At 30.2% G+C, this 72,089-nt stretch overlaps 5 protein-coding genes, 1 long non-coding RNA gene and 2 other non-coding genes across 10 annotated transcripts; 4 read left to right on the top strand and 4 right to left on the bottom strand.

The window, feature by feature from the left end:
• The first annotated feature begins 16,517 nt into the window (after positions 1 to 16,517).
• On the top strand, positions 16,518 to 28,438 carry LOC133700722 (serine/threonine-protein kinase BLUS1). Of its 2 annotated transcripts, XM_062124372.1 has the most exons (22): positions 16,518 to 16,921; positions 17,244 to 17,883; positions 18,731 to 18,985; positions 19,489 to 19,613; positions 19,749 to 19,793; positions 19,908 to 19,989; positions 20,092 to 20,160; positions 20,233 to 20,403; positions 20,511 to 20,576; positions 21,528 to 21,596; positions 21,738 to 21,881; positions 22,002 to 22,075; positions 22,365 to 22,504; positions 22,589 to 22,631; positions 23,978 to 24,069; positions 24,207 to 24,283; positions 26,273 to 26,398; positions 26,488 to 26,530; positions 26,614 to 26,660; positions 27,208 to 27,269; positions 27,354 to 27,405; positions 28,057 to 28,438. In XM_062124372.1, exons 2-22 carry the CDS (start codon positions 17,716 to 17,718, stop codon positions 28,099 to 28,101), a joined length of 1,995 nt encoding a protein of 664 aa, XP_061980356.1. In that variant the 5' UTR covers positions 16,518 to 16,921; positions 17,244 to 17,715; the 3' UTR covers positions 28,102 to 28,438. The 2 variants fall into 2 exon arrangements, with proteins under 2 accessions (XP_061980356.1, XP_061980348.1); XM_062124364.1 differs by having other exon boundaries at positions 16,519 to 16,921; positions 22,365 to 22,631.
• Positions 28,439 to 42,972: 14,534 nt separating this feature from the next.
• LOC133669443 (probable NOT transcription complex subunit VIP2) lies at positions 42,973 to 48,426 on the top strand. Of its 2 annotated transcripts, none has more exons than XM_062089596.1 (14): positions 42,973 to 43,182; positions 43,260 to 43,338; positions 43,477 to 43,591; positions 43,691 to 43,869; positions 43,961 to 44,333; positions 44,948 to 45,151; positions 45,255 to 45,356; positions 45,741 to 45,829; positions 45,915 to 46,088; positions 46,939 to 47,361; positions 47,455 to 47,507; positions 47,595 to 47,636; positions 47,828 to 47,972; positions 48,081 to 48,426. In XM_062089596.1, exons 2-14 carry the CDS (start codon positions 43,321 to 43,323, stop codon positions 48,138 to 48,140), a joined length of 1,977 nt encoding a protein of 658 aa, XP_061945580.1. In that variant the 5' UTR covers positions 42,973 to 43,182; positions 43,260 to 43,320; the 3' UTR covers positions 48,141 to 48,426. The 2 variants fall into 2 exon arrangements, with proteins under 2 accessions (XP_061945580.1, XP_061945573.1); XM_062089589.1 differs by having other exon boundaries at positions 42,975 to 43,182; positions 44,948 to 45,160.
• On the bottom strand, positions 43,505 to 43,588 carry LOC133681208 (small nucleolar RNA snoR35). Its single transcript, XR_009836458.1, has one exon. It is a non-coding gene; the product is annotated as a small nucleolar RNA snoR35 (small nucleolar RNA).
• A 1,154-nt stretch (positions 48,427 to 49,580) lies between the features above and the next one.
• Positions 49,581 to 52,529, bottom strand: LOC133697334 (uncharacterized). The gene is made up of 7 exons (XM_062119807.1): positions 51,866 to 52,529; positions 51,676 to 51,723; positions 51,547 to 51,593; positions 50,391 to 50,457; positions 50,267 to 50,310; positions 50,030 to 50,087; positions 49,581 to 49,959 (listed from the first exon to the last, which is right to left on the bottom strand). Exons 1-7 carry the CDS (start codon positions 51,923 to 51,925, stop codon positions 49,909 to 49,911), a joined length of 375 nt encoding a protein of 124 aa, XP_061975791.1. The 5' UTR covers positions 51,926 to 52,529; the 3' UTR covers positions 49,581 to 49,908.
• A 4,073-nt stretch (positions 52,530 to 56,602) lies between these two features.
• LOC133681009 (cinnamoyl-CoA reductase-like SNL6) lies at positions 56,603 to 58,906 on the top strand. The gene is made up of 5 exons (XM_062104090.1): positions 56,603 to 56,986; positions 57,132 to 57,313; positions 57,955 to 58,149; positions 58,296 to 58,449; positions 58,563 to 58,906. Exons 1-5 carry the CDS (start codon positions 56,725 to 56,727, stop codon positions 58,862 to 58,864), a joined length of 1,095 nt encoding a protein of 364 aa, XP_061960074.1. The 5' UTR covers positions 56,603 to 56,724; the 3' UTR covers positions 58,865 to 58,906.
• A 135-nt stretch (positions 58,907 to 59,041) lies between these two features.
• LOC133681253 (small nucleolar RNA snoR1) lies at positions 59,042 to 59,139 on the bottom strand. The gene has a single exon (XR_009836487.1). It is a non-coding gene; the product is annotated as a small nucleolar RNA snoR1 (small nucleolar RNA).
• A 3,638-nt stretch (positions 59,140 to 62,777) lies between these two features.
• Positions 62,778 to 66,375, bottom strand: LOC133701160 (uncharacterized). Its single transcript, XR_009843518.1, has 2 exons — positions 66,246 to 66,375; positions 62,778 to 63,061 (listed from the first exon to the last, which is right to left on the bottom strand). It is a non-coding gene; the product is annotated as an uncharacterized LOC133701160 (long non-coding RNA).
• LOC133701154 (uncharacterized) lies at positions 63,483 to 67,000 on the top strand. The gene is made up of 2 exons (XM_062124979.1): positions 63,483 to 63,740; positions 66,201 to 67,000. The coding sequence occupies exon 2, from the start codon at positions 66,230 to 66,232 to the stop codon at positions 66,785 to 66,787; it is 558 nt and encodes a 185-aa protein (XP_061980963.1). The 5' UTR covers positions 63,483 to 63,740; positions 66,201 to 66,229; the 3' UTR covers positions 66,788 to 67,000.
• The last annotated feature ends 5,089 nt before the right edge of the window (positions 67,001 to 72,089 follow it).

The following is a 72,089-nucleotide window of genomic DNA, read 5'->3' as shown; positions in this document are numbered from 1 at the left end:
AACTAGGCTTGATTGTTATAAACCATGTATTTCATGATAATGCAATGCAAAATAACCCTTATAAGCATGTACTAGTGCTATTAGTTCTTTATAAAGTTTATCTAAGATACTTACACTTATAAAGGTTGGTTTAGGCTCGTCTTCAATTCTTAAATTAACCTCAATTAACATGTCTTAAATTTCATCATATCTATCATCCATCTTAGGTGGAGCTAGAGGAAGACAAGTCATTAGGCAGGGATCAATTTGTGTTCTTAGTTTGGTTTTACTATAAAAGTTTTGTTTTGCCACCCAATATGCCAACAAGCTTCATCAAAAGCCATAAAACATGCAATTAAATTAAATGACTCATTTAGTCCATTGTTTCTTACTTTGGGCCATTTTTTTTCCCATTATAGGTTAATTGACCTAGCAAAATCTATTATAAATTGTTTTATGCATGTTATCCTCTTGCTAATAGAAAAGTCAATAAGCGACCCATATTATCCATTCTCATGAATTTGACTGGACCCACTTCATTACTATACAACCATGATTTTGTCATTCTTGTATTAACCATAAATGATTTGTTATTTGCTTGGACTATTTTAGTTTATTTGTTTGGTAACCAAAACATCAAGATCTAATTTAAAGATGATGACACACACATATTAACATGTATCCAATCTTACCCAAGTAAGGTATTGTAATTTGTCATTGCTTATATTATAAAGAAAGTTATACAAGAGGTTCTGGACCTAGGTTTACTTGATACCCATTGTAAAATTTGACACAACCACTTCTAATAGGATCATGCCAGCCTTGTAAAGGCCAACCTTTACGATTAATAATTAAAGCATAATATTTAGTGATACGTTATTATTAACCAAAACTCTTTATATTGGTACCCTATTGAAGGTAGTTATAATGTATAGAGGTTTTAAATGGAAAATCATAACCAATGCTGGCTTAAAAAATGTGAATCTTTGTTGTTGTTCAACTACTAGTTCAGTTTGATTAACTTTAATGATTTTTGTCTTTTCTTCTACATTGTCTTCGTAGTCATTGTCTAAATAAAGTAACTAGCTATGTTTGGCTTCAAATGAATATGGTTAGGTAAAGACCATATTTTTTGATTTAATTTTTTATGGTCATTCACTTTTACCATAAAAGGTTTTTAAAGTTTCTTTTTCCTTTAAAGCACTTTGTATGCCTATCTATTATATTAAGACAATAGCTCTAGTTATTCCTTCTCTTTATATTATGTACAATCATCAAAAAGGGTTTCTAAATCATCCTTCATCATGTCATCATCTAGGTTGCCATGAATATCGACAATCATGTTATTTGGTCTTTTATCTAGATAAGAGCATTTGTTGAAGCCTTATTAAAGTCGATCGATTGATTTTGTGTTTAGATATTTTTATTACATTTGAGCATTACTAATGTTGTATCTTGTTTAATAGGTGCTTGTTCTTTCTTTCTTAAAAAATTTCTTTTTGTAGCATTTTTATTGCTTATGCTCGAGAGCTACATCATCTTCTACTCCTTTTATATAACACACAATGACTGAGGTCACCGTTATGGTGTTTTGTTTCTTGTTTTAAGCTCTTAAAGTGTTCATATAATACTTTATAAAACTTTACCCCATTGTTAGGTTTGTTAATCGATCCCTACTTTTACTTTTACAATATATGTCATTAATTCAGCTTGAGGTTGGTTTTCTTTTAATGCCTTTTTTTTATTTATTTTAGTGATGACATCGTAAACTTTTTTAGAGACATCTTCTATTATTTGTCTCCTTAACAAGTCTTGCTCTCTTACAACTTCATCAGGCAAAGGTTGTGTAAAGATATGAACCCTCTATTAGGCTTACCAAAAGTCTTAAATGCAGTGGAAATAATAATTTAAAATCTTTTCAAGAGTCTCTAGGATTCTGTTAGATAAAGTATGATGGTTTAAGGTTTAAACAAAGATTACATGAAGATAATTTTATTCTGAGGTTTGATCAATATTTTTAAGGATAGATTATCGCAAATGACAAGTTATCCAAGTGTTTGGCCTCAAAATATCCTACATAAACCACTAGTAAGGAATCTCTTAAAACCTTAAGGAGATAGGGATTATTATGTCTTGGAGTGCTAGCTCATTTTTTTTTTTTTTTGTTTCCAAATGTTTCTCAAAACCTTATGTTTTGTGATATATGTATAACTCTCTCCATATGTTTTGTAACATACTTATCTATTTGATCATATCATATATTTTCATTAAAAATATTAGACATAACATTTATTTATAGAGAAAAACTTATAATCCTATAAATATCAAAATATCAATTTGTCCATTGAATAATATCACATATATTATTTCAGGATAATTTTAGAAATTTATTCAATCAAGTCCCTACTTGGTTTTTCTAGATCTAAAATTGTAATCCCTTATATTAATTACATTTTAATCTTTAATTTCTAAAACTTATTTATAATCAACTTACATTTGATTAATCATCCTAGTTTAATTTCTGACCAATAGTTCTTAATATGCATGACTCATTAAGTTTCTAATAAGTTAGACTGTATACAAAACACATATTATCCTTTCATCAAGAATATTCTTATTTAGACATTATAATATGGAGTGTGTCTGCTCTGTTAAATTGTGTTTATTATAACACCATAGTCATTAATTCATTGAATAAGATTCGAAACTCTTTTCAAATTTCATTCCACTTTATGCAATGATTTCACAATCAATACTATTTGAGAACATATATAACATTTATCCTAATTCATTTAGGGTGATGAATACTCTATTGATCACTCAAATACCTTTATATAGTTCATGTTATAATCAATATAGACTTTTTTTTGTTACCCTTGATTAGGTCAACATGTAGCAAGATCAAATGATAACATTTCTTATATAAGATAACCTAGTATCTCAAATCTAACAATCACTTACACAACTATCACGTGAGCTTTTTCATAGACATAAATGATCTCTCCATATAAAATTCTCATGAGGGTCATTTTAGTGTATTTAACATCTCACAGGCACTTAGATATTAGTTCCAGGTATCTCTCATACCTAAGCTTATAAGAACAAATGCTTCCTTTCATAAAGGAAAGAACATAATATGTATCAGTCTTAATGAGTTTAATTCATATATAGTCTTAATAAAGCATTGATTAGAAGTATTTAGGAACAATGCTTTGATATAATAGGAATTTTATGTTTATAACAACTTAAAAAAAATTGAAAAATATTTTTATCCTAAGAACTTTATCTTTACTATAGACTTATTAATCAAACATGAATAAATATTAAAGATACAAAAATACCTTTATTAATTATAAATATATTTTGCATGAACAAAGTCAATGTTATGTGTTACCAACTAACTAGTTATACGACATATACACTAATAATCTCTCACTTTCACTAAAGCCAATTGCTCTTATACACATGTCGCTCCAAATAGAAATAATGTTTCTATTATGATAATGGTTTAATGAGAGGATCTACAAGATTTATTTTTAGTGGGTATTTGTTTTGTCTTTATATCATTCATTTCTAGAACTCTTCTAATTCATTGCACCACCATTTAGAATAAAAAAAACATATCTTGACTAAGATTTTTTTTTATCATCCATATATAATTAAAAACTAGCATATGAATAATCATAAACTTCTAGTTCATCTCCTTCATAAATCATAAAAACATTTTTAGTTTTTCTTAGTAATATTTTTAACTATCTTCCAGTGATCTTCACCTAAAATAGATTGGTATATACTTGTTATACTCAAAGTAGTAGATACATCTAGTATTGTACATAGCATCACATATATTATGGATCTTATAACTAAAATATAGAGAATCATTTTCATCTTATCTCTCTCAATTTATGTCTTAGCAGATATATCCTTAAAGAAACATATCCCATATAAAATAGGTAAGTGTCAGCTCTTAGGTTTTTTTCATGCTAAATTGTTTTAACATCTTGTTTACATACGTAGATTAGGACAATCCAAACAAACTTTTAGATATATCTCTATAAATTTTAATTCCCAACATATTAGCTATTTTTTCCATATTTTTCATAGAGTAATTCTTAAACAACTAGATCTTTACTGATTGGAGTAAAGGAATATCATTTCATATCAATAACATGTCGTCTATATATAATATTAGGAAAATGACTCCATTGTCACTAATCTTTTTATAAATATAAGGTGTATTCATATTTTGGATGAAATCAAATTGTTTGATTATCTCATAAAAATGATTTAAATTTCATGAAACTTGCTTAATTCTATAAATAGATTTTTATAGCTTGCATACTTTGTTGGCAAATTCTTTAGATTCAAAACCTTTAGGTTATGTCATATACATATTTTTGGAAAGATTCTCATTCAAGAATGTAGTTTTGATATCCATTTGTTAAAATCTTTGTGGATTTTAACATGGCTATATGTAAAAAGGTTTCATCAAACTCAACCCCTTATCCTTGTCTTTAACCTTTGTCAACTAGTCTAACTTTGTACTTTTATGCATTGTCATCCATGTCATTGTTTCTTTTAATGACCTACTTATATCTATTGAGTTTTTATCTCTTTAAATGGATTAACAAATGTATATACTTGGTTGGTGTACATAGAATCCATTTTGTACTTCATGGTCTCAAGCCAATTCTCATAATTAATATTAGATATTACTTCCATGTAGTTAGTATACTTATCAATTATGAGTAACTCATCATTTTCAACTTCTATGAGAAGTTTGTAGATCATTGGTGCATGATGTGTCCTACCATGCTTACAAAGTTCTTATGGTTCTTGAGCTTTAATCTAAACATCCAATGTTATAGCCTCGAAGTCGGGTTCTATATATTTAGATATTAGTTATGCTTCTTGAACTTTTCAAGTTCTATTTTTCTCAAACTGCTCTTTTCAATAACAACTTCCTTCTCTAGAATGATAGTATATTTTGAAATAAACACCTTTTTCTCAATAGAATGGTACAAATAATATTAAATAGTTTCTTTTAGATATTCAATAATCTTATATTTATCTAACTTAGCTCCTAACTTTTCAGATACAATATGTTTCACACAAGCATCACATCCTTGAATTTTTAAATATGATAGGATTGATCTTCTACCATTCCATATCTCATATCTAGTCTTATCAAAAGATTTTAATAGAATTTAATTTAAAAGGTAAGTGGCAGCCTATAAGGTATAACTCCAAAAATAAGTAGGAAGGTTTACATAACTCATCATGGACCGCACCATATCCAATAGAGTGTGATATTATATTGTGGTGTTCTAAGATGTGTTTATTATAAGAGAATCTCATTTTATTTTAAATAATCTTAAAATTTTTGGTTTAAGTATTTGTCATCTTAATCTAATTGAAATATCATAATAATCTTTCCAATTTATTTTTCAACTTTACTTATGAATTCTTTGAACCTTTCGATTGATTTATAATTTTTTTTATTAAATATACATAACCATATCTAAAATGGTCATCAATAAATGTGATGAAATATGTATATCTACCTATGACGTGAATTGTTATTAGTCTATAAATATTTGTATGTATTAGATCTAACAATTCATTAGATCTTTCACTCTTTCCAATAAAAAGGTGTTTTGGTCATCTTACTTCATAAACAAGCTTCACAAGTTTTATATAATTCACAATTAAAATAATAAAAATCTTCTCTTTATTTAACTTAGTTATTCTTGTTTCATTAATATGACCTAGTCTACAATATCATAAATGTGATAAATATTGATTATCTAATTTATTTTTCTTGTCGTTTATATCAAGATCAAGTATATACAAATTATTCATATAAATACCATATTCATAATAAACATTATCATTATAAAAGCAACAACATTTGCCCTTCATAATAAATTTTAATCCATTCAAAGCTAAGAAAGAAACAGATACAATATTTTTAGAAAATATTGAAACAAAATAACAATTATCAAGTTTTAGTATTAGCATAAATTGAAAAGTTAAATAATAAGTTTCTACAGTTAATGTAACAAATTTTGTTCCATTGCCAACATATAGGTCCATTTCACCTTTACACAATCTTCTATTTTTTGTTAGTTTTTTTTCTCATTATTGTAAATGTAAAAACTACATTTGGTATCTAATATCTAAGAATTATTATGTGAAGTAGAAAGATAATTTTCAATTAATAAATAGAACAGTGTTCATATATAAACCTTCTATCATCTTATAGTGGAATAATTTCCTAAAAGTTTCATAACTCTCACCCTACTAGTTGCATTAAACAACTTTTGAGATATATAATTATAGTATAGGCATTTATAATCTCATGTTATGTTTGAAGTTCAAGTAAGGCCTATATCACATATGTAGCATATTCATCATCATTAATATAATATTGATAAAAGGAATTGGATTTTCAAGAACATATAATCTTATTTCTTACTTAAGAACAATTCTCACATTTTAGTATGAGTCCAAGAAGTTTGGTCCATTTATTTTGTTAGCATCAAATATGCTACATAGAAGGATAATTACACCTCATGGTGATCTATCAACTTATTCATGTAAAAATAGTGAGTTATTGGTTTCATGCATACATATTTATAACTAAATCTAGATAAGGTCTTTAATTAGAATTAACAAGGGATTTGTTAGTTTAATCAGGTCTCGTTCCATGGCATAATTGATATACCATACATAACAATTATATATAAATATGCACTTATAGCATATCATTTTAATGGATGACTATGGACATATCTAAACTATTTTTTGAGAGCCATTAAAGGGAATTAGGTGGTTAAAACCTAAGTAGTTGCTAAAAATCTTCACAAGTCTTTACAAGCACCACAATTATATCTTTTTCTGCCATTTTTTCTTCATCGTAGATTATAAAGTAATTTTTCTATCTAAATTTCTATATTTTTAAATTACATAATATTTACATAATTGTATAATAAAGCTTAACTTACATTCAAAAGGAATTAGATGAAAAAACAATTTTACAACAACAACAAAAAAGACAGGACACGTAGGCCTCATGCCTCATTTAATATTACAACTATTTAACCATTAAAAACACATTCACATTGGCCTTTTTGTGTCCATAATCATTCAAAATGCATAAAAACACATTAATATGTATAATTCAATATATTTCATGCTTCAACTCTAATTATTGGCTTTATATGTAATTTTAATAAAATATTTCTAATAAATCATAATTTTGCCCCTCATCTCTTCTTCTTCATTAGTTGCAGCCAATATTGGGTTCATTGCCCGCTACTGATGATAGCTCTAACCAAAGTTGTTAAAATCATGAGTTAACTTGTAAAATCATATAATTTTACGCGTCAATATATGTTTAACATGTAAAATCGCTTTAAAGCTCGAAAATTGATAAAATTAAATTAAAATCAGGTGAAATCGCATAAAAACACGAGTTTAGAACCTTTTTTATGATTTTAACAAAAATCATATATTTCAAGCTTAAGCCCTCCAGTCTATATCATCATGGCCTTGGTTATACCTTAAAGACCATACTTATAGCATGACGTGGCCAAGTAAAGTTGTAAAGATTATACTTATAGCATGACATGACGAACTAAAGTTGTCAAAATCAATCTCACATTAATAGGTATTTGGCATAGTTTTCGTTTGTGTTTCTATATTTTTTAAAGTGTTTTTAACATGAAAAAATATTTTTATATAATTATAATATATTAATATAAAAAAATTATTTTATTATATTTTTAATTAATCAAGTTCTTCCATCAATCAATTTAAATGATGTTTACGTGCTCAATTATACATATAAATAATAGTTTTTATATAAAACAATTATTTTTTATATCAGGATATTAAAATGATCTAAAATTATAAAAAAATAATTTGAAGAAAAAAATAAAATAATCTAGAATTTTAAAAAACATTTTAAAAATACAAAAATAAATATATTGAATCATAGAAACTAGAAAATCTATGGTCGTAATAGTAAAAAAACCTATCAATATTAAGAATTAAGAATGGATAGGCACTAGGCAGGGTAAACAAAAAAAAAGCAAAAGCAAAAACAAAGAGAAAAGAAAAAAAAATGGTTTCGCAAGAGATAGGAGGATAAACGACAAGTTTACTTGGTTTTAAATTGAAGGTAGACTACATTTTAGCCAAAGACAATGGCCTTGCCAGGCATTATCAAAATTAAGTTTGGTGTGGACTTGAGTGCCTTTGGGCTTTACCTAAAGACAATGAGTACTTTGTCATTATCTATTGGTTAGATAAGTTATATTCATGATGATAATAATCTATTTGATGATAATGATATTGATCAATGTTTGATGAATAATGAGGAAGATAAAGGTAATGAAGGTAATTTTAGTTTACATGACACACCAGCAGATTGTTTGTTTTAAGTTTGTTAATTATTAGTTAATGAAAAGTTACTTAAATTATGTATGAATTTTTATTTGAACCATGTATTTTAAGATGATTGAACTATGTATAGATTTTTATTTAAACCATGTATTTTAAGGTGCTTGAACTATGTATGAAAAAAAACTTCCTTACGATTTCACGATCCGTTTTTATGATCAGAGTTTATTTTGCATTTTCTGTGCCGTGTTAAAAATATGTTTTTGATAACCTTGGCATCAACAATATCAACAAAGGCTATCACTACATCGCTTCCAGCATGAGGCAACCTAGCACATGGTAACAGCCCTGTATTGGTTTGGCAGTGCACTTAGAGTTTTACTTGGCAAGACAACAATCATGAGTTGTTACATGTGTTGTCAACAGTGACTGGTTGTGCCCCAAACATATACATATTATGTTATTTACTATATAAAAGAAAGTAGTTGTTCTTATAAGTTGAGGTGCAAGATATACATAGAACTAATATATAGGTGATTGTGAAATGATATGTACATTGAATTGATCTGTATGAGAATTTCATATGAAGAGATTATTTGTGTCTATTGAAAAAGCTCAAATGATAATTGTGTAAGTGATTCTTATACTTGAGATCATTAAATTATCTTATATAGAAAATTTATGCTTTGATCTTAACTATATGTTACCTTAATCAAAGGTAACAACACAAGCAGATTAATAGGTATAACATTAACCATATAAAGTTATTTGAATGATTAAGAAATGATTCATCATCTTAAGTGAATTAGAAAAAAATATTTGACCTTTTCTCTAATAGTATTGATCATGAAATCATTATGCAAGGTAAAATGGTATTTCAAAAGACTTTTAAATCTTATTTAAAAAATAAATGGTTGTGGTGTTGAGAACAAACATAATTTGATAGAGGATACACACTTCATGCTCAAATGTTCAAATCAGGACATTATTGATGAAGGAAGTGATAATTGCACTGAAAAATAAGTCATTAAAAGGTTAAGTCAAACTATTTATCATTTTTTTTAATATTTGAGGATTATGATGCTAGACGTTATACTTGATCTTTAAATATAAACTAATCAATTGTTGAATTCATAATAAATTAAATTACTTAATTTCTTTAATTCTTTTATTTAGGATTGTGAGTTATATTTAGAATAGCTTATTAGAAAACCTAATGGCACATAAAGAACCATTTGTAAGAAATTAAATTGGGATGGCTAATCAAGGGGCCTTGATTATAAATAAGTCTTATAAATTAAGGACTAGAATATATTTTATATAGGAGATTACAATTTTAGATCTAGAAAATTCTAGAGACTTGATTGCATAAATTTCTAAAATTATCCTGAAATAAATGTGATATTATTTAGGAGAATTGATAGTTTACTCATTATAGGGTTATCATGTTTTACCTATAAATAGAATGTTATGTCTCATATTTTTATGATGACTTGATAATGAAAGATCTGATGTGATTAGATATTCCTGAAAACATTAAAAAAAGAAAGAAGAAAACTAGCACTAAAGGCATAACAATCAATTTCTCTTAAAAACGTTTTAGGATATTTTTGACTTAAAGGTTTATGTGGATGCCTGAGATTTAAATAACTTGTGGTTTGTGATAACTCAGCCTTTAAATAGTTGATCAAATTTATATAAAAAAATTGTTCTTCAAGTAATAATGTTTGATCAAAGGTTAAACAAATATTGTTGTTGTTGTTGTATTTATATTTCCTAAGAAACCCAACAATTAGTGGCCAAGGTTGTTTCTTCTTGACCAATTTGTTGGTGTATGCAATCTCTAATACTTGTTTCTTAAACAAAAGTGTATGATTGAGCATCCTATCCTCTTACCATGTTGTTTAGGCATTGCTTCGATCTAAACTGGGTTTTGAAAACACTACAAAAAGCAACATCAAAATTAAAAAAATAGTGCAGCATACCAAAGTAAATAATGAAGAACCCCAGGTAAGACTAAACTAAAAAATGCACCGAAGAAAAGATATATAGAAAGAGAAGAACAATGGAACAATGAAAAAATATGTCAAAAGTGGTGGCTAGGTTCTTAAGCAGGAAAACTAAAAAGAGAATAAAAGAAAAGGATTGATGGATAGCTAAAAACCCAGTAAGGAAAAAGAGGCATATTAAATATAGTAATTGAAAATACAGAGTATAGAAAAAATATTGACAATAGAATAACAAGCATCATCATCAACAACATCAATGAGATTGAAATCAAGAATTTGATCCTTGTAAAATTAGGAGGGAAACCAAGAAAGGCAGTGGTAGGAATCGCTTGAAAAAACTTAGAGTTGAAATTAACATTGACGAGCCAATTATAGTATCAATTTAGACAAAAATATAGCAAATATAGCCTAAACCAGGAAAAAGAAGCCAAACATGAGCTGTGGCAGAAGAGAACAAATGCTAAAGCAACGATGGAAATAGTCAAATAATACAAAAGTAGTATAAAAAGGAACTGTAAAGAGGATGTAAAAGGTGTATGGAGGGGGGCCATCAAACTACGATGATCATCCTTTTATAGGTCAACCAGAAAAAAGAAGAAAACTATGCATAAAAAATCATAGGAACGTACTTCTACCATAAAAGGAAAAAAAACAGAATAAATAAATATAAAGAGAAGTAGTGTTAGATATATAGTTTATGATATTATAAGAGATAAATTATTCGAACATAATAATATTTTAAGGAGTATATTTACTAAATAAAAATTCTTAGTTTATTGCAACATAAATGTGATTATAAAGACAATGATAGAGACAAATGCAAACAAAAAAATATGAAAACTATGCATGAAAAATCATAGAAACGTACTTCTACCATATAGAAAGGCAAGGATAAAAGCAGAATAAATAAACCAAAAAGAAGTTAAATGTAGAAACCACAACAAAAGCATAACCTAAAGGATGCAAAATAAGAGCCAAATAGAAGGCATGTTAGGGAAAAATTTGTGTCAGCCAAAAAGTCAAGGGGAAAGTAGAGCAAACAAACATAAAAAGCAAGTTTGAGCTAGTAACTTGGGACTAAGGGGTTTTCTCCTCCTGTGGTCTCAGGTTCGAGCCATGTGGTTGCTAATATAATGGCCACTGGAAGCTTACATGGTCGTTAATTTCAGGGCCCGTGGGATTAGTCGAAGTGCGCGTAAACTGGCCCGAACACCCACGTTAATAAAAAAAAAGTTTGAGCCAATAATGAAATAATAGGTGTATATTAGGTATAATAATCATTGATACATGTGTTAAGAGCATATATACATACATTAGACAAACATAATATAATAACAAAATGAGAGAAGAATATTAATTACCAAGTCTTTGCCCAACTAATATATAAAAAATCAATGACACATAAAGATGTTACTCAAGAGCTCAAGACGATGGCAACCTAGCTAGAAAGGAAGAAAATGAAAAGGCAATGGCAAACAGGCCTGAAAGCTTGCACAAATCAATTAATCATATCATAGTTTCAAATATATTGTTGGAGCTAAGTGATTTTAACAAGCTATTAGTTTAAGGTCTTTGCATTCTTATATGACCATCATGGCTTATAGTTCTAAGCCTCTGGTCATCTAACTTTAGTTCTCTTTCTTTAATAATGAATGAATCCATAGCTTCTTCGTGTCTTGCTTGATTTTTATGCAAGTTTACTCCATTAAAACGTGATGTTTGTTTTAGAGGTGATAAAAAAAAACTGAAAAATTGATTAAACTGAGAAAACCAGAAAAAAAACCGAACAGTGAAAAAAAACCGATTAAAATTTTGAAAAAACCGACCGATTCGATTCGATTTCGATTTTACAAGCTTGAAACCAAAAAAAACCAAACCCAAACTGAAAAAAACTGGGAAAAAAACCGAGCCAAAACCGAGCCAAACTGAAAAAACCGAGTCAAACTAGAAAAAACCGAGCCAAACTGGTTTGAACCTGTTTTTTTTCTAAAAAACCGAACCGAACATAAATGAAACTGGTTTTAATTTTTTTTAAAAAAATTTCAATTGGATACTTTTTTTGATAAAAACCAAATCGAACAAAAAATAATCACCCCTAATTTGTTTCACTTTGCTTTTGTATTTAGCTTTGATTTGCAAATTTTTCGGTGATTGGATAAAAATAAAAATACTAATTAGCCATTAGCCAACTAAACTTAAAAACATTTAAGCTATATCAAACCAGGCACTCGTATACAAATTATTAGGTTACATATGGTTAGTGTCTTAGGATAAAAGGGGTGTATATAAAAGGGATAAAAACATGTTTTTGTTAAAATGATAAAAATAAATTTATAAAATAAATGGTATGATTTAAATATATTTTTGAAATAATTTTGGAGTGAAACTATATTGTTTCAAAATATGAGGTACAATAAGACATATATATATATATATATATATATATATATTTTATCTCAGTTGAGATAGTAATCAAATGCTACATTATGAATGAAAAATTAATATTTAGAATAATTATTTAATTTTTTTATCCCATCAATTTTTTTAATTTAAAATACTAAAAAATATATTTAAATTAGATCCAATGGATGAAAGTTTTTTACTCGCCAAAAATTAGGCAAGTAAAATTACAATCCTATTAGTTTTAAAAATTTATATAAAAATTTTATAATTTGAGTAATCTGGATATTTTTGCCTTATATTTTCCTGTAAATACTTGTTACTTGAATTAGTTTAGTTTGGATAGTTAAGGTAAGAATTAATTATAAATTAGCTCCTCTAGTTTTGATGAGAACCGAATTAATTACTCTTTATTATTTCAAAAACTAATTATTATTTTTTAATTTTCATTTAAATGCACTTAAAAAAAAAGCTTAACATGGTATTTCAATTACTATTCATTCTTTCCATGATTATTAAATAATATTATAGGTTTTATTGAGAATGTTATCAATTATTTCTCAATTATTGTGTTCCTAATATATAAAAGAAATAGTTCTTGAATATTTAATTAAAATAAAGTTTATTTTAAATTATTTGATATATTTTTTACATAATTTTATTATATTTTTTATTTATTTTTCAATCAATCACATTCAAAATATTGAGTTATTATTTTAATTATTTTTGAAACCTTGCTTTTAAGATCATTATAGGATTTTTCTTACAAAAAAGTGATTGGAATTTTAAAGACATGTTTTCATTGAAGCAAGAGATGCATTAAAATCTTTAACAAACCTTTATTTAATTATCATAATCTTTTATTAAAAAAATGCTCGTGATAAAAATATTATGCCATTATTTTTTAGAAGATTAGAAATGTTTTATGATGATATTATTGATTGCTTTATTAATAAATATGTATTGCCCTGGAATTTTTATAATAATTTTCTCATTAATATTAAATGAGAATTAAATATTTTTTTAATTGAAGCTTGCTTAATCATAAAGAGTTTTTTCTTCAAAAAAAAATACTCTAAAATGATATCGTTTCTCCAAAATGTTTTTTTATTGTCATTGTTATTCAATTAAGTATGTTGTAAAAGGAAAAGACAATTTCAATAAACAAAAAATATACATTTCTCTTCAATAACTTATTCCTTTTTTACTATAAATTTCTATTTTTTATAATCATTTAAATAAATAAAATATGGATTCTAGAAAGCAAAATTATTAAACCCGTTGTAGCCATGATCTTGGTCATGAATTTAATAGTTAACTTGATTTAATTATTATCAATTCAAAAACATCATTGTTTCAAGATTTTCTTATATAAAAATATTAAATTAATGTTGTTCTAAAACATTTTGAAATAAAGCCAAGTTTTTAATGGGTTGATCAATTCACAAGTGCATCTGCTGGGTCGACTAGACAATTCTAGATCAACTCCCACATGATTTAATTTGAAATTATGACTGGTCCAACAATTGAGTTGATGGGTTATCATATTGACTTGCCAGGCTAGATTGAGTTTAATAACATTGATAAAAAAAAATAAAAGGGATTGGTATTTTACTATGGATTAAAACTCATTTTGCATTGTGAATCACTATAGTGTAATAATATTTTTCCCTTCATAGTAAAAATCACTGAAGCGAAATTGATAGTAAAATGGTCTTTTCACGAGGTTCATTAGACAATATTCATATCTTTTTAGAAGAAAAAAATGATTTAATTAGCTTTAAAAGCAAAAGAAAAAATAAATGGCATCTAAGGTCTTTCACTGTAAAGTAAAAATTACTAAATTTGCTTGTAAGGGCTTTTTAGTAATTTTCATCATGTTTTTTTTTGTTGTAATCAAGTTGGCTCATGGGTAGTTTAGGATTTTGATAAATATATAAGAGTATTAAAAAAAATGTTTGGCTCATATGCACACGCTATTAGGTCTCTACCTCCGCTTTTTTTGGAGTTGCATCGCCTTCTTCCATATGGAGCCGCGCGTGTGGTGTTTTATGTGACAGTGTTTCACTGACAATTTCTTTCCTTTTCTCCTTTATTTTCTCTTATTTCATGGAAATACGCTCTTACTATTTAAACTTTCATAATTGTCCTCTTATTATTATTATTATTATTTATTTTTGTTTTTGGTCATGTTGTCAGATTTCAATTTGTTTTTAATTTTATCTTTGAATCCATAATTATAATTTGTTATTTTTTTCAAGTTCGATCCTCATTTTTTTTATTTTGTTTTTTGATTTTAGATTCTTTTATGAATTTGATTTTTCTTTTCAATCTTACCTTTCAATTCAAAATTCTATACAATCCTCTCATTTACTTCATGTTTCAATTTAAGTCCTCATTCTATTAATTGTTATTTTTTTTTGTTTTTCATCTTTTTGTACAATTGATTTTTATATATGATATTTCAACTTTGATCTTTATTTTTTTATTTATAATTTTTTTCCTTGGTCCTTTGTCAAATTCAATTTGTTTTCAATTTCATGATTAGATCTATGATTATAATTTGTTATTTTTTCATATATAATTCTCATTCTTTTGATTTTGATTTTTTTTAAAATTCTTTTGTGAATTTAGTTTTTCTTTTTAATTTCCCTTTTTAATTAAAAGTTCTAAGTAGTCCTCTCATTTACCTTTTATTTTAAATTAGGTCCCCATTCTCTTAGTTTTTAATTTTGTTTTTGATCCTTTTATACAATTGATTTTTGTATAATTGTCCTCTCATTCACTGATGTTTCAACTTTGGTCCTTATTTTTTGTTTTGGATCTCTTGTCAAATTTCAATTTCATAATGGAATACATAATTATAATTTGTTATTTTTCTTTTTAAATCTGGTCCTCATTCTTTTGATATTTAGTTTTAGTTTTGGAGTTTTTTATTAATTTAATTTTTCTTTTTAATTTCCCCTTCCAACTCAAAATTCTAGGCAATTCTCTCATTTACCTTTTATTTTAGATTAGATCCTCATTCTCTCAATTGTTATTTCTTTTTTGTTTTTGATCATTTTGTATAATTTAATTTTTTTCAATTTCATCATTCGATATTTGATTTATTAGGAATTGAGATTTATAGTTTTTTTAGAAGGGGTGCTCTCTATTTAGTGACTCGAGTCATTGGTTTGAAAAATTAACACGAGTTGATATTTTTTTTATATTTATTTCTTTTTCATCTTTTGACGTTTTTCATTTTGAAAAAAGGGTTGATGATTTTTATCGTTTTCTTTTTAATCCAGTCATTACAATCTTATGACTCGAGCAATATATTTGATCAGATAACCTTATTAATTTTTTAAGTTGTTTTTTTATTTTTATTTTATTTTTTAACATTAAATTATCTTGGAATTCATTTTATTAATTTTTTTCATTTAAACAAGTGTTTTATTTAATTATCATTATTACATCTTCTCTTAAAACTTTATCTATTTACTACCGTTGCTTTTTCCTTTTCATGCAATTGAATAAAATTATCTTACAAGATCCAATTATAGATTATTATTTTTTTGTTTTTATAAAATACACTAGCATAGTTTTTTATATTAAAAAATAAACTCGGCAGGCGGCGCAAAGCGGGCCACCTTTCCTCTACAGCTTGCGTGCAAATGACTAATAACTCATTAAAGAGAGGTTTGCGGGCTGAAACGAGTAGAGAAAAATACAAGCCAATCACGCTTGCCTGTAGAAAAATACAGGCCAGAGTCACAGGGAGATGCTCAATGCAATTAGCTTTCCTCTCCATGTGCCCCGAGAAATTAGCGATGGAAAATCTAAGCGATATATTCACGTACAGGTCAGAAAGAAAACTCAATAAAATCTCTTGGGCATTGGCGGCCCCCACTCACCACCCTTAACATTTGCAGCTGCCCTTCTCTCTACCAAGAGTCAAAAATAAAAAAATATATATACAACTAGCAGCTTTTTTATTTTATTTCTTTCTCGTCGTTCCTGGTATTATTTTTCCTCTCCTATCAATCAAATCACCAAACCAGAGCTCCCATAATCGCAAAAATTAAGGTCGATCTTGAGAGAGAAAAATCTCAAGTCGTCCTTCTTTTCTGGTTTAACTAAATCAGGTCAGATTTTTCACTACTTTTTACTGTTAAAACCCTAGAAATCTCTGCTTTTACTTTCTAAATCTGTTGCGTTAGATGTGATGCTTTCAGATTCACTGCTTTTCCCCCTTAATTTTGAAACTTGTGGTCTTTTATGATAATTGTTGCTTCCTGATGTTGTGATAAGCTTCTTCTTTTTTTTTAAAGAAAAAAGAAATCGCTACTTGTTAGATTACCACCAGGAGAGCAGAAAAGGGATAGAAATGGTCAATAAAAAGAAAGAGAAAGTCTTCTTTTGAAAAAAAGCATACTGTTGAACGTAGATGATTTCTTTCTCCTACAGGTACCGCTTTCTGGGGTTTTGTATGATATGCTGCTGCTGAATTAGAGGTTTTTTCAACTTGCTTTGGCTGGACTTTGGAGCATATGTTTTTTGCTTGTGTAAAAGAAAGAAAGAAACTGGAGATTCTTTTGATGGCCTCTAGAACTACTTCTTGTACAGAGTCCTCCTGATTGTCCGTAACTGGTTGTAGTAGTTAACAGATATCCGACAACATTAGTGCAATTCAGGGGTTTTAAAATAATTAAGGCTTATTGAAGTGGTTCTGCCTGCATTAAAAAAAGACCTGGCCAGTGTCATGTTGATGAAGCTGTTGGATTCATATGATATTTTATGTTGAAAGGGGAAAATGCTGCCCAATTGGAAGAAACCCCACATCACCTTACTTTTAACCTTCTCAGCATACACTTTGTTTATCTTCACTGGAACATTTAGGAGTAAAGCTGGTGTTAATGGTGTGTTATAAGAGCAAACCATGGAGTATGTCTCGGAGAAAAGATATCCTGTCAATGCAAAAGATTACAAGTTATATGAAGAAATTGGTGAAGGTGTCAGCGCCACTGTGTATAGGGCTCTCTGCATTCCATTTAATCAGATAGTTGCTATTAAGGTTCTTGATCTGGAAAAGTGCAATAATGATCTGGTAAGTGAATTACATTTTTGTTAGATTCTAATATGTTCGTGTTTATTTCTATGTTGGACATGTACAGAAAAAAGGCATTCCTCTCTTTTAGAGTAACTGCATGGTTATGTCTTGCTCTATTCACTACTTTAGGCCTTCTGCTGTTCCTTTTCTGAAGATGCTTCTATGCACATGTCTGCATTAGCTCCTATCAATAAACAATAAAACTAATGCTCCGTCTGTTTCATGAAAACAAGTGGTCTTGGAAATCAAATTTCATGGAAAATTTTTATGGTGTTTAGTATGCATTAGAAAATAACTCTTTTTTTTTTATAGATTGCCATTTTTCTTTTAAATTATAGAATTAATCTGACAGGATGTGTCTTCTTTTTTATAATATGGTTAATACAATGTAACATAAGGTCTTTACTGTTCATCAAACTTTTGGGTCCTTGTTGGAAATGTGTTCCCATTGTGGGATAAGATAGGGAAAACAAATCTGTCCTAGTAAAGCACTATTTTTTTTCCTTGACTGGAGAACAAATTCATTGGACCAATTTTCCTTAGTTGCACCAAACAATGGTATCTCAGGAGAATGTTCCCCATACCAGTTAATTTTTCATGACCTAGTCCAGTGGTTCATTTTCAGTCCGCTATTCGATTTATAACAATAACTAAGCTGGTTAAAATCTTCATTGAAACATGACCTTAAGAACTCATTGCATGACTATACATGTCTTCCCTCGGGTTCATTTTATGTGTCATTGATGGTTGTTTCTAGGTTGTGCATCACTAGATCACATTGAGAATTGAGCACGAAGTACTGTATTGGCATCATATTAAACATTTTCCCATCCAACTGATACAGGATGGTATCCGGCGGGAGGTACAGACAATGAGCTTGATTGATCATCCGAATGTATTACGAGCACATGGCTCTTTCACTGCTGGCTATAGCCTTTGGGTTGTGATGCCATATATGGCTGGGGGTTCATGCCTTCATATAATGAAATCTGCTTACCCAGAAGGTTTTGAAGAGCCTGTCATTGCTACATTATTGCGCGAGACTCTCAAAGCTCTTGTTTATATTCATGAGCATGGGCACATCCACAGGGATGTTAAGGTAAGTGTTTTGCAATTATGCATCTTAGCATTTCCTTATTTCTTTCACCTGTTATTCTTGATGTTTGTAGTACTTAGTCAGTTTTTGTCTTCATTAAATGTGCTGTATGAATATCAGTTTTCTTGGAACATATTAAATAATTAACAGAAACCAAGAGTTCCACGCAAAATTTTGTGCCATGCAATGATTTATTGATTCATCAAACCAAGAGTTCCTGATGAGTTTTTGCAGAAAAAGTTAATTTTTCCCTAGTGCAGTTATGAAACATATGCTTGGATAGTATTGCTTTTAGCCTCTAGTCTTCAACTTTTTTCTTCTCAATTCTTGCGCTCAGTGTTTCTTAGGTCTATTCTTTCTGAATTTTGTGGTCTTGAATTGTGTCTTGTTGTATCTCATGGCACATGTCATGGCACATGTATTATTATTCTGTTAACTTTTCCCCTTGGTGTTTAGGGGATTAATATTTTGATGTTTCTCTTACCTGCTTTCTTAACTCTTTGCAGGCTGGCAACATTTTAATTGATTCTGATGGTACAGTGAAGTTAGCAGACTTTGGAGTGTCAGCATGCATGTTTGATACAGGAGATAGGCAACGCTCAAGAAATACTTTTGTTGGCACTCCTTGCTGGTAATTGTTTATCCTATTTCCCTTTTAGTTAATACATTACTATTGGAAACCTACACTCAGTGCTGTTTATCTGAGGCAAAAGAATACTGTACATGTTATCAGAATATATATATTGTCTTTTTTTCTTCTCTCCAGGATGGCTCCTGAAGTTATGCAGCAATTGCATGGATATGACTTTAAGTGAGTTGGATGTGAATCTCTTGGTTTTTTTTTTTTCTAATCTTCTTTTTCCTTACTTCATAAATATCTCAATTTCTTTGCTGAAATTGCTGTGAAACTTGTTTCTCTGAACAGAGCAGATATCTGGTCATTTGGGATAACGGCCCTTGAACTTGCTCATGGCCATGCTCCTTTTTCCAAGTATCCACCAATGAAAGTAAATTTCCTTTTCAGATACTTATGCTGTCCATATCAGAAGCATTTCCTGGTGCTTATTTTTCCGTTGCACACTTTTGATATTTCCTCTTATTTACTGCAGGTTTTGCTGATGACCTTACAAAATGCACCTCCAGGGCTTGACTATGAAAGAGACAAGAGATTTTCAAAGGTTTGTTGTTCAGCTGAAACAATTTGACTCTTTTCCCTTGTGAATTGTAATGAAAGTGTTTCGCTTCTGCAGTCATTTAAAGAGATGGTAGCTGCTTGCTTAGTGAAGGATCCAAAGAAACGACCCACATCAGAAAAGCTTTTGAAGCACCATTTTTTTAAAAATGCACGCTCTCATGATTATCTTGTTCGGGCCATTCTTGATGGTCTTTCTCCTTTAGGGGAACGGTTTAAGATACTGAAGGTCTCTTGCTCATCTCCAACTTCATGTTTTCTGTTTCGTAGACTTTCTTATGGAAAAAGGTATAAATTTTGGTACAGCTCCTCAGATTTCTGTTTTCACTTTTTCAGGCAAAAGAGGCTGATCTTCTAGTGCAGAATAAGGCCCTCTATGGGGATAAAGAGCAAATATCACAGGTGGTATCTGTTAATGGTCTAACTTCTGGCTTAAACCCAATTATTTAGAAAATTTTGGTCCTAACTTGGGCTGTGGATAAAATTACGTGTGAACTTAACATGGTGTAGTTTGGATATATGATACTATGAATAATGAATGGGTGTTAGGAAGCAGGTTCACCCTATGCTGTATTCCAAATATGAATTGACATCAATGCAGTATCATCTTTTGCCTATCTTCCTTGTGATTCGGGAACACAAACACACATTTTGGGCATGTCCGAAGAACCTTAGCTGAAAAAGTGCAAAACCTTGTGTATGTCTTTGGTAAGCAGGCTCTAGAATACTCTACAAGGCCAAGTCTTCGACAGTCATTGCATGAATGGTCACTCCCTTGTACTCTTACTTGGTAGCTGGAGACTTATCATACTACCAAACAATAGATCATACAAAAGCATGCCACCTCAGATTGTAACATTGTCCAATGAGTTACGAATTAATTTCTGATTTTTATTAAACTCCTGAGGTTGAATGTGAAAAACTGAATTTTGAATTTAGTAAAACAAACCATTTTTATCTGTTTTATTTTCCTTGTAATTCAACATAAAATTCAGCCTTGATTAGTTGAATTTGTTTTTGAATATGGTAATATGTGATTGGATCCATGCCAGAGTTGGAACGTCCAAATTTGATCAAAAGATTGGAAAGTTGAAGTAATTTAATTTGGGTTGATGTTTTTCTGGTAAATAGCAACTTCTAAGCTCTGGCAACTTTTCCATCAATGATATTCCTATAGTACAAATGTCTTTACTCTTAAAAGTTATGCATTACAAAAAAATGGTAGCATGCTTGCTTGTGCTGTGTGTGTCTCTGTTTGTGTATTGTATGAGATCTTACAGATGATTAGAGTGCTTAAAGTTTCTGGATATTTCTCCTTTGATATCACTGTGAAGTAACTCTTCTGTTTTGCAGCAAGAGTACATAAGAGGAATCAGTGCCTGGAATTTCAACCTAGAAGATTTAAAAAATCAAGCTGCCCTTGTAAGTAATGTGTTCCTGGTTTGAGTGTATATGGTTAAGCATGATTGCTTAGAAAAGTAACTTGTCGAAAAGAGTTGGCAAAGTACACAACTGTGTATCATTAATTTGACTGATCACCACTGGCACCATTGCTACCTGCAGATTCAGGACTATGATTGCATGTCAAATGCAGAAGATCCAGATTTGAGTGGGAAACAAATGGACAGGTGCAACATTGTTGGGTTTCCTGCTGAGAAGCTGCCCCCCAAAATTGCTAACCATTCAATTTCTGCTCCTAGTCAGGAGGTATTATTTTCCCCATAATGACTTCTTTAAGTTTTTTGCCTTGATTCTCAGATATTTACTGCTTACTGTTGAGTCAAGGTTATCCTTTCATATGTTGACATCACCTTTCATTTGTTTCAGGATGGCTTCAACGATCTACATGATTTGGAGACTTCACTCCCTTCATTTCCTATTAAACCTCTTCAAGCACTTAAGTATGTCTCACCCTCTCCCTCTCCCTCTTATGGCTCACATTTCCAGTTCCAATTATCTGACCTTTAATAAATTTACTGCCTCTTTGGTAGTGGGTAACAGTTTTTTACATAATATATTGAACAGCAATTAATCTATGAAAAGTTTATTTGAATTATAGAATCCATTTATGTACACTGTGATCAACTGTTGTGCCTTTGGATTCTCTACAACGGTTTTGTGATCTTAACTTATGCTCAAATATGAATATTCCTTATCATATTAATTATGCTGTCATGTAATCTGATGCAGAGGTTGTTTTGATGTTGGTGAGGAGGCTGTGGGTGCAACTAGTCCAAACTGGAAGGTTACTTCCCAAACAGAATGTGAACAACAGGCTCATATGGAGTTGTCATCGAGTGCCATGGACCAAGAAAGCGAAAGAAATGAGGGTGAGAATTCTGGGCGAAGTAGTTCTTTACCACGTCATGTCATTTCTGAGCATAAAATATTTTTGGGTGGTCCGTTATTACCAGATAATGCCCTTTCTCCAAAAAAGGTTATCGGCGATGAAAACAGGTCAGTTTTTATCCCAAGTAAAGTTGATTCTAAATTTTTCTCTTTTATTTTACTGATTTTCAAAGTAGACATGTGACATTTTTTGTCTGTACTCCTTGAGGGTAGAAGAAGATGTTACCTAAAAAATTAACTATTCTATCAAGGACTACAATGTTGAGTTCATGTAAAAAAAATATAGATTTAACATTTGTTATCTCTTGGTATATATAGCTTAAAGACTCTTTAAGATATAATGCACTGAGGTCTTTGAATGATAGTCTTGAAATGTTTGTATGTGATACAAGTAAAAATTGTTTTGGTAAATGCATCTGAGTCAACCACATGAAGCATTATGCTCACTGTCCATCTCTTTTGTGGTGATACGACTTCTTTCATGTTATCGATCTTTAAACTGGAAAAAAAGAACTTGAAATTTCTTCAATCCTTTTGCTGTTAAATTTTTCAGGCAACTCTTAAATTTTTTTCTGGTATAGGTTCTAAAGCTATTATTAATTTCTGCCAGCCTTGTTATGAGGCTGCTTGGAGCTTCTTTTGGCTCCTGAAGTCTGATGCCTTCAATAGAACATATTTATGTAAACAGAAAGTAAACTATTATTTAATCTCTGTTTTTAGGGAAATAATTAGCTATCCCTTTGGTTTAAAAACCCATATTGAATACCTGTATTTTTATATTTGCTTGCCACTCAGTCCTTCCGTTGGTTTTCCATGGTAATTTAATTGTTTTTTTTCTCTCCATAAACTGCCCATTTCTAGTCAATGTTTTTTAATCTCACTTGCTACAAACAAAACAAAAAATGCAGATGAAAAGGGAAATTTGGAAATTTAAAAAAGAAATCACAATCAAATTTGGTCGATGGACTAATGATTTTCAACTAGAAGGACTAACTTACAAAATCATAGAAAATGTAGCAATAAGTTATAATTTATTCTGTAAACAAATGCAATGAAGGCTGGAAAGAAAATGAATATTGTCTATAATCAAAGTGTTGCTACAAGATGAAAGCTCCAGCTGTTCAATGGGTTTGTGATGCCACTAAATGAAAAGTTTGCTGCTTTATGGGTGTGCTTTAAGGAAGTCATGGCGGATTAACATGATTAGTGATCTGGAGGAAATGGAAAATGGGCTGAGAAAAATTGAAATTACTGTTTAAAGTAATCTTAAAGCCCATGTTTATTATCGACATGATTCTGAGTTATAATGTTAGTTAATAGGCTGTTTCAATTTGCAATATACTGCTATCTTGAAAGTGAGCTGACATTTGTTGCTTCTGACAATACCATGTATCAATGTGTAAAATCTTGGTTGCAGTAGTCAAAAGTAACTTAAATGTGCTCATATTATGTAGGGATCTCCTGCAGCCAAAATACCAATCTGAGAGAAACTATAGTGGTCCATTGTTGCATCGACAGAAGAGGGATACCAACAACCTTTCATCTGGTATGTCAATTCATTCTTGGATTTTTTTTCTCTTTACACATATAGGTCTTGCATTTATTATATATTTGCGTATATTATTGGAGATGATATTACTTGTTTATAGTGCATGAATATACTTTTCCTACTGATTTGTGCAGTGGAGGATACTTCAGAAGGAGCAGTTGTCCAACGCAAGGGACGATTTAAGGTCACTTCAGCTGATCTTAGCCCTAAGGTATATATGATTACTATGCTATGACCACTGGTTAACCTAACTCAAACCTCTAGTTGGCATGAGAACTATTTCTGTCAGTCTGCTATCAGAATTTATCTTGGACAAAGCTTACAGCCTTTTATAATTTTGTTGTTAAACATGCCATTGCTATTACACTGTCTTTTGGTTGTAGGAATCCGTCCTAATAATAAAATGCTCTGTGCCATGTTGCATTCCTTCTTACTTGATCTCAAATATACATTTTATGGTATGAATTTAGGAAATTTCTTAGCATTTGAAACAATTTATAATCCATAATTATATATAAAAAGACAAACTATGTCAGAACATTTGACTAATAAAAAATACCCATACTACAAAGGAATGTTGTTAAAAAAACATCAATCCTGTTTTTTCCTGTACATGCTAATTTATAAGCTATATAAACTATAAATATGATTAGATAGATCTCTTAATCATGCCCCGACCTGTATAGTAACTTTTTGGAATGGTATTATTTTGTCAAACTTTACAATTGCTTAAAACAAGCATATAAATGCAAAAAAAAAAAAAAAAAACAATAATCTAAAATATTAAATTACCTCAAATTTGGATCTTTGGTTGTCTTATATTACCTTTGACTCTTTAAAACTAAAGGCTTCAAAAAACATTTGTTACTGCTTTAACAAATAAACCCTACTGACAATGAAAATATTTCTTTTAGCAAAAAGAAAAATAATTTTATTTGCTTTAAAAATCAAGCACATTAAATTAATTGTAATTTGTCAAACTCTATGCAAGAGTGTACAAAATTATATATAGGAAACAACAATTTTGAAACTATTTTTTGAAATTAATGAACATATCAAAAAATTGAATGATACACTTGCATGACGTGCCAAAAAAAAAAAATAACTGGATAAGTTTTCTATGAAAAGACCAGGTTAGATGAAGAAAATGACAAATGCTCTGTAACTCTGTTCTCTAATGAAGTATTGCAGTTAAACACTGTGCCATTGAGTACTCACCATGGAGCATATGCATGCATGATTGGCAACAAACCACTAAAAATAGTGGTTCTCGATGAAAGCTTAATGCTGAAATACTCAAGAATAACTAGTAAAACTAACAGTCTGGATGTTAGGACTAAAATAATCATAGAAAATCCAAGTTAGGATCCTTCATGCTTGGAAAGAAGATACACCTAGTGAATAAAATTATTATTCTTATTTTGTTTTCTTGCCTGCATCAATGATGTCAGTCAAGAAACAAGGTTTGAATGTTGAAAGCATATAGTATGATTACCAGTTTCTAATTCAATACTTCTTAATTGCTTTTTTGGAATAGATATTATTACACTAGTCTAGTCACTTGATTTTATGACCAGGTTAATATGTTTTGAAACCTGATCTTATCAATTTTCCAGACCACCTTTGCACACATAATACTAAGGATTCAAAAGATAATTCTGAAGAACCCTCCAATCCCTTTGGATGTTAGATAGAGACTTCTATAAGACACCCAGAAGCATTGGACCATAAAGCACCAGAAAAACAAATCTATCTCATAACAGTTGATTACCTCTCTTCTGTGTTTTTCGTAGTTCCTCCTTTGTCTTTATCTTGTATGAGATTGGGATGTTCTCCCTATGTTGTAGCTTTTCCTTCTCTCCATTAATATAATTGTTTTTCATCAGGTAAAAAACTCTGCACCTTAGATGCGTCCACTCATGATGAAAAGAACTGGGTTAAATTGAATTATCACTGTAAAGGGTTTCTAGACTGATTGGGTCTTTGAATCGTTTGAGGCTAAATTTATGTACCATGAAAATTTTGCCTAGTTCCTATGGAGGTTGAAATATCAATAAATCATAGTTCTTTCCTCCAGGGGACTTAGAGTGTGTGGTAGATGAGTCTGTTTGAATGTTATTTTTTATTCTTTTTTAGTAACTTAGAAATTTATCTTGTAAGCGATCATTTTATAACCATTGCCATTATTCTTCTCAATCAGGGTCCTACAAACTGCTGTTTCAACCCGGTTGGTGGAGGTTCAGCTTGTGCAACAATATCAAACCCCGCAGCTTCCTCAGTTCTCCCATCATTGCAATGCATTCTGCAGCAGAACACCTTGCAAAGGGTATGATTCTTCTATATCTCCCCCCCCCCCCCCTGTTTTTTTATATATTTATTGTTTGAGAAAATACTTATTCTACTGATTGTTGACAGGAGGAAATTCTTAAACTGATCAAGTATGTGGAACAAACCTCTGGTAATGAATCATCTTTTAAAATCATTTCTATTATTGCTGATCAGGCCTGCACACTATAATTACTTGGATTTGATTATATGCAGGCAAGCTGGTGGAATCTGGCGAGGCAGCCACTAATGACCTTTTGCAGGTAGTTATCCTTTTTCTTTTTATTTCTTGTACTGAGCCCTTGCATTTTTCTTTTTGGTGGGAGAGTGTTTGGAACATAGAAATAATACCAAAATGTACTGCATTTATAAGGTGTGTACTTGAAGTTCTGCTTTGCATATGATTTTAAGCAATAATAAGCATCATTTTTCTTTTTTTACAAATGGCAGCAATTGGATTATCTGTTTTTTGGTTTAATTGCTCGCGGTTTTCTTTCTTGGTGACAATGAGGAACAGGCAAAGATCTTGAATAAATTGTGATCAGTATTAATTTTCCTTAAATTAATGGTGGTTTTTTTCTTGATTATTGGGCGTGCTTGAAGTCAAATTGTTTTAAAAAAGAATCACTACTTAGCCAAGTTTTCAAATCATGTTGCTTTCTACCTTTTTTCTGATCTGATCGAAATTATTTCCCACTTTACCTCACAGAAAACTTTGTTTCTCATTAGTCACATGTGAGTGAATGATGGTATCCACTTTTGTAAAAGTTGCTTACCATTTGATCAAATGATCTTTTGCACAACATGCAGATATCTCCTACTTGGACAAGAGAGAAGGAGCTGCAGGCTCAGTTTATTGGTCTACAACAAAGGTATGAAGAGAGACCCGAAACTAAGAGTTTTGAAATTATTCCTTGCGATCTTGGAATGAAACTGAAATTGGTTTCTCTTGTCAGTGTTGGAAGCCTCTTTGAGGAATTGCAGAGACAAAAGATGAAAAATGTTCAGGTGTGCTGTAATGTTACATGGATTTATGAATTTGCTTTCTTCATGTGTCACAAATAGCTGTGCTTACATTTTGTTGCATTTATTCTATCGAATCTTATATTTGTGAGTGTGTGTAGCCCATCTTATTATCAAGCACATCATCTGTTGCTGTTATTGAAAGGTTTGTCAGTTTAGATGACCTACCACCATTCGATTATCGTCATAGCATGATCATATAGGTTCTTGGTACCACAATTTTCAAAATGGATTGTTTGCTCAAATGTTGCAAGACAGTTTTAAGTATTGTATGATGAATGCTTAGTATCGGTGCCTAGCAAGGAATTCCTACAGTTTTTTTTATCTGACATATCAATCTGGTGTGCCCCCTAGTCTCTCATTCAATCATGCACTTTTCTTCTTCTTCTTTTCTGAAATCATTGATGTGTCCCCAAGTCTCCCATTATTATCAACTCTTCCATGTTCTAATCTTAAATTATGATTCATATTATGAAGCTGTCGATCAAATTTATACTGGCTTGCCACGTGTTCTAGCAGAGTTCAGCATTCATTTGTCTACATTTTCCGGATATTGAAATCGACTAGTACCTATGCTAGTCATTAGGGATTCCTGTATTGCCAAGTTTGGTGTCTTATCTTCTTTCGTGCTTGCAGTTGGAAAGACAACTCAATGCTTTTATCAACAAGGAAAGAGAATGAAGCTGAACGGTGATGATAACATTTTTGGCGGCTTCATTATTTCTTTGGTGGCTAAGTTGGTGACGATCAGGCAAAACTTGAGGTACAAGGTTATATTTTGATTTGCATTTCTAGTGTACAATATGTGTGAACAAGCCTTGAGGAGCAAGGACGCCCAAATTTTGAGATGCCATTCCTTGAGTCTCACATGATGTGCGACATGTTGTTATTTATTAACTCCATGCTGTAATTATAATTCAGACTTTGATTCTCATGATCCTGTGAGACTCGTATTGGTTTTCTTCCGGAAAAATTTATTTTTTACAATTTAATAATATCTTGGTCAAATTTGTTGTTACTGGTGTTTTGACCAGTGTTTTGTTGTGGGTTGTATATTTTTATCCCAAAAGTATCTCAAAAAAATAGATACACGGCCTTTTCTAAGTGTATATTTACATGCAAAAATCTAAATGTAAATTAAAAAAATTATGTAAGAAAAATATTTAATTAAATAAATTGATAATTATTTACATAAATAAAAAAACATCAATGATATCTAAAAGTGGAAAATGAAAAAAATAAAAGATAGAAACATATCACATGATATTATAAATAATTATCACATGATATTTAATCTTGTGTTATAAGATAAATTATTATTTTTTTATTAAAAATAATAATAAAATAAACATGCATTAAAAAAATATGATGCAATGTTATCTATATTAAAAATGTTATATAAAAATAATTTTTTTTTGTTTTTAAAAATAAATTTATCTATATAAAACATTAAAAACATTATACATGAATAAAAATAATATCTTCTAAAACTAAATGCATACAAAAAAATAAAAAAAAAATGTTTAAAAATAGCTAAATAAACAAAATAAAAATTCATATAGGAAAGATGTTAATTGAAATATAATTTAAAAAATTATTTTAAAAAGATTAAAAAAAGCATCAATTAAAATCAGAATAAAAAAAAACAGGAAAAATTAATGTCAAACTAAAAAATCAAAAAAGAAAATTAGCCAAAAAAAATCGTTTATTTTTCAGGTCATTATACTAAAAACACCATAAATGAAAAGCTATAAGTTTAATTCCTAGAAAATCAAACACAAAATGATCTAAAAGATATATAATTAAAAAAATAAAGGTGAAAGTAAAAATAAAAAATCAAATGAGAAGGCAAACAATTTTTTTTCTTATTAAAAGGTTAGATTGAAAAGAAAAATAATTTTAACAAAAGAAAAATGAAAGGAAAAAATATGAGGACCAAATTAAAAAAAATCTTTGATTGAATGATAAAATTGAAAATAAATTTTTAACAAAAGGGTCAAGGAAAAAAAATAAGGATTAAATTGAAAAAATAATATATAACAAATTGTAATTGAATGACTAAATTCAATACAAATAAAATTTTAATAAAATGATGAAGAAAAAAAATTAGAAACCAAAAGATTAAGGACTGAAATTAAAACTACAAAAAGGATCAATGTGCACTTTTTAAAGGAGGAGAGAAAAAACAAAAAAAACAAAACAACCATCACCAACAAATCGTTCATTCGTCGTCGACACATGTCTCTCCATGAGAAAAAGAGTACGGCGAAGCTTTCAACGATACGATATAATGACAAGTTTGGCCATTGGAAAAGGTCGCACGTACCATTTAAATGGCATAGACCCCCCGAACCTATTAACACGTGGACAACCCACACCTATAGCTTTTTGGATTTAAAATTTAATTAATCGTGTTAAAAAAAGAGTGATGTGCGCTTAATGGATTTGGAATTAACAAAACACTTTTATGAAAAGGACAAACATACCATTGGGTGTATGTCCTTATTTTTTTCTGCTTTTAATGGTAAAAATATCTTTTAACTATTTTTTTAATGAAAAAACAACATTATTGGTCACCAATTCTAAAATATTTTTACTTGAAAGGCAATCCAATCAATTTACTATTTTAGAAAATTTAAAATGATGCATGTTTTAATGATTAATGAACTATGAGAAAAGATGAAAATACCCACAACCCCAAGGCTTTTAATTTTTTCTTCCAAAGGCAAAATTATAATTCCACTCATAATTATATTTTAATTACCTTAGATTCTCATTAAAAAACCATATTAATAAAAAAACAATTTGTATGAAAAAAATGTATAAATAAGAAAAGAAAATTTTAATTTAAGAAATACATTGTCTTCTAGAATTTATATCCTTCAAACTCTTACAAATATTTATTTTATTCACCATAAATTAAATATAATTATGAAAATTGGCCCATGGTATTGCCGATCAAGCGTACATAAACTCCAATTAACTTTGAAAAGCCATCATTATTTTTTAACATTTTAGATGCATAATTAAATTGCTTAAATATCCTTAAAATATTTGGTCTTGGTAGGCTAAGTTCCATACTTGACAAGTTTCTTGTAAAATAATTGAATGATATATTGTCTACTGTAATAATTTTCAAGTTTTTTACTATTAAAACCTATATTTCAATTTGTTTTCACCAAAAAAATTATACGAACCTCAATAATTTTATTCTTGACCACAAAACAATCTGATAAAAACTCAAGATCAAATCAAATCATAACAAATTTCTCGGAGCATGATTTACTTTTTTCACATATTAAAGGATCAAACAATATTGATTAAACTCCTATAATCAAGGCAAACTCTTCTGACACCAAGATCAGTAATTTTGATGGTGTTTATACCTAAAATAAATATACATGTGTCAAAAATAGAAAGTAGTAATTGTTGACCACAAAGCAAGCGAAAAGAGATGAAATTGATCATAAATCAAAAGAATCTATCAAGTTAGAAAGGAGTTGATCAACTTAGAGTGTTGAAAGAGTAGTAGACAAAATGATTATAAAGAAGCGGTCAGCCAACATGGTTTGAATTAGTGCCAAACAAGAGATATAGTTATATTCATAACGGGAGTCCTCAGCAAAATAACTTATGAGAAGTTAGAGTTTAGATTAGGATTCACGTTTATATTAATAAAAGAGGAATTAAACTTGTAATAGGATTCAATAAACCTTTTTTTTTTATCTTATATCAATATTTGTATAGGATTAGAATTACTTATGTAATTAGGATTAAACTATGTAACAATATAAATAAGGTTAGATACTATTGTAAGTGATGGTCAAACTCACATATTTAATTTCATTAATTTATTTATTTCTTATGTTCCCCTAAAAGGTTTGTTTCATTTATCTTCTTTACAACTTTATTTATTTTTTGCATATAAGTTTCCTACAAACCCTTTTCTTTTAGAACTCATGTGTTTTGTTTAAACAGTGATGGTTTTATAACATATTATTATTATTGAGGTCCAATGTTTGAAGTTCCTACTTTATTTAATTAGAGGTGGTAGTCAACTCATTATAGATTCAATTCTAAAAAGATATAGTTGGCAACATATAGATTGACATGTTTGGTGGAACAAAAAGACAACATTTGTTTTAAAAGCCATTACAATATGTCTCTAAAAAAAATATAGGTAAATTCATTCTTGTTGTACTAGATAAATAGTCAGTACAAGTAATGGAGAGATGCTAGTTTTTTAGCCTAAAGAGCTTAAAAATCCACCATCTCCCTAGATTATGATGGATCAACTAATGGCTAATGTGCTTAAATAGGTCTTCATCGTTTATCTCACCAAGATAATAAAGAACTATATTTGTACACACCTTTATTTCCCCATACTATTCCTTATGTTCCTATCAGTTCTAATTGTATCATTACCATTAACCACAGACATGTGTGTTAGGGTATCAATGCCTCATACACAACCATACATGTATCCATTACATGGATCAAATGGAATTGTACAACAATCATAACTAGCTATGAGAAATTTCATCCAACAAGTCATGATTGCTCCTGAAGAGACATCTTATTATTAGTATTTAAATATCTATAGTTCCAATATGAGAGTTATCTAGATATAGATAAAAAAAAATCATCTAACATGACTTACCATAACAATATAATGGTGGTCAACCAAACCATGCAGGTCATATCTAATTAGTTGAATCAAATATAGGCTGAGCTATATTAGAATAGGCATGGTAACACATGAACATACATATTTGAGAGAAAATCCTAGGAATTCTATGATAACAAACACTCTGGTAGGGGGTGTTTGGAATGAGTATGCCTCTTATACAAGGGTATCTCTTGGTATATCAAGCACAACAATAGACATAAACCAACCTAATACTTGGGCCCATATAATTTTTATCCTATAACATATCTTACCACTCGAAAATTTTATGCTCCACATGTTGTTTTACAATAAAGGAACCACAATCAATATTGCATAATGATGCCTTGTTATCAATCAATAATATATGAGAGGGATATATAAAGTAGAACCAACCTAATACTTAATATAGATAAGGCTAAGAATATGATGAATAACAAGACCAACTTACAATTATTTATGCCTAGAATGGGTTGATAAACTACACTTGACTTATTTTCATAGACACTTCTAAGTGGTAAAATTATAAATTATATTTGTTGATTTAGCTAGAATAGTTCAAAACCTAAGAGAGACAATTAAAAGTTATGCCTAGATAAATTAATTGATAACACTAACTAAATAAGTTATATTAGGTCAAGGATGTGATACATAGATCAACTTATCAACCAGCATTTAGCATCTCCCTTTTTCAACTACCCCACCTTCACAATTAGCAAAATGATGATTCACTAATTGACCTACAACCCAACATCTTTGTTTCAACTAGTAGATCAAGAATATACTTCTCTAAAAAATAAAGATATCTTTACTTGATTATGCAACTTTAATTCCTAGAAAGTAACACAAAATCTTAAGGTCTTTGATTTTTAATTCTTTAATAAGATACATCTTCAATATATGAACCTCCTCATAATCATTTTTTATCACCATAATATCATCAATATATATAATAAAAATTATAGTCTTACCATAGTAATGTTTGATAAACATAATGTGATATTTATTGCTTCTTCTTTTTTGTACCTTAAACTTGACAACTTCCTTGCTAAATCACGGAGCACATCTTGCCTTTTGTTTTCTCACAAGAAAAACTTAAAGGAATTTCCATTTACATTTTTTCCTTTAAGTCCCATATAGAATTTTTTTATATTTAATTGTTGTAAATTGCATTATAGGTTTCTTATAATAAATATCAATACCCTGATTGAGTTTATTTTTAAACAAAAGCAAACATTTCCTGATAGTCAATCTTATAAGTTTGGGTATATCCCTAAGTAACTAGCCTTGTCTTGTACCAATTAATAATTTCATCTAACTTCTGCTTAAAGAAAAAAAATCCATTTGTAACCTACCATTATCTTCCTAGTAGAAAGAGTAATGATCTCCCACGTGTTATTTTCCTATAATGCTCTTATTTCATGTACCACAACTTCTTTCCACTTAGTATTTTCAACAGCTTCCATCCAATTCGTAGGAATAGACATAGAAGATGATGAGGATACAAAAGCTCTATATAAAGATGATAAGTTATCATATGACATAAAATTAGATAAAATATGTTTGGTTAAACTTTGAGCTTTTTTTTAAGAGCTATAGATAAATCATCAATAGAAGAAATAACATTTTTAGTGGAAGAGTTAGGAAACTTACTATCAGGAGTATGTTATAAAGTTGAATCCAAAGATGGTTTTTGGATTGGTGAAGTAGATTCACTAGCTTTTTTTTTTTCTTTTTGTAAATGTAAACCTGTCAGGCCTTTTTTTTTGTCCTTTTCTGGTTTCCCAATCATATTCCTAAACTATTTCTTTCTCTCCTTTTAGTTCATTATCAGTCCTATATTTCTTTACTTTTGCTAAACTTTCATCTTCTTCCTCTCTCTCTCCCCCTGATTTGTAGGCGATCCTGGCTACAACATCAAAGGGTACACTAGGAGTGTCCATTAGGTCTATTTTAAGGCCTAAAATGAAGTCGATTCAAAAGGATCCTTGCTAAACTTTTCTGATTTTCTAGTTTGGACCTTCGTCTACTTTTTTTTGGATCATATTTGAAGATAAAAGAGGAGTTTGGATGTGATTTTAACTGTGTTAGACACTAGAAATCTATACCTTTCCAACAATATATGGTAGGCCTGCTAATTTATACAGACAAGAAAGAATGATATGTTTTAATTTGGGAATCAAAACTTGTTTAGTCACCATAACTTCACCATATTTATTCAATCATCAAAGCTCGTAAGGTTTATCATGCTTAATGGTGTTTAAATTCAATTTCTTACAAATATATTACTAGTAACATTAGCACAATTTTCATTATCAATAATCATATTACACACTTTTTCTACTAATGTGACATTTGGTATGAAAGATGTTCTTTATTTGTTTTATTTACTAATTTCATAACAACTTTCTGTTCATCAACCTTTGAAAAAATCTTTTCTTTATTTTTAGAATTATTATCCACACTCTCATAATTCATTGTAGCCTTAATGGTAGGCATTTCAACTTTTTTTTTCCTTATGATTAGGAACTCTTTGTCTACTTATCATCTAATTAAACTTACTCATTAACACCTCCATCATAGCTTTCATTCTATCATTCCTTTCCTCTATAGTTCTCGTATTTTTTTGTTTAACACTTTTTGAAGACATTGTTTATACCCAAAATAATGGTTAGTAGCAAATAAATAAAAAAAAATTTCCTCACATAAATCTCATGTGTTTACTCTTACAACAAAATTCACTTCTCTTGTGTTTCACATAATTTATTAGGCTTTTCACTCTAATAGACCCGTTATGCTTTTTACCACTCTATTATCGTACTTTGGTTCTTAAAAATAACTTAACAACTTATCAAACAATTAATCAAACTACATAATGATTTATTTTATATTTAAAGACTCAAGAATCAAGAATTATTCAAACATTCAAAACAAAACTTAAGGACAAACTTATGAGTAGTAATGAAATTTATGCAATATAATGATGAAAATGAAGACAAAAAATAAAAGCAAGAATTGTTATTAAGAAACAACGAAAACTATGAAATTCAAGAGAATAAAGATAATAAGGCAAGAAATCAAGAAATTGATGTAAGATAATTCTATTCTACCTAGATTTGCAAGAAACCAATCAAAATCACCAAGAATTTCTAAAACAAGTTTAGTCTAAACCCTAGTTCATGCAAGATCCAAAATCTTCAAATTGCTTCTCCATGAATCCTTTCAAGATTTATGATTTCGATTCTTCTCTTTTTTTAATAAATGCCAAATTTCTCAAATCCAAAGATGAAAACAATTTGTTGTTTGTATGGAATTTTTTTTCCAATAACTTCAAGAATTTTTTTTTCATATAAAAAACCAATTCTCTTTTCCTTTTTTTTTTAATCAAGATTCCACCAAAACAATATAAAGATTAATCAAGATTCAATATTTTTTGTAATTGTCAAAACCCTAGAGAGAAAGAAACCAAGAAAAACAAGAAACAAATCGTATATATAGCAAGATCTAAAGAATTACTTGTAACAATGAAAATTAAAGAGATATAACCTAAAAATAGTCGAGCTCTGATACCAAATTGATGTTGAATAGTCCCTTAGATTGCTAATATAAGGTTTAAAGAAAGTTTGCAACTTGACCTAAGAGGAACCTTGCCTCAGAAAACCAATGTTATATGTAATTGATCACCCCCACCATATGCCTATATCGAGATGCAAACGAAAAGTATAAATTACAACGAAGTTGATCAATCCTTCGAAAAGTTTGCAAGTTCAATCAAGAACTTAGTATAAGAATCACTCAATCACACAAAGAGAAAAAAAGGTACACAATATGCACCAATCTTAGATAAAAATTCATCAACTTCATAAAAATCCTTACATAAGAGTATTTATATGTAAACCCTAAAACTAATGGATCAAACATACACTCAAATTAAATAAAGCTCAAACTAGTTAAAATTAGGTTTAAATTAATAAAAAAAAAATAGTATAAGATTATTTCTTACCTTTTGCCACATATGATAACGAAAAATACCTAAGAAAAATAATTATTGAAGATTCATTGCTGAATAAAAGTTTGATCCCTTTTAAAATAAAAATTAATTTCTGACCAATTAATTTTTCTTGTTTAATATGAGATCCTTGTAAAATTAGTAAGCTAAAGGCTAACATAAGTTCACAATACCTTTAAGGATTCCTTGTATTATGCAACAAAGCATTATAAACCAAATATACACCAAGTAAACCCAAGTATTATGACTATAATAATAAATAAAAGTAACAAACCACCTAAAAACAAAATAAGGAAACAACTTGAGTAGGAACCAAAACATCTAAATGAATCACCATAAAAGACTCACTACTTTTATTATTAATTGAGGAACAACTAGAACATGTATGCTTAGTGAATTCATAAGCATCACAAGATAAGGTTTTTGCAGTACATTGCTTAGATAGTGCTAGAAAAAACTTTCTTAGAGCTATAAAAGATGGATGCCTAAGTCGATTATGCCACTGAAGTAATTATTGATTAACATCTTTAGAAATGGTCACTAACCTATGTTTGATCCCACATGTGTTTCCTAAACCAACTTCTAATAAATGTAAGTTATTTTTCACTATACCATAGCCAATCACCTTCTTCATCTTTAAGTCATTGGACACACAATATATGGAATATAATGAGACTTTATATTATAAATCTTTAGTTATTTTACTAATAGATAGAAGATTAAAAGAGAACTTGGGAACATGAAGAACTGAAGTTAAAGATAAAATAGAAAGAAATTGGATTGAACCTTTATTAGAAATGGAGGTTATAGAATCATTAGCTCTATGGACTTTATCTTTACCTATAAAAGGATTATAATATGAAATATTTTTGAAAGACTAAGTCATATGATCATTGTCTCCTAAATCTATAACCTAAAAATCAAAAAAATGGTGAAATAATTAAAAGCTATCACTTGCATTTGCAAAGTTGGATGAAAAGGGAGAATCAAGCTTGGCCATTAGATATCTAAGTGTATGAACCACTTCTTTGAATTAAGTAAAGTGTTTAATTGACTATCAATAAATAAATTCTTAGTTATCTCTGATATATAAGCTTGTGATCTAGAAAAACATATTCTTTTCCCACCTCATCTTTTTGAAGGACATCCGTGTAGCTCCTAACATGTCTTTATAGTATGTTTAATTCATCCAAAATAAGTACACTTAAGTTGTTCTTTGTCTTCTTACCTTGGTTCACTTAAAGGTGTAAATCCTTCTCTAAAGTTTTTTTTTTATTAGAGTTACCTATCATAACTAACCTCGTGTGGGTAATAACGTGAAATATTTCATTTCTCCTACTTTTCTCTTGCTGAACATGATAATATATATGTCTCAAGGGAAAGACTTTCTCCTTAGAACTTGAACTCTAATACGGTCATTTTCAATTCTAGAAAGTTATAAACATGTTCTTTATCAATTATTTTTTAAAATTTATCACATCACGGACAATCAACCTGGAAATCTTGGTAGAAGTCTAGCTCCTGCCATGAACTACTTAGTTCAGCAAAGTATTGAGCCACAAATATACCATCTTGCTTGGTTTCATAAACCTTTTTTATAGCTTGTAAACATGTGCATCATTTCTCAATTATTAATATGTTTGGTTGTAACATTCTAGATTTGAAGTAAAATCCAATAAAAAAAAAATTCATAAGCAATTGTATTGAGTTGATGAGTTACAATATTATTGGAGAATTTTCTGACTCCCATTGATTGAAAAAATGAGTTATTAGTTGCTGGTCTTTTATTTTCTCATATTATATCCTCATATAATTCATGTTCCTTAATAAACAATAAACAAGATAAAAACCAATCTAGATGATTATTATCATTTAGCTTGATAAGACTAATTTGGAGGGGAGGATTCTCACTCACAACTCCAACCTAACTCCTATTACTCTCACTTGTTTTACTAGTTAAACTCTTCTTTATCATATTCACAGCCCTACAAAGGATTACATATCTAACCACCTTAAAAACCTAACTAGTCGCTTATAATTCACTCCAACCTAATCTTATTTCAATGTTGCAATGTAAGGTAGTTTTTCTTATTTTTTTGTTTCATTTCTGATAATTTATTGTTTTTTTTATAATAGTGAGACTTGTTTATCAATTGAATGAATTTTTTACATTCATTTTGGTACTACCTAATAAGATAATATTTTATTTTCTTATAATTTATTATTTTCTTACAAAGACACTTAAGATTTGATTAAGAGTTGAAAAATGTTTTTCTAGATTTATTTTGGTGTTAACACTTATAATAATATGTTTTTTTTTAATTATTTTATTCTACTATGTAATAAACCATTATATAATTAAAAGTAATTATATAGAGATCTAATTATAAAAACAAAATGATATAAAGAATAAATTGTAATTTAAAAAAGATTAAAAAATTCGATTGGGAACAAATTCTAGTGTTGGTATGTAAAATAGTATTTCTTTTTTTCATTTTTAATAATTTGTTATTTTTTATTAGAATATATGAGCTTATTGCACTAATTTTGATACTGCCGCATAAGATAATACTTCATTTTGTCTTTTATAATTTATTTTTTATATATAAAAACTTTTGAGATTTGTTTAAGAGTTGGACAATGTTTTCAAATTTATTTTTTTTGTTTTGTTATGTTTTTTTTTCTAAAATTATCTTTGTCAATTTTATTTTTTAAATATTAAGCTGGTTAAGAATTACAATTACAAGTAAATACAAGTTTTTTCTCATAAAACACTATGGATTGATACAGTTTTTCTTACAAGGTTTTTTTTCCAGTTTCTTTTGTGTTTTTTTTTTTGTAATATTTTTTTCCAAAATTATCTTCGTCGATTTTTTTTAATATGGAGTTGGTTAGAATTTAACTTTGTAATAAAACTTAATCATGTGGAGAAAGCTCTGTAGCTTTCCTCACAAAATATTGTTGAAAATTACAATTATAAGTCATTACAAATAAGGTTAAATCATATAGGGAAGCACTGTAGCTTTCATCACAAAACACTATGAATTGCTACAGTGTTTCCAACATGGATTTCCCCCCCTTTTTTATGTTTTTTTAATATTTTTTTCCTAAAATTGTCTCTGTCGATTTGATTTTTTTAATATTGAGCTGATTTAAAATTTAGCTTTCTAATTTTTTTTCTTTAAAACATTGTGAATTATTGCAGTGTTTTTCCATATGATTTTTTTTTTATTTTTTCCAAAATTATTTTTGTCCATTTTTTTAATATTAAATTGGTTAAGAATTATAATTACAATAAAGCTAAATCATATGGGGAAAGCGTTGTAATTTTTCTCACAAAACACTATGGATTGCTACAGTATTTCTCTAAATGGTTTTTTTATTTTATTTTAATGGGGAAAGCACTGTAGTTTTCCTTACAAAACATTATTAATTGCTACAATGTTTTTCCTCGTAGGTTTTTTCCTTCCAAAATTATCTTTGTTGGTTTTTTTAATATTAAGTTGGTAGAGAATTTAGCTTTGTAATTTTTTTTGCTTTTTATTAACAGAAAAGCTAAATCATGTGACGAAAACACTGTATCTTTCCTCCCAAAACACTGTGGATTGCTACAAATCATTTTGTTCAGTCTCTAAGTTTTGATCACCAACACAACTTTTTTTACCGTCATGAAATATTGGCTCTATCATACCTTTAGTTTTTATTACTTATCTAACGCTGGTTCACAATTATAACACTATTAAATATATTTGTTTTATAAGCTCGTAGCAAGCGCGGGCATGCATCTCGTTACTAACTATATAAAGAAATGAAATGTGTTAACTCATTCCATTACGTTATTTTTGTTTTTATATTATTTAATTAATTACTTAATCCTAAGAGGTTGATCTACTAGTTAAGGAAACTTGCTTAATTTATTGATTTATTAGGTTTAAATCATAGAGTCAGTATGAAGATAAAATATATTAAATTCTTCTAAATACACTAAAATGATATGGGTTGCGCCCTTAAAATTATTTTGATGCGAGCCAACAGAGATTTAAAGAGAAAAGAAAAGGAAAAAGAAGAAAATGAATAAAAGAAGGGAAGGGAAATGGAGGAAGAGAAAAAAAAAAGACTTTACTGAATTCATCAAAAACTATCCATAATGTGAAATTTATACATAAATAGAAAAATCCCAATCATAATCAACAATTGGGCTTATAGTCTTCTAAAAATGTCCAATAAAATAATAGAGATTAAGAGTAATAATAAACACTAAATAAAATCCAATAACATGGACTTAGATGTGCTCCTTCATCTCTGAACTAAAAAGTGATGGGTTTGACAATTTTTCATCATCTTCAACCATCACATATGAAATTTATGGTGCTAGCATTGTGTCCCTACCAACTCTCATGGAATTAAAAAACTTGAACTTGTTAAGTGTATCTATGAGTAGATAATACTCTCAAATATCAAGATTAGGCTGAAAATACTCAAATATCAAGATTAGTTCTTGAATATTATTTTTTTTTCTATTTGGTTATCACACTTTTATGACATAGATTTTAGATTTGATGGGTTAACCTAGTTGACTCAAATTTTTTCTTTTTCTTAATTATTTTTTTCTTTTAAATTTCATCATTTAATATTGATTTGATTGAAAATTAAATTTCATGATTTATTTTATTTACTTTTCATTAGATTATCTTGATTTCATGAGGGGATTTTATTGTACCCCTCCTAAAAAAGCACTATTCATTGGAATGGTGCTTTGCTTTGTTTTTTTTTTCTTTGTTTCTTTTTTTGCTTTGCCTTTTCTTTTCAATTAATATTTTTTTTGTTTAATTTCATTCTTTAATATTAATTTTTTTTTCTATTTAGTTATCACACTCTCATTACATGAATCCAAGGTTTGATGAGTTAACCTGATTTGAAGGGTTAACCCAATTGACTCATATTTTTTTTTCTTTTTCTTAATTAATTTTTTCCATACAATTTCATCATTTAATATTGATTTGATTGAGAATTAAATTTCATGATTTATTTTATTTATTTTTCATTAGATTATCCTGATCTTATGAGGGGGTTTTACTGTACCGCTCCTCACAAAGCACTATTCATTGGAATAGTGCTTTGTTTTTTTCTTTTCAATTATTTTTTTTTAATTTCATTCTTTAATATTATTATTTTTTTCTATTTTGTTATCACACTCTCATAACACGGATCCTACGTGTGATAGGTTAACCTGTTTTGACAGGTTAACTTAGTTGACTCAGATTTTTTTTTCCTTTTTTTTAATTAGTTTTTTTCTTCTAAATTCATCCTTTAATATTGATTTGATTAAAAATTAAATTTCATGATTTATTTTGTTTACTTTTTGTTAGATTATCCTGATCTTATAAATGAGTTTTACTGTAACCCTCCTCACAAAACACTATTTATTGGAATAGTGCTTTTATTTTTTTGCTTTTTTTTCTTTTCAATTAATATTTTTTTGTTTAATTTTATTTTTTAATATTAATTTTTTTCTATTTATTTATCACACTCTTATGACATGGATCCCAAGTTTGACGGGCTAACCTGATTTGGAAAGTTAACCTAGTTGACTCAGATTTTTTTTCTTTTTCTTAATTTGATTTTTTCTTTTAATTTCATCATTTAATATTGATTTGATTGAGAATTAAACTTCATGATTTTTTTTTTACTTTTCATTAGATTATCCTGATCTCATGATACGAGAATAATGTTTAACGGATTAACTCGAGTTATTTTTTTATCTTTTATTTAATTGATTTTTTTTTTCAATTTTATCATTCAACATTGAATTGGTTGGGAATTGAGCTTCATAATCTATTTTTTTTTAATGAGAATGTTTTAGTCTTAAGATCAAGGTCACGAGTTCTGGTATTTTAATCTTTGTTAAATCATGTCGTTTTTTTTTGTTTTCTTTTTGAGAGCTTATATTGGTCTTATTATCATTCAACATTGGATCGGTTGTGAATTGAACTTCATAATCTAAATTTAACCTAATTGACCTATTCTTTCTCTTTTTTTAATTGACCTTCCCCCCAATTTCATCAATTAATATTATGTTTAATTGAGAATTAAACTTCATGATTTGTGTTTGATTTGTTTTTCATTAGGTTAACCTGAATTAAATTAAGTTATTTTTTTTTCTATAAGGTTATTTCAGTCTGATGACTCGGATCATGAGTTTGGTGAATTGAATCAGGTTGTTTTTATGTTATTTTTTAATTAGTTTCTTTTCTTTAATCTTATCCTTCAATATTGGATTGATTAGGGATTGAAATTTTTAATTTGTTTCAATTTTCTTTCCGTGGGGTTATCTTGGTCTTATGACCTGGGTTGTAAGGTTGACATGTTAACCCGAGTTGTTTTTTTAGGTCATTTTTTAATTGATTTTTTTTTAATTTCATTCTTTAATATTGGATTGATTGATAATTAGACTTAATAATTTATTTTAATTTGCTTTTTATAGGGTTATCATAGTCTTATAATTTAGATCATGAATTTGTTATATTAACTCGAGTTGTCCAAGATTAATCCAATATGTTGTTATTTTAATATTAAAAAAATATATCATCTTAAAAATTTATTTTTACAAATTATATGAGTTATTTTTAGACTAATAAAATCAACCAAATTATATCGGGTAAACCCTACATGATTTAATTTTTTTTCCATTAAAAACAACAAATCAACAACATTAAAATATTTTTTTATATTTTCCAAAAACTTAACTTGACCCAGCGCAGGTGCCTTCTATTTTACATTGATAGAGTGAAAGAAAGAATCAGTGCCGTCCATCTTTTAGGTATTTTGTGCGGACCGTTCATTTGGAAGATAACAAAAAAGAAAAAAAAAGAAGCTTCCTTTTATTTATTCGTCCACGATTGTTCGATATCGAACAATAGATCTATCTCCATACATTTCGATAATTGTATCCGCTGATTTCAACTCTTCACAGCTATCATCGAATTTTTGTAGGGCACTTCCATCGTTCGATCTATTTTTCTCCATCTTGACGTTGCTAAGATCATATTATATTGACAAAAGAAAGCTCTCAAATCGATTGCTATAGGTAATTCCGTGTTAAACCTAGGGTTTCATTTCTTTTTTTTAAAAAAATAAAATTAATTTGGGATTTTTTTTATTCAGGTTGTAAGAGCAAAAATCATCTCTGAAAGGACTTCTCGCATGATCTTTGACCATTTATGAAATGTCGGCGTTACTTAATGTATTCTTCGCTCTCTCTTTTTTTTTTTTAATTATTAATCTGAAGAATAGTTACTGGTTTCTCAATTCTTGAAAGATATATATTATATGCTTCAATTGTTCTTTTGTGCAAAAAGTCTTAATACTCACTGGATTGCAGTCTGGTCTAAATGGATCAGCTTCAAATCTTCCGGACACCACGGCGCGATCTTTTGCTACATCCTTCTCTGGCCAGTCCGGTGCGGCAGCCTCTCCTGTTTTTCATCACAGTGGTGGTTAGATTTTGCCTGAGATTCACTCGTGTCCTCGTCTTCTCCTGCTTCTTGTATCAGTTCTCCTTGTGATTCTAAATAAGGTTATCTTATTGCTCGCAGGAACTATTCAAGGGCTGCATAATATTCATGGGAGCTTTAATGTACCCAACATGCCTGGAACTTTTGCTTCAAGAAACTCTACAATCAATAACATTCCTTCAGGTGGGGTTCAACAACCTACTGGAAGCCTCTCCAGTGGACGGTTTGCGTCCAATAATCTTCCAGTTGGTCTCTCTCAGGTATGTAATTTGCTTTTAATCTAGTAACTGTATCCTGTTTCATCTTTTTTTTTTTACAGCTGTAAACTTCTTGAATGTTTTCCCTGTGCAGCTGTCTCATGGCAGTTCCCATGGACATTCTGGTAGAGGAGGTTTAAGTGTTGTAGGAAATCCAGGATATGGTAGCAACACCAATGGAATTGGTGGTTCTATACCTGGTATTCTCCCAACCTCTGCTGGAATAGGTAACCGGAATGCTGTTCCTGGATTGGGGGTTTCCCAAATTTTGGGCAATACAGGTCCTAGGATTACGAGTTCTGGAGGAAACATGGTTGGTGGTGGGAACATTGGGAGAAGCTTAAGCTCGGGTGGAGGGCTATCTGTCCCTGGTCTTGCATCTCGTTTGAATTTAACTGCAAATAGCGGATCTGGCAGCTTAGGCATGCAAGGACAAAATAGATTAATGACTGGTGTGCTTCCACAAGGTTTGTGTGCAAGGAAGAAACTAATCAACGCTTTATTTTCTTGACCATACAATTTACTGGTGCCTTGGTTTGAATGTGATAAAATATATTTGCCTCTGGCTTTGCTAGCTTGGAAATTGTGTTGATGCTCGTTTTGAATTTTATTTTGTTTGCATGTTGAAAGCTTGCTAGAATTTCTTGTATTGTTCTTGTCTGTAATTTCTTACAAGCACCATCAGAACTCCTGAGTTAAATGTCCTTGGCGTTGCAGCCCTCTTTTTCTCTGTTTATGATTGCCTGGATGGCACAAAAGGATCCTTATAGCTGACCCCTACTAGTCTGGGATTAAGGCCTTTTAAAGTGCACTGTTGTTTTCACTTGAAAGGAATGTCATTATCTTTTAGATTGTATGGAAGATTCAAGCTTGTGAGTCTTTCTGGGTGTTAAAAAACAAAGCTGAATCAGGTGGATGCTTAGTTTTATATGATTCACCTACTTGGTCTGATATCCTGAACAATTAATTTGACTGTTCGCTGCCTTATTAGCTCTTATGTTCACAGATTGTTTAGATTTTCAAATGTTAATTTCCAAGTTTAGCTATATTTGCTTGTGTAAATGACATTTTGTGGATTCAGGAAATCCACAGGTGATTCCTATGTTAGGAAACTCCTACCCCACTGCCATTGGTCCTCTTTCCCAAAGCCATGTTCAAGGTGTGAACAATCTCAGCTCTATGGGAATGTTGAATGATGTGATCTCCAATGACAGTTCCCCTTTCGACATTAACAATGATTTCCCTCAGTTGACAAGTCGTCCTAGTTCTGCTGGAGGGCCTCAAGGTCAATTGGGTAATTAAAATATGCTTTTGCTATTTGTTTATGGTTATTTCTGTCTCTGCTTTCACCTGTATTTGGTGATAAAATACAATGAAACTACTTGCAGGTTCACTAAGAAAACCTGGTCTTGGAGTTAGTCCCATTGTTCAACAAAGCCAAGAGTTCAGCATTCAGAATGAAGATTTTCCAGCTTTACCAGGATTTAAAGGTTCCAAACTCATTCTTGCAAGCTCCTTACTTTCTGTATAATGCTAGCACACTGCCTCCTGGCTGGTGGGAATAGAAGCTCATCGGTCCTGTAATTTCCCATCTTCACGTGTTTGCTCATTGACGTGATGCTACCTTTTAATCAGTAGATGGTGTCCCTGTATAAGTTATAATAAAGATTTTCCTAATGCATGCTTAAGCAATATTTTGTGATTGGATCTATAACATTTTTAATGTCGTGTCTTCTGGGCTTGGCTGTAGCTGTGTTTGTGATTTTGCCCCTTGCCAGAACAAAACCTACATCTGCATAGTTGTTATCCTAATTTTTCTCCAATCAGTAATGCATTTTTCATACACATTGACTATGATATTGGATTTGATTCAGGTGGTAATGCTGATTACACTATGGATTTGCATCAGAAAGAACAACTGCACGACAATACCTTGTCAATGATGCAATCTCAGCACTTCTCTGTGAGCCTCTATGTGAAATGGAAATTTAGCAATAGCAAATGTTATCTGTTTGTACTTTCTGACACCTCATTTCTGCACTCTGCAGATAGGGAGATCTGCTGGGTTCAACTTAGGAGAGGCTTATTCATCCTATCGTCCTCAGCAGCAACAGCAACATGCCCCAGCTGTCAGTAGTGGCGTCTCTTTTGCATCTGTAAACAATCAAGATCTTCATGGTTCAGAACTATTTCCATCTTCACATTCAGCCTATCACCCACAGGTGTGGAAGTTTAGTCCTGTTAATAGTTTTTTGCAATGCCATTTAGAGGGTCTCCATTGCCTCAAGTGAATGTGGTTTTAATGTCTCATGAAAGTGGTCAATTTCAAGTTCTTGCGTGGTTACAGTATATTAAAAAAAGGGTAACTACAAAAAATAGCCCCTCACGAATAAGTTTGTTATTAATGTTGCCCTGTACCTATTGGATCTGTCAAGTTTACCCTTATTGTTACCTTGAACTTCCAATTCAACCCTTCTGTCCACTCTTCATCCAAATCAGTTAATAGAATCCATTAAATACCATGCGGCAACACCAGAATATTAAGATTTATTAACTTTAGAATTTATTACGAGTGAATAAACAAAACTAATAGTAAAAGCATTGAAATAATTTGAAACCCATGAAATTGAATTTGTGTACTTTTGAGTTTAAATGGCATTGATTTTTCCAAAATTTTTAGTTTAGATTGAAATTTCAATTATCATTAATTTTATGTTATTTTTAAACAATAAATATGATTGATCTTTAATTTATGGAGTTGCCACGTGGATACTTAACGTATCCTTGTATCGGATTGGGATGGAGAATGAACTGATGGGTATAATTGAAAACAACTGATAATGTTAAGGATTAAATTGATAGATATCATGGTGAAGGGCAACACTGACAACATTAACCCAGAAGAAAATTTTCTTGGATTCAATAATTTGCTACTGATGGTTACCACACCAACTGGTTTCATAACTTCATGTTGGGGTGGTACAATAGCTATCATTTTTATTTTACTTATCTATGGTTATTCATTTTTCCTCTTAAGAAAAATGTTAAACTATCCTTTCATCTGTGGTTTAGACCAGTGGACCACCAGGAATTGGGCTGAGACCTTTAAATTCTCCGAATACGGTATCTGGTGTTGGATCATATGACCAGCTCATCCAGCAGTATCAACACCAGAACCAGCCTCAGTTTCGACTACAACAAATGTCGACTGTCAATCAACCATTTAGAGATCAGGGCATAAAGTCCATGCAGACAGCACAATCTGCACCTGATCCATTTGGGTTACTTGGCTTGTTAAGTGTTATAAGGATGAGTGATCCTGATCTGACCTCCCTGGCACTTGGAATTGATTTAACAACTCTTGGATTGAATTTGAATTCAGCTGAGAGTCTTCACAAGACTTTTGGCTCCCCATGGTCTGATGAGCCAGCAAAGGGTGATCCGGAGTTCAATGTTCCAAAGTGTTATTATGCTAAGCCACCACCTCCACTGGATGTGAGTTTGCTGTTGTCCTTTTTCTATAATTTTGTTATTTAATCCTAACCTCTTATTTCCATAATTGACTTTTCTTTTGGGTCTTGGTTGCAGCATAATTACTTTTCAAAGCTCTGGACAGAAACGTTGCTCTATGCCTTTTACAGGTGCAGTTGTTTAGTGGATTTTTGCTGTTTTCTTTCCTTATGTTTCAAGTTTTCACTAATGCCTTTCTTTAACCTGTTGCTTTTCAGCATGCCAAAAGATGAAGCTCAATTACATGCCGCGAACATACTGTAAGCTCTGATACTGATGAATTGAATGTTGTAGTTTTGTATCCATGTAACCTCCACGACCTGCCCATTTCCTTACCTTGCCTTTTTGAGTCCGTCTTATGCTCGGGGAAAAAGACCATTCAGGATTTTGAATGCCTGCAATTTTGCTAATTAAAAAATATGACTAATGGTGGGATATTCTCTGTTGGCAGTTATGAAAGAGGCTGGTTATACCACAAGGAGCAGCGGCGATGGTTAAAAAGAGTCCCCAACACAGAGCCACTTGTTAAAACGAGCGCATATGAGAGAGGGTCTTACCATTGTTTTGAACCAAACACATTTGAGATAACGCTCAAGGTCTTGACTTGTTTGTACTTAGTTCATATGTTTGCTATCTTTTCTTGCTCTACGAATGCAGGCTTGATTGATTTCTGATCCCCATTGGTAAAATCGATGTTGATGCAGGAAAATTTCGTTCTCCATTATGAGATGGTGGAAAAGAGACCGGGTCTGCCTCAACATTAACCAGTGTTCTATTTTGAAATGTAAACACGCATCATTGATTAGTGCCTGCTTGAATTTGGTTATTTTCAGCAATTGTATAGCCATCATGTTGCGCAGGGATTTTTCATTTTAACCAGCAACTCTATCTTCTCAACATGTGTTCACAGCGATTGTTGATAATTCTCGTAAAACTCGATGCATTCATTCCTACCATGGACGAGGGATCAAATTTCATCTGTAATGCTGTGTGGACAACTAAACGTTAAATTGTTTTTGGTCCAATTTTGATTTTATTGGACGTTTTGAAGTTCTTGCCGCCACCGTACATGGCAGGCTTCTATGCTGCCGTGTGCTAGGGGCAGCGTTACTTTTATTCAAATATTAAACGCTGCAAGCCTTCAAATCCAGCAGAAGTGGAGAGCATAGGTCCGCCCCCGATGATTCCTCTCTACAAGAAAATCCCATGAAAAGATAAATAATGACAGTCACCTCAAATCAAGTATCTGGTAAAAACTGATTGATATATTCGTATCTCGTGAGCCACGATGCATCAGAAAAAACATAACATCCAATAATTAAATCTGGGTTCCTGGCATTGTTGATTGGGAGGAGAGGGAGGAGTGCTTAGATGTCTAAGAAGTGGAGAGCATTGTTTTCTCGTTCTTTACTCCCTAGGTTTCTCCTCGATTTGAAAAACAAACTTCAGTTCCTCTATTCAAAACAAATTTATCCAATTTTCAACTTTTAGCCCAAAGATGTTTTTCCAAAATCTATTTCATTAGCTTGACCTCCACTCAAATTTCTTACCGTTATAAAAAGGTCACATAGGAAGACATATCAACGTGTGTAACTGTAGCTGCACAAATCGTGTCGTCGTTGCTCGCTGGTGTGATGTTCTGGGGGAGTTTTCCTTCGTTGTTGCCGTCCAGGGTGATCAATCCGCAGCCCAGGTTGCGGCTCAGGAACCCGGGGAAAGTCTAGATTTCAGCTGGGAATTGCGTTGATGTAGGCATTCCATAAGTTGATCAGTTGTTTTATTTACATTGCATGGTTAGAACTCAGGAGCCCAAGGAAACATGCAATTACCAACAGCAACACTGGCATATCATTACAATCTGATATCCCTTTCGTGCACGCACACAAATTCATGATGGCCACCCTCAAAGCTCTCAAGCTTTCAACGTAAACCAAGACCCAAGGTAGAATAGAAAACAATGAGAACATAAGAGGCATATCTTCCTCTCTTTCCTATTTTTAAAAGGATATACACTCGTGCAAAACCTGTATCAGAGACGGATTTCTTTTTTATCTGTCTCCTGTCCCTCCAACAAACGAGTGTTTTTTTGTTCATTTTGTATTTATCTCCTGTCCAGCGATCCATAACCTAAATGATTATGTTTTCTTTTCAAGGTCCTCCAAATATAATATAATATAAGGTTCCTAGAAAAATAGATTGCAACATTAGTAAATGATTATATGATTTGAAACCCTTATTCATCACAGCCATGATTTGCACCCACAACTAGTAGATCAACAATCACTTCCACAACAATTGGACTCTAGTAAATGGTGTAAATATTGATCAAGAGCACCTATGAGAAGTTCATATAGTCACCCCTATTCCATAACGACAATGTCCCATGAGGATATTAAGAAAAGAAGCGAATTTGAATCCTGAAGCTGTTTCATTTTTTTAGAATCTGACAGCCCTAAATAAATGCCACCTCGTTGTATTCAGAAAACCTGGGAGTTCACTGGCAAAATCAGAGGTCACATGGTAATTTGCTTGTCACCATACACGATTTGCAGTTACGGCAGAGACAACTCCTCTCAATGTTTCCTGCATGACAAGAGTTTAGTCGTTATACTTCCATATTCATTCTCTGGAAGATGATTTCTAAGGATATTACCGAAGAATGGTCTTGAAGACCAAGAGAGAGCACCAATGGCTTGGACGAGCCTGATGTACTGCCAACACAAAAGGAGATGTTAGATGTTAGTTAACAGGGTATTTAGAACCAATACAAAAGGAGATGTTATAATCACACACACACACATCACATTTCAGAGGTTTCTTAAGCAAAGACAAAGCAGTGATTACATGATAGTTGACCTATTTAAATAATTTATGCCAGATAAAGGCATACCTTATATGTTCAATTAGTTGTCTAGCACAAGCGACAAGCATTGGCTGCACATTTTGAAATCAACCAAAATCAATCACAAGTTATAATCAAACTAGGAACTACTGAGGCTGGCTAGCTAGCTTACCTCATTACGTTTTCCAAAGATTACAGACACGTTGAAGGTTGGATGGATTGACAAACTCTCGTCCTTCCTAGCAACAAATGCAGAGTATTTCATAGAAAATCTGCTAAAAACTACCATTCAAGTCTAATACTCTAATATAATCTTAATAAGCATGGTTGTGAGATATGTTTCAACTAAATATAATGATTAATCATTCTTGGATTCTTGCGACTGATTTTCCCTATAAAAATGCTGACTAGCAACGGTTTATCATCTTCTCTTTTGAGATATATCATTATGTCTTTGGAAATCTCTACCCTTTTTTCTCACCCTTTTGATAAAGATTTTCCACCACACTTGTAACCAATGCTTGATCACTTCAGTCAAAGCTTATACATCCATCTACCTTCAGAATTCTTCATAAACCATACCTTTTATCCCCATGGAAGTGGAGGCAGATAAAATAACTGATTGATTCGGTTAAGGAGGCGGCTAAGGCATCCTTAGATCTGATAGACCTCCAAACCCAAATCTATATATAAATGATTTATTATATTATAATTTTGCCTATACATATCTAAAATAATTTGTGTATCACCCCCCCCCCCCCCCCATATTTAGCTTTGTTTGATACTTGTAAATTTCTTTTTTAATGAGTTGAGTTCTTTATTTAATGAAAATGAGTCATGAAAATAAATATATGGCCTCCATTGGAGGTCTGCATCCAATGAAGGCGGGTATGGAGGATTGGAAACTACCCTTGACAAATATGGAGGTTAGAAGGAGCAGCCCCCCCACCCCCGCGGCTCCAGGCAGCTAATCAGGAGTACAGGTATGCGACAAAATAAGTTCAGGATATCCATCATAACCATTTCCCATCCAATTATCAATCTCACTGGACTATGAAAAGATATACAAACAAGCAAGCAAGCAACTACTTGAAAGTGTTGTGTTTATTGTGATATTAGTTACATCAAAGAAAAAGAGCAGTTAATTCAATAAATTTGAAAGAGGTTGTTCCTTTGTTCCACAAACAAGCAGGAATAAGATAAAAGAAAAACAATTGGCCTTGCGGTACTCATATGAAACAGAATCTTGTGGCCTTGCAGTGGATAGCCATCATAATATGTTTTAGCTGAAAATTTTTAAAAGCAGAAACATCGTGGATTCTTCATACCTGGCATGCAGTATTGTGCCCATGCTTCCTATTTGGGTAGCAATCACCTGTTAAGCATTTTGTCAAACATCACAAATTTGTCCACACACAGACACAAGCCCACCAAATATATGGTATTCTCAAACTCACCAGAAAATGGTCATCATAACTGGAAATTACCATATCTGTTTTGTTTCCCTGTCAAACAGAGAGAGACAAACAAAAACAAGTGAAGAAAACTCAATCATTAACGGGCCATTCCTTTAACACAATAAATCAATCAGAATAAAACTCACACAACCTAGCAGGAAAAAAAAAACAATCAGGTGGCTGATCATACCTTGATAACTACAGAACACTCCTTATGGGTGACAGGAAAATGTTGAACCGAACTCTCCATTGCTAGCTTGTTAAAGAGGGACGAGGTTTTTGTTTCTTCTGTACTGTGAACTAGGACGCGCTGCCTTCCTTCTGAGCACGTCTGACAGGGACGGTGATTTTCCAGCCCAGCATTAATAACACCGGTACAGATCCAACTTAGAAGCCCATGCCAAGACTATCACGAGGCCTTAAGACCCATGTTATCAGAACAGAAATGGACAGTCAACCTCCTACAGAGCCTGGTCAGCGGTTAAAACCCGCAACTTGTGAATTCCCAGCAAACAAAATTATGAAGTCGATGAAACCAAATCCCACAAATCATCAAATCACACGGATCACCTTTTTCTTACGCACCCGTTTAGCTATCAAGAACAAAAATATGAAAAGAGAATTACAAGACTGTCTCAAATTGGGAGGAGAAATCTCTTACATCTGTTATCCCCATATCTTGGTTATGCCCACAGGCCCAACAAATTTACATGTACAGTAGGCCTGTCGATCGAGGATTCTTGTAACAAAGACAAGCATGTGAATTGATTTTCCAAACAACCAGTAAGAGATGGCACTGATGAAACGTGAATAGTAGGAGGTGACAACATAGAGCATTACAAGATCACATTGGCAATTGAAAAGGACCGTGGAGCGTTACAAGGGATATTGTTAAAGGACCAAAAACTATAAATACAAGCTATAACAACACAGAGCAACCAACAATTAACTCAACAACATTCAAATTTATGAACTGCAACTACTTTGATTATAGATTGATATATAGAAGTGTAGAATGATAGTTTGGTATTGAATTCCTACGTAAATATCATGTCTTGAAAAAGAGTCCAGGGTTGCAAATAAAATGCTCCATGAATGAATGTATTGTTTTATTCTGTTACACGTGTGCAGCGTCACAAAAAATATCCTTCTGGATTGAGATTTTTGTGATGATGGATGGATGGAAAGAGTAATGAATTATTGTTTTTTATCAATAAAAAAGAAATGAAGATGGCGCCTTATATTTTAGTCACTAAAAATCCTAACTGGTCTTAGAGTTTGGATAAGAGGGACTAGTTGTGTATAGGAATAACATATCACCTCTAGTATATCTTATGTAAGATAAGCTCTATTGTTCATTTGTCTAATACAAATTAATGTATTGTTATGTTTTTTAATCGTTGGTCTTTCTAATAGTTAAAGTCCGTTCACTCAAGAAGAGTAGACCGTAGCTTTAGAGGCCAAGCCTTATCATTCTAAAGTCAAAACATAAAAATAAAAGAAACTATCTTTTTATTTAATATCGGAAATACGTCTTACGTATAAGTTTATAATCTCTTGTATTAAAAGAAACAAAATAATTTTTTGATGCTTTTGAAATGTAAACCAAGTTCCCATGATTTTAATAAACTAGTTATTAAATATAAAAATGCATGTAAAGATATTAACAAAACCATTTTTCTTGAATTTTGGTATTTAAAGATGCTAAATGATGTCATGTATTTTTTTTGTATTTATGCAAATATGATTTTTTCTATTTTTGAGAGACTTGGTCATGCAATTTAAAATAAAGTTGTGTATTTTTCTTAAAAGAAAGATTTTTGTTGTTTTTATGGAAGGGAATTGATTTATTTAATACCAAAAAAGCATCTCGCTTGTAGATCATAATTTCAAATATTAAATATGAAAGGGTAAGAAAAAGTAGAGAATTCAAAATTAATTGCAAAATGATCTTTCAAATATTAAAAATTGGATTAACATTGTGTTTGGCAAGACATAAATAAAATGTTTTTATCAAGCTAGTGTAAACAAGATATCAACTCAAGATGAATTATCATTCATCAACTCAAAACCAAGTAATACAAAAAATCCACACAAATCTTATTAATTTCATGAATTTCGTTCAAATTTCATGCTAATTCTAATAAATCAACACAAATCCAAACATAACCCATGCACCAACATTTAATGTTCAAAAAGCAATCACAGCCTAAAAAAACTTGTAATTCAACACAAATTATCAAATAAAAAACACAAATCAATTTAAATCAAATAATGTTCAAACAGTTTAAAAATTGTACACAATAATGAGATTTTGTTCCAAAATTCACAATATTTAATCAATTTGTTCAAAAAATGATTTGAGATTATGAATTGATATTTTAAGATGTTTAGTGTGTTCAGGAGTTATTGGAAACATGCTAGAGGATTGCTAGAACAATGGCGACGCGACTTTGTTGTCTTGTTTTAGGAAAAATGAGGCTAGGTTTTTATTAGGTGTGAGAGAGAGTTCTTTCTTTTGTATTTTTGCTTTTTGAATGGATGTGTGTTGGAGAGTGTAAGTTAGTGAGTGAGAGAAAATTAGAGGGGGTCATTTTTTTTTCTTGGGATAGATGATTTTTTTTTTATTTTGCTCCAACTAATTTGTTAAAATTTGTTTTTTTTTGTGTGAGAGATTCCCTCACTATTTATAAGCAAAATAATTTGTTTTTTCCTTCTAATTTCTTGATTTCCGAGCAAACTTGGTGACTAAGCAACCCAAAATTAACTTGGTCTCTATTTGTTTTTTGCACTTTTGGTCCATTTGTCCAAATATTTTTTTAAAAAAACAATATCAATGTTGACTCAATTATAACAATAAATCAATAATTTTAAAATGAGCATATTAAAAACTGAACACATCAAAAGTAAATTTTTAAAATTTTAATTTGTTTCAAATGATACTAAAAATACCAAAAACACCACAAATACTTTAGACATGTTTATTCATTGATTTAACACATCAATTCAAAAAGAAAAAAAAATACAAAAGAAAGAACTCTCTCTCGCCCTGTGAAGGCACCATCCAACCAAGGGACAATGTTTGTCATTTTTTAAAGAATAATTAACCAACTAAGGCTTTATTTATGGTCTAAAGGTCCAGGTTGTGCAATAAAAAAAACAATTAAACATTGACTAAATAGATAAAACTCATGCGGGGGCTGAATAGTCAAAAGGTGAAGAAAATTCTAAATTGCAAACCTCGTGCGTGATAGGGAGATGGCAAGAAAAAAGCAAGAGAATTTTGGAGGATAAATCACTTGGTTTGTACGTTTAAATTTTTTTTAAAAAAATTTAATATAATTTATACGTTTTGGATCGTTTTGATGTATTGATATCAAAAATAATTTTTAAAAAATAAAAAATATATCATTAGCATGCATTTCGGCACAAATAGTTATTTGAAAAGTAATCATTAACACACTACCATGCACTCTCTTAATTATTAACAAAAAAAAAAAAAACAATATTTGGTGGCTTTTTTCTCACATCATCATGAACACATATTACTAGCTAGATCCTCCTTTGTTTTACTATCATTGCAACATTTTCCATTCATTTTACTTCAGTTTTTTTTTTAATTTCAGATTAAACTCTTTTTAAAGAATATTTCATTTTCTATTAGTCTAATTATATTTAAAATAATTTAATAAATATTTGCGAAAACTAATCCCAATTCTTAAATTAAAGAAAATCAAAGGAAGAGTGAATACTTATCATAATAGCCACGTGGTGAGCTGTGGAGTAAAGTCATGGCCGTCCCGCGTTTACAGGTCATTCAAAGCGTCAGACCCCTAAATTCAGCTTTCCTGTACAGCCCTTCAGTGCTTCGTTCTAGCCGAACCATTCATTCCCTTCAGCTTTATTTGAGGTTCAAATACATGTAAAATTGGTAATCCTTTTAGATTTCAATGTTGAGTCATAATAATTTGTTTATTTAATATAAAATATTTAAAGTAATATATATATATATATATATTACAATAAATTTCATGAGAAACCAGCCATGACATTAATTCATTTTCTTTTGAATAAAAAATAATAACAATAATTGATTTTCAAGATAACATATATGAAGAACACGAATCTTAAATAAAATGGATGATAAATTACCTCGTTTATTGTTTCTTAAGTAAAAGAATGGTTTGATGGCCACCAAGTAATTTAAATTTAAATTTAAAATAAGGTTATGCAACCTTAAAACACAATTAGTATATAAAACACAATTAATTTGTATATAGAAACATTTTTAAAACAATCGAGTTCGCGAGAATATGAATCATTTGTTAAACATCAATATTGATTTAATTAATATGTTAAATAATCCTACATATCTACTTGCAGTGCAACATCTTCATGGGTTTTTTTATTTTTATTTTTTATTTAAATTAGTTGAAAATTAAATAATTATTTTTGTTCTATTGAATGTTTTTTATGGTTGTTTATTTTTTTTCTTATTTAAATAAAACTATTTTATCTTATAAGTTAAAATTATAATCTGAGTTATTGGTTTTTTTTTTAAAATATGCTTATGATATATAAATATAGACCCGTGGTATAACATGATGGTGTCTGGTTTTAAAAATACTTTTCATATATTAATAGTAAATTCTTCCTATTTAGACATTAAACAGACTTCACATATTTAAAAAAAATAAAATGTTTGTAATGATTGGTAATGAGAATATTGGAATTAAAGAATATCTACTCACCGTTCATTCATTTTAATCCTTTCAAAAACGCGTGTCAAAGTTTATATACACACTAATGATAATGTCAAATGAGTGTGCTTTGCCGACCGTTTAATTAATTATCGTGAGCCGAGATAGCCGAGCCGAGCCTGCAGCTTTCGTCATTCTAGCAAGTATAAAGATGATGCGGATGCTTTTTGCATGATACTCACCCCAAACCCTCTTCTTGGCCTTTTCTCCCTCAATATAAGCACTGTTTTTAAGCATCTCTCTTGCTAGTTGCATGGAAGCAAGCATAAAATAGGATAGATAGAAATAAATGGGTTTTGTGCAGACGGAAGAGAGGAGGAAGACGGAGATAGAGGAATTGAAGCGCATGTTGGTAGGTTGTGGCAGGCTCAACAGGAGAAAAGATGATGAAGAATTACAAGGCAGACGGGCTTCATCCAAGCAAGCAGTGGAGTTTAATGGTGAAGAGGAGCTTGTGTGTGTCACTAGTGGAGTATCCTACTTAGGCGTCGCCATCGTGAACCGCCTGTTGACTCGTGGCTACTCCGTCAGAATCATCGTTGATAATGAAGGTAAATATACCAGATATAATTAACACTGAACGTCTTGATCATAAACTAGTTTGAAGCCCCCCCCCCTGTAAATTACTGTAATTATGATTTGAACTACGAATTATGAAAAGCATTTGTATAAGAACTCCCTTGATTGAGAATGCAGAGGATAAAGAGAGACTGAGGGAGTTAGAAACGTCAGGAGAGATGAGGACAAGTAAGAATGGTATCGATGCAGTCATGGCGAAGCTTACTGAAGTTGAAAGCTTAGTAGAGGCATTCCAAGGTTGTCATGGTGTATTTCACACCTCTGCATTTACCGATCCTGCTGGTCTTTCTGGTTACACTGTAAGTCTTTCAAAAAATCAAAATTAATTCGTTAAATTCAATGCCCATCATTTCACTCTTGGCAAAGGAGGGGGAAGGGAAAGGGATCTTATCGGTTGTGGCAGGTGGGCCTCCACTACTGTTGGGGTCAACACCACCAACCCCTGGCATATCTGCCCCAAGCGACCCTTTTCTTAAGCCATGGGACCGAATTGATTATAGAAACATATTAGATTTATTAGAGGGCAGAGAAAAATATTGTTTTAAGAAGGTTGGATAATTCAAAGCATTTTTGAAAATGTAATAATTATTGTTTTTTAAAGTTTTTTTTTATTTGAAAATATATTAAAATAATTTTTAATAGTTATGAAGAAGAAGAAGAAACGCTATTCAAGGGAGCTTGGATCTTAATGGGATAGCTGTATATTAAATCCCATTTCATCATTCTTAGGTTTAAAAGTTGAAATCTCATATCTCTTAACCTTCCGGCATGGGCATGCATGGTTGTGTTCATTTCTCTATTTGTATGCTTGAGTATTCTCTTTATTTATTTATTTGAGTAAATACGTAAATGTTATTATTTGTTCTGTGATGGAATAAAAATATGAATATCCGTGCTAATTCAACTTTTGACGCTGTAATACTCGAATCATTCATGATAGAAATCCATGGCTGAAATAGAGGTGAAAGCTAGTGAGAATGTGATGGAGGCGTGTTCAAGAACACCCTCAGTGAGGAATTGTGTAGCCACATCATCGCTCCTGACCTGCTTATGGCGGGATACAACCACACATGAACTCCCTCCTGTAGTTAACCATGAGTCCTGGAGTGATGAATCTTTATGCATCCGCAAAAAGGTACAGAACTCGTTTGTTCTATTTTTGTTCTCTCTATGTACTTACTCTGGTAAAATCCTTAAATGGAGTGGATGAGCCACGGAACATGATTCTGTTTCTGCTTGTTTTGACTAATATTGATGCAATTTATTAAAATATACATGCAGCTTTGGTATGCCGTGGGCAAGCTAAGGGCGGAGAAGGCGGCGTGGAAACGAGCAGAGGAGAGAGGGCTGAAACTGGCCACCATCTGTCCAGGTCTCATCACAGGTCCAGAATATTGTGGCAGAAACCCAACAGCCACAATAGCTTATCTAAAAGGTAAGCTTCAACTATACATTTGTTAACAATGGGCAGCAATAGCATCGTGTTTAGGCTTTCCTGTCCCATTTCTAACACAGATAGGTTGCAATTTGTTAATGGAAAAATTGCAGGAGGCCAAGAAATGTTTAAAGATGGCTTGCTAGCAACCGTCGATGTGATGAAACTTGCAGAGGCACACACATGTGTATTCGAAGCGATGAACAAGACAGCATGCGGAAGGTACATCTGCTTCGATCGAGTTATTCAAGTAGAAGACGAAGCAGAGAGGTTGGCTATGGAGATTGGGATCCCTGCAAACCAGATAGTATCTGAAGATGCATCCAACTGTGGTCCTGCTCGGTTTGTACTCTCAAATAAGAAACTTTGTAACCTCATGTCAAGGACACGCCGGAATTGTTATAATCAAAGTTAAACAAGTGGCAGAAATTTTCCATGCCTTTTCTTGTTTTTTCCATGCTTCGTTTGCCCATTGCTATTGCCAAGTGATTATATATATATATATATATAGATGCTTTTTTGGGTGCTTCAATGGATGGGTTTTTAATAAGCAAGCAAATAATAATTAAGCAAATAAAATGAAAAAAAAAAAAGCTTAGAGAGTTGTTGTATGTGCTAAAAAAAGAGCTCTGAAAAAGCTCCTCTCATACAAAACGTGTTAGAATTTATGAAGAACTCCTCATCGATGCCCAATTTCTTTAACAATGTAAAATTAAACAACAAAAAAAACGAATCAAATATGACTAAAAGCAGCTGCGCTCAGCTATGGTTTTTGAGAGCTGGTTTGGAACACAATGATGTTAGGCTTCTATTAATTTTTTATGGGCTCTTACAGTTTTAGATTTCTCTCAAGCCCATCACATCAAACTTGGCTCAAGTAAACATCTATCAGTTTAGGCGCCATAACAAACCCTCGCTCACTCTGTTCTGTTTTATGAGGCCATCATTATTGATCACCCTAGTTTTATTTTGACTCATGCATATACTTTTATCCCAATGGACCATTTGTAATATTTTTAGGTGATTTTTTCATTTCTTCTACCAACTCCTGTTAATGAAGTTTGTTAGATTAACTTAATTGATTCAATTAAATGGTAAATCCTATAATGTGTTATAATAAATAAATAAAAAAATTAAATCGATCCTCATATAGCTTGCTTTTTTTTTTTGCATTGTCTTCGTGTTTTAAGAAATTATACTTTACATCCCATAATTTATAAATTTTATAACACTTTGTATCTGAGAAAAAAAAGTCAACAAAAAAGCTAAAATTATTTATAAAATTGCCCTTTTATTTAAATTAATGACTAAAAACCCTTGTTATGTTAAAATAACAAAATTATCACTCTTCCTTTCTTTGCGAAACATAAAATATTTGCCATCAATCTCCACCATACTTGTCGAAATGTGGCCACCCAAACCTAACAAAAATTTGGATCACTAACATCAATTTACAAATCTATCTATGAAGACTGATGAACAAATGCTTGCAATATCATTAGTAGAATAAGCATACCCTAAATAGCAGCACTAAATCCTAAATATTATATTGATCATGCATTCCAATCAGTCTATCTAGAAAGTTCGTTCGCGCAGTGAAATCATAACAATCTCCTAGTTATGCATGATAAAAAAAAATTTACATGGATCTGTCCACAACGTATATCAAATATGCACCATCCAATCACTTAAAAATAAGATGTGAATTCAATAATCTTCAAATCAAACTAATTACATCCAATTATATAAATTACATCTTAAAAAAAAGAAAAAGAATTTATAGATCCTTTTCTACAATTACAAAATAAAACATACAAATTTAGCCAAAATCCATACAAATTTTCTTTATTTCATCTATAACGACCTAATTAAAAGGCATATTAAATGTACCATATCCTTCTGATCCTCAAACATGGCCAACAACCATAACAGGCATCATGGATGAAACAATATTAGAGGCAATGTCATTAAGGAAAGAAAAAAGAAGCCAATATTTGTATTTTATGGAATGTCATCCAAGAAAAGATCCTCAAGAACATGAAAAGCACCATGAGTACAAATGATTCCAACACCGACCAAAAGCGTGAAGATTATCATAAATCCATATTGAATCTTCAATTTTGATTTCCCCTTATACATTGCAAACCTCAAATAATTTTAGGGTTAAGGTTTTTTCTTTTTAATAACTTCCACCTTTTCATTTCTATTCCAAATTATTTGGATCATACTGAACAAAGAATTTTTTAAAGGCTAATAACCCCACAACTTAACCATGAACATGGATTAGCAGAATTGAAAGATCAGCTTGATGATGCTGACAATGCTGAGAAGAAACACAAGATTTCTTTCTAGAGTGAATATTATAGAGAGAAGGGGGAGAGAGAGAGAGATAAATAAGGGATAGAAAGTGAGTGTGCTGTTATGTCCTTCAGTTTATAATATATTATATATGAGGGTAGTAACATCATTTCACATGGTTTGAAAGTTTATTTGTTTCTATTTTATTTGGGTTTGCTTGTTTTTTTTTTACATATGTTTTTAAATGTTTTTACTAAAATTGCATATATACATAGTATAATAAATAAATCTCTAAGGGGGATGGTCGATGATGACATTTTGGATGAGTTTTCATCATATATTTTTATTATATATGTATAATTTTTATATTTGCATTATTGAATCTTAAGGCCACCATTTTCTCAATGACAATTTCATCTTTATTTACTTTTCACTTTAATAAATATACATATATCACTTTACACAACGTTAATATGAAGCATGATTAACAATTTTATCCTTCAAACAAAAAGATAAAATAACTTACTATAGGTAAGATGTTTTAGAGTGATTTTTATCTTTTATTTGGTATAATCACCCTCTTACCTTATAAATCCTACTAGACAACTCTTAGGTGTTCTAATTCTTTAAGAACTAGATGGTGACTCATTTATCTCCTTACCCTTATCTTTTTAGATCGTTAAAATATCTTATGCAACACCTATATATTTTTTTTATAACAAGATTGATGATTAATGAGACAGATGTTAAATCTTATCCCACTAAATATGCCAATCTATTGGTTTGACAATCTATTGGTCTAACAAATAATCATGTGATCAATCACTAACAAATTAGTTGACTAATTGTTAATATCCTGATCAAATATATTATATGTTTTTTTTTCCTTCCAACGATAAAGAAACTACAATTAGAAACTTAATTTCGAGCAAAGGTAAATTATAGTCTCGTAAAATCAAATGAATTGTAAGTGTTTTAAGATTTTAAACCTTAAGAAATGTGAATATGTATCACTTAATGCCAAAAAAAAATGTGAATAAGAGAAGAAATAAAAAGATAAGAAAATAAATAAAGCAATAAAGTAAGCAAAAGCAATATAGGAGGAAAAGATAGATTAAATAAAATTATGAAAGAAATTGTATATGTGGGGTTGACCAACTTTTCCACTAACTAGATGACATGATTATATTGTTACATACTCCAAATTTTACTTGAACTATAATTCCTAAATCTATACAAATTATTCATAACAAATGAAGAGCTTATAATATGAATTGTAATACAATTTGTATTCTTATTAGCATTTCTCCTTGCTGACACCATATGTTTATTTACTAATATGTAATTTCAGCCAATGTAATATGCTACAGATCTTTATTCATAATTGGACTTGATCTTCTAGTTAATTAAATGAACTCAGGTCTCTGTGGTTGACTATCTTTTCCTGGTGGATGATGTCTCCAAGCTTTTCTAAATGATCATGACTTCTAATCTTCTTGTTGGATTATTTCTTATCTTTGCGGTTCACAATCAATTTCAAAAGTGGATGTTTATTTTTTTATATAAGTAAGCAAAATTAACTAAGGAATTAAAGGTTGAGGAAAGACAACTCAGGGGATGCGAGACTTGTTCATGTTCAGATCAGGATGGTTACCAAGAGGGGCGACTTTATATTGTTGAAATTTATGAGAATATGCATCACTAGACAAATTCTTTTTCTTGTGATTTTGAAGCTGAAATTTTAGGTCAAGTTCTCTAGAAATAGACATATATATATATATATATATATATGTGTATATATATATATATATATATATATATATATATATATAACAGAACAGCGTAAAATAAATACGACCAGGTAATATTGAAATGCAGTTTTTCAGAGAAGTGCACAGTATAAGGGTTGGTGGTCGGAGATGAGACAAGAGTAGAAGAAGGGGCCACACTGAAGAGAAAACGTAGAGAAAAGAAGGAAAAAGCAGACAGAGAAGAGAATTTGCAAAGAAACTAAGAGGAGACTTATGAAATTGAGGAAAATATCAAGCGATACCATGAGAATCTGTATGTATAATCTTGGCTGCCTGCCTCTGTTTTATGTCGTGAGTGAGTTTATAAACAAGATTTACAAGAGAGTATAATGCCCTAACCTCCATGGCCGCATCGCATAACATAACTGGATACCATAAAGAGAACATAATACGTAAGGAAACCTAGAGCACGTACTCTTAAAGAGATATATGACCACATCTCAAGTTTCTTCTTCCTCTTAACCTGTTTGCCATCCAGATCACTTTTTCATCCTTGTTGGGTCCTGCTCCACACAGCACCACCAATCAATTTTGAATTATCAGAGTAAAAAATAATCAAAACATATGCTACTTGTACGTAGATCTTCAATATCATCTGCAATGACAGATGGTGGTGGAAATCGATGGCGACACTGTCCTTGGTAAATTAACTGCAATTTGCTTAATAAAATGTAGGTGCACGTGTTCACCGCCTCTCACGTGCATGACTGGTGCTAATTGCTAGCTGAGTGAATCAGCCATCAACAATTTCCTATATTCGCTGTCATTGGGACTCATGAAAAACCATGCATGCCCATTTCATCTCTGTCCCGCCAAGACTTTTTTATGTTTTCTTGGCAGAGTAAAGAGATTCCTTTACTAGGATATGCGGTCACTAGCTAGATGGTCAATAAAGAAGAACGTCTATTTATATATATATTATTCCTTTTTGCAGAAGCTCTACATGATATAAAGATCTGAGATCAGATCAATTAGTTTTTATTTCTTCTCCTAGTATTCATAGAGCCTAGCTAGCTCTCTTGCATGCATTCACTGATAAACTCTAGTTGTTGGTGGAATATTCATCTTCAAATCTCATTGCATAGCGCTGTGGGGCTAACAAATTAAGAAACGCAGTTGAAGATTTGCACTGAACATCAACCTCGGCATTTTGATCAAAGTATCTTTAATCATTGCGCTGAGGTGAGTTTCTTTTCCCTTACTTGTGCATTTGTAGAGATCACACACACACATGTATGATCATATTCATGTCCTAAATGTTTATTACTCTCATTCAAATCTGCCAAGTGCTTGCTTGCTTGCATTGCTAATAAGTTTATTCTTGATGAGCTTATTGTACTGCCCCTAGAACAGTGATCTTAATGTCTACGAGTCTATCAGACTATCACCTATACACGCGAGCGCGAGCACATCACAGACACCACTACCAGTACTACTTAACATGAACACGAGAAATTAAGACCTTAATTTCATGTCAGTTAGTCATCTTTCAATTTAGTTCAACATGATAGTTCATAAACTTAATTTAAAGTCCAATTCAGATTGAATTGATCAAATGTTTGAGCCCTAATCTCTTTACTTAGCAGAGATTTATCTAATAATTAATTGAAGTGATAGTTTTATCATTCTCGTTTAATTTATTGGCCATAGCTCAAACACCCCTTCACATTTGAAATTTTCTTAATGTCACCCCTCAATAATTGATTTTCTTTATTCTGCTCTTCTACTCGTCAGACTACATAGGCATTCGATGTCTGTGATTGGATGTAAAGACCTAATTAATAAAATAAAAAATTCATTAAGTAGTAGGACCAAATTAATCAAATTCATTAAGATTTGGGGTAAGAGGCTGTTTGACATTGTATTTTTACATATGTTTGGGTGTGTTTCAAAAGTATGCTCGGCCATAAAAAATGTCAAATTGATGATTTTTTTTCAGTGTTTTTCAATTATTTTAATACATAGATATTAAAAATAAAAAAAATCTAAAAAAAATATTTTAATATATTTTTAAATAAAAATATTTTTAAAAAACACATTGCATCATAATATAAACCACACACTAAATCCATGTTTTGCATTGTGAGGGCGTAAAATCGTCAAGAATTAGAGTTAACCAGTAGCGTTTAATTTTTCTTTATATTTTAGGATTTGTTTTTATTTTTGAGAATATATTGTATATTTGATGAGCCAATCATTTTATTTTTTTTATTCAAGTATTCTCATTTTAATTTTTGTTATTTCAGTGTATAATTTTTTTTAAAAAATTGATCAAGTATTTCTTTTATCTATTGTATTGTGTGTATTTTATCCTTTTATTTGGGTGTTTTTAATTTAAAAAATATATATGAATGAAGTGCTTCAAATATTAAAAGCTAACAAATTTTTATTGTTAGTATTAAGGGGATTTTATTTAATTTTATTTAATTAGTTTTATAAGTTAATAATCACCCATTTCTGAAGATTAACTTTGTCTTTCTTCAACAATCAACACGATGCCACATTTTGATAATTCTAATACTACGTGCTAATTTATTTATTCTTTTTTTTTAAGGTAATAAAACCTGGGAAATCAAGAAAAAAAAAAAAACAAAGAACAGTAGTAAATATATAGACAAAAGGAACCTATTTTGAGAACAAAAGTATATATAACATTTTTGAAGATGTTTTTTTATTTAATTTTTATAAGGTTATTAAAAACTCATAATTTAGTAGTCGGTTTGACAAATTAATCTAAAATAATTAATATATTTTTTTATTATTAGAAATTAATTTTTATAATTTATTTTAATTTAATTTATTTATTTTAATATTATCATCTAAATTACAGATTTAATCAACTAACGTAGATTAATTTAATATATTATTATCTTAATATTTAAATAAAAAATTCATTATGTCACTTGTCAAAATTAAAAAAAAAATACCATTCATATTTAAATTCATGATTAAATTCATCATATTTAAAAATTATTTAAATCCAACCCTAAGCACAGAACAATGCTGGACAATGATCTAGGATATAATTACATGGTGGGCCATTTCAGCTGTTGTATCATTCATAGAAAGTATGTAAAGTGTTTTCTATTCTTTCAATTTTCCACTCTTTAAAGCTTAATTATTCTTTTGATTGAAAAGTTAATTAATTTTTTAATTGAAAATTCCATTGATCAATTTTTTTAAAATTTTGGCAAAACATGAGAAGTCCAACAAAATTCATCTTGATTTGTATTGATTTTTTCTAATTTTTTCAATTTTATTCTTTTTATTTCAAGCACAAAATTCTATATTTTTTACATTTTTTTTATTCAACGGAAAAAAATAAAAAATCCATAACAAAAGGATTACATTAAGAGAATTTCTTGAATAAAAGGAACTAATCCTTGAAAAAAAATAACAATTATATTATAAAAAAATGTCAAGAGTAGTAGGTAACAATGCAATTACAGAAAATAATACTACTGTCAATACAGATTTCTTATATAGCCAGGCTTTAAAGCGTCCCCTTATAGAATTATTATCATCGACCAGATTTAGTAGCTAACAACGACAGTGTAGTGTATGTGTATATATTTGCTGGAGTGAGAGATGGAAAGAGTAGAGAAATCACAAGTTTCGTTGAATGATGCAAATTCCTTGCAGATACTTATAAATTGATCAAATAACATCAAATGGAGGAGAACCCACCTCGAGTTTCAAGTCAAGAAAGGACCCACGAGGTCTCAAGGGGTGGACCCACCAGGAAGAGCAGGCACGCCGTTGATGAAGGTGGAGATCTAATTGAGTGTTCAGGCAAGCATTGCCAATCATGCACCGCTGGGTTGGTAGCTGACTGTGTGGCCCTCTGTTGCTGCCCTTGTGCTTTGGTCAATCTTCTTACTCTTGCTTTTGTTAAGGTTCCATGGATGATAGGGAGGAGGTGTTTGGGAAGAGTAAAAAGGAAGAAAATGAAGCTGGAAATTAAGAGAAAATGCAGGAAGAACAGTGAAGGGGAAGGTAACACTGTGGCGCAAAGAGAAAGGGATTGTAATTTGAGAAAGAGAATGATAGAAGAAGAGGGAGTTTTGGGAATTGCAACGGGATTTGGCGAGGAAGAGGAAATGGCTGGTGTTGCTGCAAGATATGAGGCAGAGAGGCTTTGGTTCGAGTTGAACCAGATTGGTCACTTGGGTTTTGGTAGGGTTTCTTTCACTGATAATCCGTGTATAGATGATAGCTTAGGAAAGTGAATTACTGACAAACATATTTTGTTTTTGCTCTGTAATTTTTATTTTTTTTACCCGTTATGGTTTTGGGTTTCCTTCACAGATATCCAACATGGCAGGGGATGGGCAATTGGGGAAGCACATTAAAGTGATATGCATCATTGTATAGAACTGTAAATCTTCAATTCTCCAGTTTATGATTTGATTTTGTGGCCAGCATCCACCATCGACAATTAATTTTTCTTTGTTAAAGAATTATTTTAATTCAATACCATAACTATTAGGTAAGGTTATAAAATATAATTTATATTATTTTGTAAATATTTTTTATTAATAGTTAATTGCTAGTGTGGTCAAAGGAATTTAATGAGTTGAAAAATATTTTTATTCTTCATAAATTATGAATTGATGGATTCTTCCATCAATATATTATCTATTATTAGTATTAACATTAGGATTTATGAATGTAAAATGATTTAGAATTTATATAAATTAATGATGATTGTGTTAAAGAATGAATGAATTATTTGGATCTTCTCATAAGAAAATAAAAGTTCAATGTAAGTGCAATTGTAAACTATAGTTAAGTTGAGAAAAAACAACTTAGTATATTACTATGTGAAATGTACATGAAATAAAAAATAATATGGTATACTTGTGAAATCAGGAGAGGCTACGAGAGTTGTGCAGCAACAAGAAGATACTATTATAACTTCGACAACAGGTTGATGTCAAATACCTTAAAACTTTTGTTTATCATGTTCATTATGCTAGATATTGCAATTATAGAAAAGTATTTGTGATTTTAATTGTGGATTAAAGATGTGAGAAACTAGATTTTCTGGTAATGAACAGAGGAACTAGTTTTCCGGGCAATAAGATTAGTGCTGGTAATGGAAGGAGGAACTAGTTTCTTGGTAATGAGACTAGTTTCTGGTAATGAGGCAAAGAAATTAAATATCTACTGAAATATTTATTGTTTAGAGATGGGCAGGGAGATTAGTCTTTTGGTAATGAGATATTTCTATATAAGGGTAATATGAGTAAATGTCATAAGAGATAAGATTATGCCCGAAAAAAAAATTATTAGTGATGGGTCAAACTGACCCAGGGTTTAAGTTGAATTAGAAGGAATTCAAATGATTTATAGAAAGGGAACTAATTGAAATAGATAAAATATAATTGAATTGCATAATTAAGTTGTATTCTTATTTGATTAATATATGTAACAACTTGATTTTATCATGTTTTGATTTTATCATGTGATAATGAATTTCAAGTACCTCTCATCAACAAGCGGAATAATAAGGTTTTTTTAGAATATTTTTGCTAATATTAATGAACATTTAATCAATAATCCTTTTGTATTGTAATTTGGGAATGCAACTAATATTTATCTTATTGCAGGACATATTACTAGACTTAGACATCATGTAGATTTCTAATATTTTATCAATTCTTTTGTTGTATTAAAATTATATTGTGTCATTTCATATAAATTGATTATGTGTGCATATAAGTGTATATCATATGCAAGAAATATAATTGTGAATTATGATGAATGAAACATTGGAAGTTGAGGCTATAAGGTATTCTAATATGATGACGGGATGAGTCAAGGATGATTAGACAACCTTTGACATGTATATTAATGAGAATTGACATGAAACAAATATTAGTCGATAGATTGAGATTTTCTAGTATAGGAGAGACTCTGCTGAAATTTCAGTAAAATTATTATCAATTTCATGAGGAATATATGTAATATTCAAAACTAGAAAATTATAAACAAAATGATAATGTTAGGTTCCAGCTTAATATGGTTGACTGTTTGAACACATAAAATTTTAAATACATGGAATTAACATGAAGAAATCATCTAGAGATTGCATGTAAATATTAGGGATGTTACATATCCTATGCAGAATTTGTAAGTATCTTCTCTTGAAGTCTTTAATGTTAAACCGCTTTAAATGGATTGAAACAATCCAAATAACCTTCTAGATCTATATCTATAGATCTTTATTCCCAATATATAGGTTATTTCTCTCATATCATTTATGAAAAAAAATTCTTGGATAACATCTTTACTAACTAAAGTAAAGGAATAAAATTTTTCATTAATAATATGTTGTCTATATATAAATATTAAATAAAAAACTTCATTCTCACTAACTTTTTTATAAATATAAGGCTCATCCATATTTTTGATGAAATCAAACTATTTAATTATCTCATCAAAATAGATAGTCTATTAATGGATTTTTGTAGCTTTCATATTTTTTTTTATAATTGTTTTAGATTCAAAACCTTTAACTTGTGACATATACATATCTTTATGAAAATTCCTAATCAAGAATGTAGTTTTGACATCCTAAACTATTAAAGATTTAATAAACAAATTACACATATTAAAATTCTTATTAATATCATAAACTATTTGAAAATTAATCAAATAAAACTTTCTTAAAAAAACCATTTTTCAAGTTTTAATAAGAAAAATAATCATATTAAAATTCTTATTAATATCCTAAATGATTCTAGGATCAATTAAATAAAACTTTCTTGAAAAAATATTTTTTCAAGATTTAATAAGAAAATTAATCATATTAAAATTATTTTTAACATCCTAAACTACTTTAGTATCAATTAAATAAAAAATTTTGGATTAAAAACTCTCTTTATTTTAGAAAAAAAACATTTTTTTTTCTAAAATAACTTAATTAAAAATTTTAATTAAATCCTAACCCAATTTGGATATTTCAAAACAAATTGAATTAAACATCTTAATTCACTCATAATCCAATTAGAAAATTAATTATATAATTAACTTTATTTAGGGTTTCAATTTTAATATATAAAATCATAATTTATCTATGTAGGGGTATAATAGTAATTATGCCTTAAATACCTAAATTGTAATTATGTATAAGTTTTAGGTGTATAATCATAATTATACATTCTACCCCTCCAAAACCCTAAACAAAGTTGTAGGGGCAATATCGCGCTACAAGGTCAAGCACGCTAACAACATTAACGCCATTATTGGTGGCTGCAACCATTTGTTTTATTTTAGCCAGATCTGACTGAATTAGTAACTAGAGCTTCTTGTTTTTTTTTTTTGAAAGAATATTCCTTAAGAGAAAATTAGTTATAAGAAAAATATGTTTTTCACATAAATTTAATTTACAGTGCCAATAACAATAAAAATATGCAATTAATAACCCTAATTGTCTGATGATGGCTTTGATACCACTGTTGGATTTTCTGAAACACATAACGTATCGAAAATGATAATTTAAAATTTTTTGGAGTCCCAATTAAACAATCTAAGGTCATTTAGGATTTCAACGAAGATTACTTAAAGATCGGATCTTATTTTTAAGGTTTAATTAACTTTTTCAATGCTACGTTTTCACAAATCACAAGTCCAATTGTCCAAACTATAACGGTAATCGATACGAACCATCAGTGAAAAATTTCTCAAAACCCTTTTTAGAAGAAAGAGATTGTTATGTCTTTGAGTGCTAACTCTTTATTTTCTCTACTCTGTTGATTTGTATAGGTGGAATGCGTACAATATGAGTTGTGTATCATAACTTACATAAAATATAAGACATGACATTCTATTTATAGGGGAAACCTAATAACCATATAAATGATAAAATATAATTTTTTTTCCCTGAATAATATCACATATATTATTTTAGAATAATTTTAGAAATTTATTCAATCAAGTTTTTACAAGATTTTTCTAACTCTAGAATTGTAATACCCTGTATTAATTATATTTTAGCTCTCAATCTTTAAAAGTTATTCACAATCAAATTATATTTAATTGATTATCCTAGTTTAATTTTGTACCAATAGTTCTTAATATATGTGACTTATTAGGTTCTTAATATGTTGGTCCAAATATAAATCATAATCATAAATAAACTAAGATTAAATAATTTAATTTATTATCAATTCTATAATTGATTGATCTATTCTTGAAGATTATGTATATCATTTAGCAATGTGTTATGATCCTTTAAATTTTAGAAAAGTTATAATTGATTTGACTTAACCTTTCAATTGACAGTTTCCTAATGCAATTATTATCTTGTCATCAATAATATTCCAATTTAGATATATAGCATAGAGTGTTTATACTCTGACAAATCATGTTTGCTCTCAACATTATAATCATTGATTCTTTGAATGAGAATTGAATCTCCTTTTAAATCTCATTTTACCTTATGCAAAGATTTCACAATTAATATTATTTGAGAACATGTAGAATATTTTCTCTAATTCACATAAAGTGATGAATCATCTCTTAATCACTCAAATAACTGCATATAGTTTATATTATACTTAATATTTATCTATTTGTTATCCTTTATTAGAAATGTGTAGTCAAGATTAAAACATAACATTCTCTATATAAGATAACTTAGTGATCTCAAGTCTAACGATCACTTACACAGTTGTCACATGAACCTTTCCATAAATGTAAACGATCTCTCTATATGGAATCCTCATGCAGGTCAATTAGTGTAGATCTTATTTAACAATCATCTGCATATTAGTTTTAGGTATCCCTTATACATTCGTTTATAAGAACAATTGCTTCTTTACTTTAAAAAAAAGAGAGAAAAAAGAACATAACATATTGTAGTCTCAACGACTGTAATTAATGTTCAAACTTAATAGAGTATCGACCAAGAATATTTAGAAAGAATGCTTTGATGTAATAGAAATCTCATAATTATTATAACTTTATAATTTCGTTTCCAAAGTATTTTTATCTCAAAAACTTTATCTTTACTCTATATTTATTAATCAAATATTATATTCATTAATCAAATATAAATAAATATTAAAGATAAATAAATCTTTTATTAATATTAAATATGCTTTTATATAATGAAATCAGTATCACGTATAACCAACTAATTAACTACAAGACATTCATACTAATAAAAAGCATCATAAAAAAGTTGTCATTTAGGGTAAGAATGGGAATGGTTCTGAGCTCTTTGATATTTGCTAACAATAAAATCTCTTTGTTGCTCTTTCTACTTTGAATCTATTTCAAAAGATGAATTGATTTTCTATAAAAGAGGAAGCATTTGAAATAATAGAACATCTTACCCTAAAAGATGAAGATGGGACCATGACATACTTGTATTGCAAGAAAAGGCAAGAAGGGTAGAAGTATATAGGAAAAGGGTATAAATGTATGACATAATTCTCTAGTAATATTATTATTTTTGGCAGACAAATTTTAACTTGCTTATTAGAGAGGTTGATCGAACCTTAATTACCCATCATGCCTTGC

The sequence above is a fragment of the Populus nigra genome, chromosome 1 (genome assembly GCF_951802175.1).
Source record: "Populus nigra chromosome 1, ddPopNigr1.1, whole genome shotgun sequence".
Taxonomy (NCBI): domain Eukaryota; kingdom Viridiplantae; phylum Streptophyta; class Magnoliopsida; order Malpighiales; family Salicaceae; genus Populus; species Populus nigra.
Note: the sequence above shows the minus strand (reverse complement) of the source record. Positions and strands in the feature narration are given on the sequence as shown.

Excerpts from the sequence above, each read along its gene's own strand:
- LOC133700722 (XM_062124364.1), top strand. The coding sequence starts at position 17,716 with ATGGAGTATGTCTCGGAGAAAAGATATCCTGTCAATGCAAAAGATTAC. Across the intron at positions 20,404-20,510 it reads AACGGTTTAAGATACTGAAG|GCAAAAGAGGCTGATCTTCT; the intron begins GTCTCTTGCTCA and ends TCACTTTTTCAG. Across the intron at positions 27,406-28,056 it reads AAAAGATGAAAAATGTTCAG|TTGGAAAGACAACTCAATGC; the intron begins GTGTGCTGTAAT and ends TCGTGCTTGCAG.
- LOC133669443 (XM_062089589.1), top strand. Across the intron at positions 47,362-47,454 it reads AGCCACCACCTCCACTGGAT|CATAATTACTTTTCAAAGCT; the intron begins GTGAGTTTGCTG and ends TCTTGGTTGCAG. Across the intron at positions 47,637-47,827 it reads TTACATGCCGCGAACATACT|TTATGAAAGAGGCTGGTTAT; the intron begins GTAAGCTCTGAT and ends CTCTGTTGGCAG.
- LOC133697334 (XM_062119807.1), bottom strand. The coding sequence starts at position 51,925 with ATGGAGAGTTCGGTTCAACATTTTCCTGTCACCCATAAGGAGTGTTCT. Across the intron at positions 51,724-51,865 it reads AGTGTTCTGTAGTTATCAAG|GGAAACAAAACAGATATGGT; the intron begins GTATGATCAGCC and ends TCTGTTTGACAG. Across the intron at positions 51,594-51,675 it reads GTTATGATGACCATTTTCTG|GTGATTGCTACCCAAATAGG; the intron begins GTGAGTTTGAGA and ends AATGCTTAACAG.
- LOC133681009 (XM_062104090.1), top strand. The coding sequence starts at position 56,725 with ATGGGTTTTGTGCAGACGGAAGAGAGGAGGAAGACGGAGATAGAGGAA. Across the intron at positions 57,314-57,954 it reads CTGGTCTTTCTGGTTACACT|AAATCCATGGCTGAAATAGA; the intron begins GTAAGTCTTTCA and ends CATTCATGATAG. Across the intron at positions 58,450-58,562 it reads CACAATAGCTTATCTAAAAG|GAGGCCAAGAAATGTTTAAA; the intron begins GTAAGCTTCAAC and ends GAAAAATTGCAG.
- LOC133701154 (XM_062124979.1), top strand. The coding sequence starts at position 66,230 with ATGGAGGAGAACCCACCTCGAGTTTCAAGTCAAGAAAGGACCCACGAG.